General features: G+C 38.9%; 7 protein-coding genes and 2 long non-coding RNA genes across 17 annotated transcripts; 5 read left to right on the top strand and 4 right to left on the bottom strand.

Moving 5' to 3' along the window:
• Nucleotides 1-613: 613 nt before the first annotated feature.
• Sparc (secreted protein, acidic, cysteine-rich) lies at nt 614-6958 on the bottom strand. Its single transcript, XM_070669107.1, has 6 exons — nt 6532-6958; nt 3472-3551; nt 2972-3193; nt 2421-2639; nt 1773-2123; nt 614-1611 (listed from the first exon to the last, which is right to left on the bottom strand). The coding sequence occupies exons 2-6, from the start codon at nt 3541-3543 to the stop codon at nt 1555-1557; spliced, it is 921 nt and encodes a 306-aa protein (XP_070525208.1). The 5' UTR covers nt 3544-3551; nt 6532-6958; the 3' UTR covers nt 614-1554.
• Nucleotides 6959-8617: 1659 nt separating this feature from the next.
• Nucleotides 8618-16102, bottom strand: Rin (ras GTPase-activating protein-binding protein 2). 3 transcript variants are annotated; one of them, XM_070669105.1, is made up of 9 exons: nt 16010-16102; nt 14181-14367; nt 13856-14036; nt 13369-13728; nt 12879-13295; nt 12540-12786; nt 12133-12395; nt 11882-12047; nt 8618-11803 (listed from the first exon to the last, which is right to left on the bottom strand). In XM_070669105.1, the coding sequence occupies exons 2-9, from the start codon at nt 14276-14278 to the stop codon at nt 11658-11660; spliced, it is 1878 nt and encodes a 625-aa protein (XP_070525206.1). In that variant the 5' UTR covers nt 14279-14367; nt 16010-16102; the 3' UTR covers nt 8618-11657. The 3 variants fall into 3 exon arrangements, with proteins under 3 accessions (XP_070525206.1, XP_070525205.1, XP_070525207.1); XM_070669104.1 differs by having other exon boundaries at nt 15741-16073; XM_070669106.1 differs by having other exon boundaries at nt 12591-12786; nt 15741-16071.
• A 438-nt stretch (nt 16103-16540) lies between these two features.
• Nucleotides 16541-20157, top strand: Usp1 (ubiquitin specific protease 1). Of its 2 annotated transcripts, XM_070669101.1 has the most exons (7): nt 16541-17045; nt 17245-17424; nt 17527-17765; nt 17848-18074; nt 18206-18726; nt 18869-19061; nt 19285-20157. In XM_070669101.1, exons 2-7 carry the CDS (start codon nt 17256-17258, stop codon nt 19874-19876), a joined length of 1941 nt encoding a protein of 646 aa, XP_070525202.1. In that variant the 5' UTR covers nt 16541-17045; nt 17245-17255; the 3' UTR covers nt 19877-20157. The 2 variants fall into 2 exon arrangements, with proteins under 2 accessions (XP_070525202.1, XP_070525204.1); XM_070669103.1 differs by having other exon boundaries at nt 16541-17424.
• A 2400-nt stretch (nt 20158-22557) lies between these two features.
• Nucleotides 22558-24235, top strand: LOC139109784 (uncharacterized protein T05G5.1). 2 transcript variants are annotated; one of them, XR_011546893.1, is made up of 3 exons: nt 22558-22728; nt 22793-23241; nt 23306-24235. XR_011546893.1 is itself a non-coding variant. In XM_070669114.1 (2 exons), the coding sequence occupies exons 1-2, from the start codon at nt 22558-22560 to the stop codon at nt 23135-23137; spliced, it is 516 nt and encodes a 171-aa protein (XP_070525215.1). In that variant the 3' UTR covers nt 23138-24235. The 2 variants fall into 2 exon arrangements, 1 of the variants encoding a protein (XP_070525215.1); XM_070669114.1 differs by having other exon boundaries at nt 22793-24235.
• Mrpl11 (mitochondrial ribosomal protein L11) lies at nt 22582-25496 on the bottom strand. Of its 3 annotated transcripts, none has more exons than XM_070669111.1 (4): nt 25222-25496; nt 24613-24802; nt 24242-24511; nt 22582-22716 (listed from the first exon to the last, which is right to left on the bottom strand). In XM_070669111.1, the coding sequence occupies exons 1-3, from the start codon at nt 25354-25356 to the stop codon at nt 24249-24251; spliced, it is 588 nt and encodes a 195-aa protein (XP_070525212.1). In that variant the 5' UTR covers nt 25357-25496; the 3' UTR covers nt 22582-22716; nt 24242-24248. The 3 variants fall into 3 exon arrangements, with proteins under 3 accessions (XP_070525212.1, XP_070525214.1, XP_070525213.1); XM_070669113.1 differs by lacking the exon at nt 22582-22716 and adding an exon at nt 23196-24142; XM_070669112.1 differs by lacking the exon at nt 22582-22716 and having other exon boundaries at nt 24162-24511.
• Nucleotides 25497-25658: 162 nt separating this feature from the next.
• On the top strand, nt 25659-27267 carry LOC139109787 (cyclin-dependent kinases regulatory subunit 1). Its single transcript, XM_070669118.1, has 5 exons — nt 25659-25844; nt 26112-26224; nt 26362-26489; nt 26575-26726; nt 27026-27267. Exons 2-4 carry the CDS (start codon nt 26166-26168, stop codon nt 26673-26675), a joined length of 288 nt encoding a protein of 95 aa, XP_070525219.1. The 5' UTR covers nt 25659-25844; nt 26112-26165; the 3' UTR covers nt 26676-26726; nt 27026-27267.
• An 857-nt stretch (nt 27268-28124) lies between these two features.
• LOC139109781 (outer dynein arm-docking complex subunit 4-like) lies at nt 28125-30665 on the top strand. 3 transcript variants are annotated; one of them, XM_070669110.1, is made up of 3 exons: nt 28125-28265; nt 29775-30066; nt 30525-30665. In XM_070669110.1, the coding sequence occupies exons 1-3, from the start codon at nt 28125-28127 to the stop codon at nt 30590-30592; spliced, it is 501 nt and encodes a 166-aa protein (XP_070525211.1). In that variant the 3' UTR covers nt 30593-30665. The 3 variants fall into 3 exon arrangements, with proteins under 3 accessions (XP_070525211.1, XP_070525209.1, XP_070525210.1); XM_070669108.1 differs by lacking the exon at nt 28125-28265 and adding an exon at nt 28863-29096; XM_070669109.1 differs by lacking the exon at nt 28125-28265 and adding an exon at nt 29295-29459.
• LOC139109788 (uncharacterized) lies at nt 30531-31755 on the bottom strand. The gene is made up of 4 exons (XR_011546894.1): nt 31535-31755; nt 31182-31377; nt 30827-31024; nt 30531-30669 (listed from the first exon to the last, which is right to left on the bottom strand). It is a non-coding gene; the product is annotated as an uncharacterized lncRNA (long non-coding RNA).
• A 6360-nt stretch (nt 31756-38115) lies between these two features.
• On the top strand, nt 38116-39958 carry LOC139109498 (uncharacterized). Its single transcript, XR_011546840.1, has 2 exons — nt 38116-39774; nt 39890-39958. It is a non-coding gene; the product is annotated as an uncharacterized lncRNA (long non-coding RNA).
• The last annotated feature ends 15943 nt before the right edge of the window (nt 39959-55901 follow it).

The following is a 55901-nucleotide window of genomic DNA, read 5'->3' as shown; positions in this document are numbered from 1 at the left end:
CCGGCGAACGTTGCCGTGCGTTGCCAAGCATATGGTCAGCGTCGCACGAAACACGTTGTAATTTAGTTATTGATTTTACTTTCTTTGAATATACCTCCGCGCTTTTTTCTTCCGTGCTTTTTTTTTTTTTTTTTTACGATGTTACGATTTCTTCCACGCCCAATTACAAGCACTCGGAAGGAGTCTGTGAACGTAACACGAGCATCACGACGTTTGATACATGTCACTTGCATTATCAATTATAAACACAGATGCGTATCGAATGGAATTACATAAATTGACCACTTTTCGCGTCAATAGAATCGTGTAACGATTGTGTTATCAATATTAACTGTAGTTCGAACATTTTCACGGCGCAATATGTTTGTGAAACGTTATCGGTAAACAATTAAGATCATCGTGCAGCGGCGTGTATTAATTTAATAGCACTTTTTTTTGCGTATTAAACATATCTTTACGCTTCGGAGACGCTAATGAGTCGCAAATGTAAGGTAACAAACGTCTGTTGTACTGCGTTTAATTTAGACGAACGTGTCCCTGACGACGAAGGAAAAAGAAAGCGACTAACGGAGACACGTTAAAAAAAAAATATAGCTAGAGAAAAAACTTGAGAAACAATATACTTCTCTTTATTGGTGAGAAAAAGGCAGTGATTCCATATAAAAAGAACACATACAGAAAGTCGTGCGCTACGAGACCTCGAAATTATGCTAAAAGAAGCGCGAGCAAATCGGACGTTTTACCTCGAGCCCTTGTAACAACGGCAAAGTTCTTTCTCTCTAAAAAAAAAAAAAAAAAAAAATATTCCCAGTTACGAGAAAACGGTCGGGCAACGAGACGAGCAAACGTGCGACAGAACGGTCAGAAAAACAAGCGAGAGCAAGTAAATATCTATTCGCTACTCAAGCTAGGCGACAAGGCGATTATTTCTAATTTCCATTCAAATGTAATAGAAAGGGTCATTTTTTTTTTTTTTAAGACATCTTCGCAGGGTTCTCCGTCTCTCCCACGAGAATTTTCAGAATCTTCCTTAGCAAAGAATTACGAGTCGCGTTCGGCATGCTTAAATTCAAGTTAATTGCTTCGCGCGATTTACAAGTAGCGAGAGGCGCATCGGCGAGCGCGGGTGTTAGATTACACGGAAATTCGAATTCCCACCCTCTTCTGCGAGACGTGATCGCGGTCTCCCAGGCGGTGATAGGGACGGCGGCGCTTTTATTGTCGGGAATATCGAGTTGGACGGCGAGGCCCGCGTTATCGGCGTCGATGGAGACGGTGCCTCTCGTCCGCGCGGTTATCGACGAGTCGTTACGCACGGAGCCAACGCGTTTGCGCGCGAAGGCGAGAATTTTTCCCGCCATTTTTACCCAGCCGTTCTGCCCTACCCTGCTTCGCACCCCACCTGAGCCCTTCGCGCCTCCACGACCGTTTTCGCGCGCCATTCCCGCTATTATTCCGCTCCGTCCTGTCACCCGTCTCTACGTTCTTCCCCCTCGTCGCCACTCCGCTCGCACCACCGTCTTCCTCCGAGCTGGAACATCCGCTGCGGATCTTCTAATATTGCTCCTGATTCGCCTCCGCCAGCTCGTCGCACTTGTCGTCAATATCGTCCTGAAATAGTCATTAATCGTTATATTATCGTTGCAAATTTATGTAATTATGCAAAGTAAGGTGGATATTCTCGTCGAACGCGATACAGCTTGAATGAATAAAGAAATTTCGACTTCATAAGTTTTATATATAAAGGAAAAGAATATCAGAAAGTGTAATACCTCGTTAAGCTGCAAGCACTTGCCCCACTCAATCAAGGTGATTTTGTGATCGTCGTTAACGTCGCAGGAGTCGAGGAAGGGCGCGATGCAGTGCTCCAGGGCCATCAAGGGCGCTCTTATCGGGAAGAGCTCGTGCCTGGACACTGTCCGGTCGTGTGGGTGACCGTCCAGGTCACACCATTTCCAGATAGCCGCGTTTGCCCAGCGCAAGGTATGATTAGTCTCGGCCTCGCGTTGCATCTTCAAGTAATGCGACGGCAGCTCTTGACGATCCGCCAAATCGCGCATAATGTTGAACAGCCAGTCGCGCATTCGCCTGGGAAAGTCAGCCATGTCTTCCTCCTTGCACATCTGCGTGCATTAAAAATTTCAGTATAGAAAAACATATTTCGCTCGAGAATATTTTTTAATGCTCATATACTCCGTTATAAAAAAAAAGAAAAACTAATCATAGTCGGATGTTACTAAAATAAATACAATTAATGTCGTATTAATTATAAAAATTAAAATAAATACCGCCCAGCGAGCGGAAAAACGTCGCTCGGTTGCAGCTCGTCGCGTGAAATTAATACATGGTTTTATCGAATTTTAAAATAAAGGTTTCCGGTTTTGTTGCGTGAGAAACGTTCCGTGACGAGCGGCACTCACAGGCATCTGTCGGCATTCGCCGTAGTACTCGATGTGGACGTGCTGATAGTCGGGTCCTTTGCACCTGGCGTCCCCGGTGTCGCAGAAACAGCGCGCCTGATAGACCTCGCAATCGCTGCCAAAGGTCTCGTTGTAGTTGGTGCAGACCTTGCGGCGCGGATCGACCTCCTGGTTACAGAGCTCCACGCAAACGCACTCGGCCGTGCCCTCCTCCGTGCTCTGAAATCGAAGAGCTGTCACTTTCTTTTTCATTCCTGTCTATCTTACAACGAGAGAGAGAAAAAAAAACGACCTCCCTACGTCTATTTTCAAAGTACTTTAAGACACGTTTTTCCGACTCTTTTTTACATTAAATTTTTAATACCTTGTCGCGCAATTAAATATTAATGACAAGACACAGAATTCGAGAACGAGTTAACAGCCGTGGAAGTTTATAAATCTCGACATCTTAAAGTATCGTTGATTGTTTTATTCGTAAAAACAACGATGGAGATCAATTTTGATCTCTGATAAGAAAAAAAAAAAAAGAGATCTCTCCTCCAATAGCAAACCTTGCAGACACGACCAGCGCCGCAATGTTTGTCGATACACGCGTCCTGGACCAAACGCTGCTGCTTCGATCCAGCCTCGTTTCTGCCATTTTCAAGAGTGACCTCAGCCTCCTCCGCTGTCGCCGCCTCCTCAGCTATTTCGTCAGCTTCCAGCATGTTCATGATCTCATCTTGCACGGGTGCCTCCGTTGTGGTCGTACGTAGTCGATATTTTCCTCTACGCTGCAAACCGATTAACATGAATTTTAATTAATTGTCCTATCATATCATTTTCCAGAAAAAAAAAATTCTCGTTTTAATTTATAAAATGTTTTAACACAAATATAACTAAATGTGCAAACAAAATATAGAAAAAAAACAGAGATCACAAAATCAAATAAAATTTAAATATTATACTTTAATTTAGAAATCTCTTGCTAGATCGCGACAATTTCGATAAAATGGAAAAAATTATCCAGAACTGATTGACGCGTGTTGTATATATTAAAAAATAACAATACCTTGGCGGACACGTCCACTATCAAAACTGCCAAGAGCAGCGCGACCAGCAGGAGCTGCAGCTTCGCCGACATTGCGATTTCTACGACAAATCGAAGGAATGAGTGCGCGCCATGCCTCTGTCTCAAAGTAATTGATCTAGAATAGTGATCTCAATCTTAACGAAGCTTAATGGCATCTGAAGCAAGTATCGTTATTCCAGACACGTTCCCGTCGCTGGCAATTTACAAATCCCGTAAAATATTATCCATTCATCGTATGATAAACGTTGTGCATCCTTGCAAGTCGCTTCAGAGCCTTGTTAAAATTTCCGACGATCGAATTAGCTATTGCGGCTTACGAGAGAGAACTTAAATTATTTTCGCCTCCCATGTCCGAGATAGAGAGAGAGAGAGAGAGAGAGAGAGAGAGAGAGAGAGCTCAGATTTTTTTCGGAATAAGTCTGAAGTGTTTCAAAATGCGACAAAAGGGTTAATGTTCCCAGAACTAAATCTGTCGCGGGTTCTGAGCGTGTAAATAAATCAGGCTGTATTTCGCGCGCGGAATGTTTTATCGCGTTTCCAGTCAATGGTGGCATGTGAGGCACATATGCGCCGATCAACGCGGGTCAAGTCGAGTCCAGAGATAAATCTCGCGGGATCTTAATAGGAGCGACTACGCGATAACCCAGATACTTGAAAATCAAAGGCACATCCGGACGCGAACCGTGCGACTTCGTCGCAACGATGTCTTTTCTACGCGACGTCTCGTCACTTCTATCGTCTATCGCGCGATGATACAATTCCGCTTCATCGCCGAGCTTAAATAATAACGAAAGACACGTGCATTTAACGTAACATCAACGATCGGTCAACGTCTGCGTCAGCGGTGAAATTTGAACGGAATAAAATTCACGCAAAGCTTGCGCGAAGTGGCGATCAAGTGGTCGCACTTTTGCAAACTTGACGCGAACGATTTTTAGATAGAATATCATTCATAATTACATTAAGTATTAATTATAAAAATGTCGTTGAAGCTATTTAGGACACGCCAATTCGCGGGACAAGATTCAAAGCGTTTCTCGGTCAATCTTATCGGGCGTTCGAGTTTCGAAAAAAGACAATTGTGCAACGTTCCTTTTGACCGCTGTTAATACGTAATCGCGCAATCGAAATGGACGAGTGGGGATTTATAAGTAACAAGCCAACACTTAAATTTTCTTTATATGGAGAACGTGCCGATCGGAATCGTTCCGCGGTCAGCACGCTGTCGAAGCGCGTTCGCAGCGTGTCGCACGGTTCTCCGGAAACGTCGGTTCTCCAACGCGGCCGCGTAGGAATCGCGGCACGTGGCCCCTTTTTTTATATTTTATTTTATCTTCGGCCCCCATCGGCGTAGGCGAAATGTCTCATCAAGTGATATGAGAAACAAAAACGTGAATTAACATTCCGAGAGCATCGCTTCTTCTTTTAATAATTTCCGCACGTGTTATCGGCGAGCAAAAACGCGGGGACTGATAATAAAATTAATATTCACATTTTTACTAATTAAAAAAAAAAAAAAACTAAGTTATCCTTTTAAAATTCGATAATGCAGAATCGTGAACATTTTATTTTATCTTTATCTAATTCATCGCGCCTACACGAGAGAAATAAAACGTCCCATCTTCTATAAAATTGGAAACGTCAGACAAAACGCTTTTTTTTTTTTTTTTTTTTTTTTTTCTATTCATCTCGTGTGCTCTGCTAGGCGCAGAATTAAAAGTTAAACTAGTTTGCCGGCGAAATGCTCGAGCTGAATGCGTTGATTCGATTCATCTCGTTCAATTTGCTCCTCGACAAGCGGAAGTTTATGCGCGACTTGATGTTACTGAGAATAATAAAACGTAAGGAACGCGCATATGTAGCCCCTAATGGAAAATTACTTGTGAATTTCACAAAGTAATCTTGGAGAGACAGAAATTCCGAGAGACAGTAAGAGAATAGATGCTGTACTACGCAGAGACGTCTAATTTTTAAAAAGATTTCAAAGAGAACCGATTTTACCTTAAAATAACTGCGTGAAATAATCTTGCATTTTATTTTTTTTTTTTTTACCTCCGTTATTCGTAAAAGTTATTTATTTTTGCTTTATGAAAAGCAGCGCACGTGGCGTTCCTTAAATTTGACGAGTAAATACTCCAAAATGATACGCGCGCAACGTCTTATCGATCTTTTAGTCTTGAACTCCCGGGATATCGCGCGGCACAAGCATCGCGGTAAGGGAAGAGGTCGAACGAATGGTCTTGCTGGAAATAACATGTACAGAACATCACTTCTATTTTAAGGTACAGATGGAGAACGGTGAACTTCGCATTTTAATTCACGCCACTTGGCATAATTGATTTCTCCCCGTTCATTATTTCGCTCGCGTAATTTTAAACACGGCACAAAATGTTTAATCAATTATCAAAAAGATATAATATTGATCATAATAATAATAATAATGAGCTTTCTTCTTATTTCGCACGGTAATCGCCTAAGTGAACGAAAGGATGTTGATTTCCGTTCCAGAAAAGAGATGATTTCCGTGAACTACATGGAAAGAGATAAGTGTCAGTTGCGAGTACGCCCACTGATATAAAATGCCCACTGTGCAGTTTTCTGCAAGTGACTCACATTGATGCTGCATGTGAGCATTAACACAATTGAAATGCTTTCGTTGGAGTAATTTCGTTTATAAAACATACCATTTCTATCTTAGTCAATATCCTTCTCATATTTCTTTAACATTCAAGCTGTAAGTCACTTGCGTCCACCTTATATCTGACAATAGAAATCGGCGACAAAGCTCGAGAGGCCGAAGCTAATTCTAAATCGTAAAGGGAGCCGAAAGGAGCGCGATAAGAAGTGAGACTCGATAAGATTATCCGCGAAAAGGTTTTCCCTTTTGCGGATGAGAAAAAGATACTTTAGCAAATTTAAATTTTGATCGCGGAACTACCAGCAGTGGTCTATTCTCGTTTCCACGCGTGTCCCACGCTCATTTATATTAAATATAATTAATTTAACTATAGAATGAAATGAAAGACCACAAGACCGTACCTCGCGTTGATTCCCTTTGTAAACTGCTTCTGTCGTTCACTCTCTCTTGGTGACGAAGATCGAAAAGAGAATAGCCCTCCAAAGCAGCCGCTGGACCGGTACTGACTGCGTTCGCGAGGCAAATCGCGGCGCGCCACGCCGAGAAGAACGCCGGAGAGGAAAGATGATGTCATCTCTCGCGTTTTTCTTCCTTCCTACACCCCCGGTCTGATCTTTTCACCGCGTTGCGTACGGCCTCGACGCGTTCTTACGCAATGCAACGCGACCGTCTCGGTGGTTCGGCGAACGTTCCCATTAGTCTCGACGAGTTTCACCATCGGCAACCCTAAAAGAGACGGTCTCGCAATCGAAAATTCGAATTAGACATACTTTAACAACAACAAGGAACGGCATCAGTCGAATGAACAAAATAAACTGTGATTTAAATATATCTGCACCTTAATTCGACCGCAGTTTCAATGCAAAATTTCTTTTCACTCGTAGCATAGCGTAGCGTTACTTTCCGAAGAGTTAGATAATCCGCATGACGGTACTCGTGTCATCTTCATCATATCATTTTATTGTCAACCAATATCGAATGCCGATAAATTTACAGACTGTTCAGCAGTTCTCGGCAAGACCGGTTATAAGAAAAGTGCGTCTCGCGTAGCCGGCCAATAAAATTCGTATCAAACGGGTGAGCGTGCTGCGGATAAATAAAAAGATATTATAATAGGGGTTGGTAGTATAAGATAAGTATATATATATATATATTATACTAAATGCAAAAAGTTACAATACATTTGATGTTCGTTTTTTTTTTTTTTTTTTTTTTTTTTCTCTCTTTTAACATTGTCCTCCCCACCTTCTTTTATCGCAGTAATGTCGTTTTCAATTGGTTGTACACACAAATTGGCCTGGCAGACCGAAATAATAATGTATGCTACAAACATTCGTTAACTCGTCAACCATCGTGGCCCTTTAACAGTAAGTCCCTTCACACCTTCTCTTTCCCTTCGTTCGTTATTACTATCGATAGTCTCTTTAAAAAAAAAAAAAAAAAAAAAAGAAAAGAAAAGAAAAATGAAATACATTCACGCTAAAAATTTGCAGAGCTCTCTTTCAAGGTAAAGCGATGATCTCGCGTAACTGCGCTTTTGAACACGTTGTACTTGAACACACGGATATGCACATGGATTAGGACGTGGTGAAGTCAAACGGCGCGAACGTGAGCGTACGTGTAGAATATTTAATATTAAGTGGCACGCGAAAATCGGAAGTCATAATCTGCAATTTCAAATATTAAACACTTATGTCACTCAGACTTAAAATACTTTTTTTTATCTTTCTCTCTCGCTCGCTCTCTTTCTCTCTCTCTCTCTCTTTACGTTTGCACGATACGCTAACCGACGAAGTATCGGATACATAATCGACCTTAAGTTGGAATAAGAATGACGGAGAACGATCTACCGTTTAATGTACAGAGGACCTAGAATGACAAATTCTCTCTTAGCCATACAAATATCCAGCTTAAATATGCTCTACATATGTATACAAAATTGAAGCTGCTAGCGCCTCAATGTCTCAAAGTCTCTCTAGTGTCACATTTATCTCGCACATACCGTGAAAAGGGAAACACTTGACCATCGCAATGTTAATTTAAATCTCATTTGAACCGGCGAATATATTATTTGATAGACAAAGTGCATCGCTCCCGCAAAAGTTTTGCCTTAACTGAGTACGAGCTGTATCTAATATCACCATACTATATTTAATTCTGTATTTTTTTTCCTTTTTTTTTCTTTTTTTTTTATTCTTTTTTTTTAACACTTTGACCGCTATTACAGTATACGGTGCGCGATATTAATATTTCCTTGGGAATTATGGCACTTGTATATGAACGACTATTTTACTTTATTTGTCATTCGTAACACGACTGAAGCGAGAGGTAAAATTCTTAACTGTATAATGCTGCAATGCCATGGTTTCCAAGAAATTTCGGATAAAATCTCAGTCGAAGTGTTAAACGAGTCCGTAGTGGAGAATGCAATCTCGACGTGTTATTTCGTTTGTGGTTTTTTTTTTTTTTTTTAAGAGAATGTTCATGTAAACGATACAAATGTTTATTAATAATTTCTTAAGAGTACAAAAAAAAAGAGTTCTTAGAAATAATTGTTAATAGTTGAAGTAAATTTAAATTTTCTAAGTTAGAGTAAAATCGGATTGTAGTTGAAACATGACAACGACATGAAAATGACTACAAGGGATCACATCTCGATCTCGTAATCCTCTCTTTTTTTTCCCCCCATAATGATAAAGTTAAGTACCGAAACCCTATGTATATTTTCGATTTAAAATTAACGGTCAAGGGTTCTTTTCTTATTTAACAATGTTAAAGCCAATTACGCGATAATTGCCGACAAAAATTCAGAAATACACTTTTGCGCTTTGCCAAATTAACATATAAAGAAAAAGGACTTGACACAAGTCGAGAGACCTTTGTTACTTCCCACGTAACGATTATTGCAGCAATTTACAATGGAAATACAGATAGTCTAATCGCGAGATGTTGAAGTCCAACGAGAGTGCACGTTGAAATGTTTATCGATTCCATTAGTCCTTTTTCGTTTATTAATTTTTTTTTTTTTTTAAAAAAGCAAATCTCGCAGCCACGCGAAACCTATCTCTAGAATCCGCGTCTGTACCAAAGCGGTCGCGTTATCATTACCGCCATTGTCGGTCATTATCATTGTCATTGTCAGTCATGGATCAGTCATCGTTACGTCATCGCCGTCTCGACTCGTAATTAAATGACATTAATATCGCGTATAATACTATATAACAATTATATTGATCACTAGATTGCATGCTTAAAAAAAATGTAGCGATTAACGAGACGGGATTTGAAGGTTATAACGCGGCCACCGTGTTCCAGACGCGGAGCTTTGCGACAAATTTTCCTTTTCTCTTCAATTACATTTTACCGTGAATGTGATGGAATCGCGCTCGTACGTGATCTATGTTAACAATCTCTACGATGATCTTGAATCTACGATGATCTCGATCACGACGAGCAGTACACACTAGTACAAACTTACTTTTCTTTCTTTCTCTCTCTCTCTCGCACACTCACTCTCTCTTTCTCTCTCTCTCTTTCACAACTTAGTATATCAAGTGCAAATTTTTAATATACTCTTCTGTCTAGAAGACATCAAAGAAACGAGATAAAAAATTTGCTTGACGTTACTTTCTGCAAATGTATCGTACAGATTTCAAACCAATTACTTCGAAAATTCCAATAGTCGCGTAAAGGAATGAAGCTGATAGGCCAGGAGATGCATCACCCGGTTCTCTAATAATCGCAGGACTCCTCTCGCATCATTGCTTGTGAACGTTGTTGCTGACTAGAATTCTCATTTCGCTTTATACTGTAAGCGGTCTGCGGCATGTGAATCTACTGCGTCAAGAAGTATAATAGTAAAATATGTCTAGAGAGAAAATTAATGCGTCATTTCCCAAAAAAAAAAAAAAAAAAAAAAAAAAGATATTGCTCCTGCAATATTTTATAAAGCGCGGAAATATTTTGCGTTCTCGCTACATCACTTTTTCCGCTTTGTGCAGATTGCAGTTCACATTTAACGCTCGGCGTAACGGCAGTTCTGCGATTATCAGAAGACGTTGTTCACTCTTGTGAAAATTCCGCCATACGATCGAATTTAATGGTCGGGCGATGCAATATAAGACCATGCACGTGTGCGATCCTTATTAAACATCACCTAAACAAAAATTAATATGTATGTGAAAGGAAAGGGAGGTAGATGCTAGAATAAAAAAAGATTCTACAAGAGAGGAGAAAATAGGGTAGAAAAATGTTAAGAGAATGTAATTGTTCCTAGAATAAAAAGGATAGGGAAGGAAGGTAAGACCAGGAAGAAGGTAGGCACGAACAAAAAGTCCCGAACTGCAAAACGAGGCCAAGATTTTATGCTTAGTTACGGATAGAGCGAGGAGAAACGGCGAGACCAGTTGCTGCAGTCTAGAAGCATTGTTCCGTTTACGATCAATACCGGTCAATCGATGATCGGCAATATAAATAATAGAGATCGTAGAAAAAAAGAAATTGTCGTCTTTCCTTTTATTTCTTTTTTTTTTTCTTCTTCTTCTTCTTCTTTTGCCGCGTACAACCGGGACACAGTCTTAGGATTTTGTAGTCATTTCGTCGGGAATCATTCCGTGCGATTGTTAGCTACGCCGATTCTTCGCCTGGAGCAACGGGACGTGTAGTCAGCGGCTGATGAGTCGACTCAAAAGCGTACGAGGTTTACGCATATCACAACGACACTCCGTGGTCCTTCTTTTGTTTCGATCTCGTTTGGTCGCCCCTCGCTTGGATACGTGGTGTGTGCGCATTGGAATTCGCTCCGCTGCCTTTTCGTCCTGCGATTTGGCGAGTCGGAGGAAACGCGCGGAGTGACGAATGCTACGCACTACTCTGAAACCGCCTCACAAAGAGTTCCGACACAATTTCCCCGATTTCAGATCACGTCCCGTTGCCTCTTTCCGTTTTGCACTAAAATTTGTCACACTTCGACAACGTTCTTCTGCAAGTTCTTTCTTGAACTTGTCGCACGGCTGCACGTGCGTGTGTTATGTGTCTATTACTGCATTTTTAAATACTTCGCGTCGCAATGTCCTACGGAGTTGCCCGATTGTCTATGTACGAAGGACGAATTCGAACCGATGGTCATCGTTTGTTTGACGGATGACTTTTTAGATATACACACCACTGAGCTCAAAGTCTCGCACGAAAGAAGTAATTCTCGTTCGAGATTTTGATTGGCACGCCATCCATGTTCGAGCTCATATTTCGTACGATATCGTTTTGAGCTACGTCAGCTAATATTAGTTGTTGCTGTTGCTTGATGAACGTTGTTGCAAGCGACGTTTAAGCATGAAATTGGCATCGGTGATGAGGTCGTGCGACATAAGAAATAGTCCTGGATTCCGCTTCTCAAAATGAAGATGGCAGATGCGCAATGGTGACTAATATACAAGGCAAAAGTTCTTTCGTCTATAATGAATAGTCACCGCAGTGATTATTCAATGTAAATAAAAGAACTTTTGCGATTGTTGTAGAGTGGCCGATATTAGCGACGATTTTGATAACCAGGATTATTCGGATTGCCTGGTTGTCGCATACCACCACCCCTCCCACCATCACCACCGCGTGTAAATCCTCCACGACCACCTCGTGCGCCATGTTGTCCACCTCTCATTACGCCACCAGGTCCACCTAATTACATTAATAACAAATTAGTAAATTAATAAAATTAATTTTATTATCAATATCAATAAATCGATAAAAAATTACCTGGTCCGCGCTGTTGTTGCTGCTGCTGTTGTTGGCCACCCATGGAACGCATACCCCCATCACCAGAATTCAATCTGCCACCGCTACCATCTAACATGGGCCTAGGTCTCACCTTCTTTTCCTCCACGTTCAATTTTTGTCCGCTTTCGTCAGGATAATAAATAGGCTAAAGAAACAATGAAAGCAACAAGTTTCATCGTCAATAAACGAGACGATCTATATTTATATGTATGTCTAAGAGATAAACTTACCAATGAGTTTAACACTTTCGTTACAACCTGTTGATCTTCGAACGTGATAAATCCATAATTCGGTACTCGCGCGGTATTGTTTCCGCCTTGTGGACCTTTGCATCTATCGTTCGGTTTACTGTGCACCCGCAATTCAGCGACTCTGCCATAACGTTCGAATACCTGGCGCAAGTCATTTTCAGATGCGTTATGTGGTAAATTGCCCAGGAATAATTGATGAGCATCACTGTATTGTCCCGGTCTTGTGCCACGACGTTCTCCATCTAAAATATATATTATTATATATATTAATGAAATTAAATTGTAGAGTAAAAAAAATTTTTTTTTTATAATTTTAACTCTCTGAGCACACTATCAATTCAAGATTGCTGTAGTGAACAGGAGCCTCAAATTTTATTTTGTTGTACCTTGCCCTCTTTGTCCTAGTCCCATTTGTACTTTAAAATCCCAGTTTTTACCTCTTTGTACTAATCCCCCTCTTGGAACGCGTTGCTGCTGAGGATGTGTTTGCTGTTGTGGAGGTTGATTTCCGCTTACTCGATGCGCCTGTTGTTGAACTGCAGATACGTTATTAGACACAGACATTGACGTCGGGCCGTTATTTGCAGGATGCAATGGCGATCTGTCATCTAAACGTAGATTCGTCATAGGTGGCTAGAAAAAAGTAAATTAATAAAAAGAAAGAAATATATTTCTCTTCTTCATTATTTATTATAAATTAGAATACTATGTAAAATAAAATTTACCGGAGACATGGATAATTTAGGAGCTTGTGGGCTTGTAGCACCAGTAATAGCGCTTGAGAAAGACTTTACGGAGGTAGCATATGTCTTGGGTCCACTGCTGTTAATAGTCGTGCTAGACATCTGATGTTCAGATTCGGTTTCTTGTACGGATGCAGGAAACGTTTCTGTCTCAGGCTGCTCGTTTCTTTCTTCAGCCTGAGCCTGCGGCTCATTCTCGCTCTGCTGTTGCTGCTGCTCACCGTTGCTTAGTTCTCCTTCCTGTACGAATTGCGATTGAGTAGTTGGTTCGGCTATGTATGGATGTTGTTGCGCCGGCGGTGGTGGCGGCGGTTGCTGCTGCTGCTGCTGCTGCGGTGCTTGTTGATTGATAACTTCTTCATGCACCGTTCCATTCAGCACTTGCATTACGGGATGGACCTAACAGAAAAAAAAAAAAACATTTAATTATAAATAAAATTATATTATGATGAAAATAAAATTAGATACTAACATGCTGGGGCGCAGCGTAATATATCGGCTGTTGTTGTTGCAACGGAGGTTGTTGGGTTGCAATAAGAGGAGGTTGAGCTTGCTGTTCAGCAGCTTGAGTAGCAGCCGACAATTGTTGCGTTTGAGTCTGATGCTCATCTTCTTCAGGTTCAGATCGACCGATTTCCTCAACTTCTCTTTCACCACTCTCCCCACTATCCCCACCACTCACGTCAGCTTCATCCTCATCCGGGAATATCAAGTCTTGATAACGGAAGATATCATTGTGCACGTAATAAGTTTTAGGTGCTTGAACGGCCAATACAAAAGTCTGAGTAAATCGACGCATTGGTTGCCCAGCATTAGACAATTCACCGGATACCTGTAATAAAGATAAATACGTAATTATTAATGATAATATAATTATTGAATTTTTCATTAAAGATATAAAAATCAGATTATTTCATAATAAGTTAATAAAGTTTTTTGACCTATCTTACAAAATTTACCTGAACAACTACTCCATTTTCAAGAGTAAGCTGAGAATCGACTTGGCTTATTTTAGCATGACAATCGCGAAAGTTCAGCTGCTGAATTTTTTGGTGTATTTGTTTTTGTCCAATCGCTGGGGTACATTCTCGATTAGAATCCAATCCACCATGCACGAAGGAAGAATGTTGATTGTAGAACCTAGTAGGTAAAAATTAGTAAAAATTATTGAAATCAACATGATTTGATTCCGATTCTCATTTTATACACATGCATGATTTTAGGAGTTTAAAAAAGAACCAAAATACAAATAAATTTAAAAAAATAGCAACTTAAATAACTTGCCTATGGAGATGAGCAGGTGCCTGGTTCAGCAACGTGTAATATTGTCGGACGAACTCGCGACCGACACTTTGTGGAGAAGGAGATGCCTCCATGACCATTTTATTTTGTGACTTGAAGAATATTTTTTCGCTGGAAACAGCAAACTAAATGCTCCAATGTAAAATCTTAAAATTATTAAGGCAGATATCTGGAACAAAAAAAATTCACACATTTGTTTAAAAACGCATATCGTACAAAACACAATGTTCTTATGAAAAATATTCTTAATGGAATACATGCATATCAAAAGAACATATATAAAAAATTCATAAATATTCTTCAATAACGTTATCAATTGCGTGTGTAATTTTGCAACATAAAAATGAATATTAATACAGAAAAAAAAATTCAAATAGTAGATCTTATCGTATTGAAGCATTTTGGCAGACATTTTGTGAATATAATAAACACGTGCACGCGCCGCGCGATATATTTCTACGAATGTTTTTGACGTGCATAAATATCAGAGAAATTATCGATACTTTATAACACAACATTTTTAATCAAATTGCAAATTTTTGATAAATTTATTCCACGTTTCTACTACTGCGCCATGAATTACGTATCTGTGTAAAAATTACAGCGCGTCCTACGCGGAGATAATCTCAGATATACGCGACAGTTTTTCCCTTAAAAGTCCATCGATAGGAAATATGCCCTTTGGGGTCTACAACTACATCATCGTCTGGCACGAGAGAGAGAAAGAGAGAGCCAGAGAGAGAGAGGGGAGGTGAAAGGGGAAAGACGAAAAGAGAAAAAAAAGCGAAAGGGGGCGGGGGAGAGAGATGTGCTAATTCCCAAAATCTTGAGCCCCTGGAATCGCCACGCGGCGCAATAAATAATCGGTGCAACGCGAGCATGTGGCGAGCAACACAAAGGGACAGGCGACGCGCGTACCAACAGCGGAGCGCATGGCAAAATTTTCGCATGCCACCACCGTTCGTCCTCTCGTGTCTCTTGCTCCTCTTTCCCTTCACCCCACCCCCGGGGGCTCTCCTTTGTCTCTCTCTTCCTCCGCGATCCCGAGGCGCGCTGGATTACGGTCGTATCTCGCGAAGCACGTGTTTCCCGGAGCTCGCAAAGCGGAGGATCCATTTTCCCGGGCGCGATCCAGTTTCCCGCGGGTTAGGCCGGGACAAAAAAGAGACGGGGAGAGGATCGGCGAGGCGCGAGGGCGAGCACGCCGACGGGAGTACGGATGCCACAGAAGAGGAAGAAGGAGAGAACGCGCGGGAGAGAAAAAGAGAAAGAGAGAGAGAGAGAGCGCGCGGTCGCGCCCGGTCGCTCGCGCAAGCATGGCGATGTTTCTCGATGCTCCGCACGGGGATACGCCAACGCGAACGAGACGCCGTCGAACGGAGGAAGATCCCGCGGGTGGCGTGGCCGGGGTTCTCGATCCGATCCCCGTGTAAGCCTAGCGTGCTTCTCTGGGGCGCGAGCGGGCGCATCGTTCCGACCACCTCGGGATCGAAAATCCGTCGCAAGAGGCAAAGCGGCAATAGAACGCGGGGGCTGCCTTACCTGATTCAGGTGCTCTCGCGTACGGCACGGGGACGCAGCTCTCGAAAGGGGAGGAAGAGGGAGGGCACTTCGGCACGACCGGCGGCGGCGGCGGCGGCGGCTGCTTATCGCGCGGGAAGTCGACGAGACGTCTCGGATTTTCACGGAGTACTTGACGGTAGAGTCCCGAGCGATCGGACGAACGCCGTGGACACAGAGCCCGCAGTACGTGGTATCCAATTATAAAAACACGTTCGCGTGACTCTCGGTGCGTATCAGCTCGGGCTTACTTGCACTGTCTCTCTGTGTCTGTGTGTATACGTGTGTGTAGCGGATCAGCAGCACTGTGTCAGCAAATGCGCGCAGAGCAGCGCCAGAGGAACTGGCGATGTCGCGGAGGCGTCGCTCGGACACAGACGGGGGGGCGCGTCGGTACCACGAAACCGGAAAAACGCGAGCGCCGACAGCGGAAACGGCCAGCATCGCGGATCGTCGATAGAAACACGCCTTTCTTCACGCGATTATTTCGGCAAAATCAAAGAAGAAGAAAAACAAACGTCCAACAAACTGAAGAAAACTAATTAAACCTTACGTTATACTACTGAAAGACAAACCGTCTAACTTGGCACCGATTGACTCGTCTTCCAGCTCGATTCGCTCATGGCGACCCTGGCGACAGTAGAGCCTCTACTGTAGAGGCTCGTAGCGAAGTTCGTCAGAATTACATCTATGGCGAGAGTCACCTTTCCTCTTCCCACCCTCACCTCCTAAAGTTCTGTCGTCGCCAGCAGTGGTCGGCGACGCCACGAAAGAACAGGACAGACAGTGTATAGGTCTGGCCTGTTCTTCTATCCGACGGCAGCCGAAACGCTGGCTTCACACGGACGAGCCTCTGTATCTGTCGCGTGGAAGCCGCGATTCCGAGTTGGGCTCTCTGCGTCCGAGGCATTAGCAGGCGCTACGGGCACACGCGGACACGGCATTGTGCCTAGGGTGCGTATGTTGCCCGTCTAAAATCTGCGACCACTGGTCGCCAGTCGTCGCGGGATTCTCTTTGCGTTTTGTCGCGTCTTGCGTCGTGTACGGTTGTATAAACGTCGTGAAGCTGTCCCGGAGATTCTTCGCGGTCCAATCAAGTCGGCGAAGAGTTCAAGGGAGATCGCCGACGCGGAAAGAGGACAGACATCTTCTGCGAACATGTAGCTTGCGACGAGGCGCAGGACAGATCGCCGCGGCTCTCTCTTCGGGCAACGAACCGGCTCGGCGCCAGCAAAGTCGCGACAAACTGGCCCGCTTACATTCCATGACTTCCCCACTCGATCACACGTGAGTAAAAGGCACTCTCGGTCTCCAGGCAACGCGACTTACGTTTCGCGCGGCCGACCGTGTCGTCGCGAAACCGACCTGGCGCCGCGGATCCTCGAGGTTTGGACGGGCGAGAGAGCTCGTTGCCCGTGAAACGCCCCGTGTTCCTCGTCCGTCTGCTCGACGGTGCGGCACGTAGGACATGGTAACGTGGTTCTAGGTTAACAGAAGATGACAGTACTAGAGACGGAGGAAGACGCAGATAAACGCTCGGTTCCTCCAAGGAAAAAGTTCTGCCTGTCCCTGTCGGGTCGTGGACGTGCAATCTCCATCGTCGTCCCACAGCCCCCTCCTACATCTACACGAGGGGGCCTTCTGGATAGAACGGATTTTCCATTTAGTATGTATGCTGATCATTTATTTGTAAGGATACCCTGTCATATTGCATTATACAGCTGCTGTAAAGTTTTAACAACATTGATTTTACAATGATTTCGTGTAGGTACAAACAAAATGTTGAATGGCTATCGAAATCAGCTGAGCAACCACCAGGATGGAAATTATGATGTATCTGGTACTAATGGGGAAGGATTAAAGATAGCTACTTTATGCAATCTAGGAAACACCTGCTTCCTCAATAGTGTATTATATACCTTAAGATTTGCGCCTTCCTTTCTGCACAATTTACATCATCTTGCTACTGATTTGTCTAATCTAAATGAGAAGCAACTTCAGGCAAAGGTAAAAATTTGATATTTAGATCAATTTGTTAAGAATTTTATATAGTATATTTTAATTTTAAATTGTCAATATCTTTTTATAGGCCAAATCTTCGTCATTAGGTAGAACTGGGGTATCGTTAACGTCAAGCAGTAGTCGTAGCTGGAGTAGTAAAGATTTGACATTAGCTGGGTCAACAACAGAGGCTAGTAAGCCACGTATTCAAATAGCTACTGAAAAGTTACATGAGCTCTTTATGGCATTGCGAGCATCAGAAGTGAAAGAAAACAGTGAACCTTACCAACCTGATGCTTTTTTACAAGCTCTTAGGTATATATATATATATATATATATATATATATATATATATATATATATATATATATACATATCTTTATTGAAATGTAAAAGTAGTTTTTATACATATTATTTTTATTCTGAATTTGTTATATTAATTATAGAGAAGTAAATCCGATATTTGAAGGAAATCAGCAACAGGACGCGCATGAGCTTCTGGTCTGCTTGCTAGACAACATTAGAGAAACTTTTCAATTGCTTGTTAGACACAGAGAAAGTCAATTCGGTCAAAGTAATGGCGGTTTTTCCGAATTTGCCACTAACCATTCTACTACGCAAACACAGTCGGAGAGCAGTGGTTCTGGAAAAAGGAACAATCATAAGTCCAGCAAAAAAAATAAGAAAAATACAGGCAGAGGGAGTTCAGCCTCTCTTGCACAGCCAAATACAAATGGCACCGTAGGATCTGCAAGATTGTATGAGAACGGTCATGCAGAGTTTGCTGAGAGTAATGGCGAGATAGGGATGCGTAAACCAGAGAGCAAAAAGTGTTTTATTTCTGAGGATTTCGAGGGTGTCAGCCTATTGCGCACAACGTGTCTTGAATGCGAACACGTAACAGAACGGAAGGAGACATTTTGCGATATATGTGTACCTATTGACATTGATCGTTCGAATGAGAAAGGTATACATTTAATTGTTTTTGCGAGATGAAATAGGGTTATCATATTTTTTATTGGTCATACATTTTTTAAAATATGTATAAAATTAATAAGTTAAGTGCTTTAGTTTATTTCGATTCATAGTAATATGGCTTTTCATTACAGATGATGATGGTGAATTAGTAGATAGCAGTGAGGTATACAAACGCGCTGTAGTAACTAGTGAACTGCTTTGGGGTAGGGATAAATACTGGTGTGCACGGTGCCTACGGTATAATGAGGCTCGCAGAGCCGTATGTTTTCCCTCATTACCTAGACTCCTTATCTTGCAGTTGAAAAGATTTTCTACTGCCGCTGGGTAAGTTTCGTGCAATTTTTCAGTATGATTAAAAATAAAAGAAATTATATTATTGATATATTAGTAAATTTTTTTAAATTTATAATACATTTATAAAAAATAAGATATAATTGTATTATAGTTTCAATATTTTACCAGTTTATTAATTCTTTTAAGGGTTTAAGCATTTAATTGATTTATCAATTACAATATTACAATTATGTAAGTAAATTTATGTTTTTAGTTCGATGGAAAAAATCAATAATCATATGCCAACACCGCTTACTTTGCAATGCTTTTGCGAGGAATGCAGTAACGACGAGACCCACGGAACGGCAGCTGGTGGTAGTACCGAGGCGCGACATGTGTACAAATTATATTCGGTCATAATGCACCAAGGTGCTACGATGACCGCCGGGCATTACGTCGCTTACACACGTTTACCCGATGAACCTGCGTATGCGGAGTATTCCCAATGCGATCGCGACAATAAGCGGCAGAATTCGAGTCAGGCGAGCACTGTGAGCACAAGTTCGTCGTCGTCGTCTTCCTCCTCTTCCTCTGACAAAACATCGAGTATACTCTACATCAGGAGCAAGCTTTTCAGGAGTAAGCCCAGCGCGAGCGAGAATAAGGAACAAGTGGTGAATAGGGTTGGTTGTCGTAGCATGGACTGTTGCGGTATCTGGCGAAATAAGCAGGGCGTCACTTGGCTAGAATGCGATGACGAAGCAGTACATGTGATCCCGCTACGGGAACTCGAAGACAAATTGGCGCCCAACGCGCGGAACTCCGCCACCCCCTATCTCTTATTCTATGTAAGATCAACGACGTAAGTTGTTTCTCGTTTTATCGCGTCAGAGGTTTAATATCAAAATGTCTCTTTTTGGAATCCCAAGCGAGGCAACAGCGAGCACACATGACAAAAAACGGGCCTTTTCCCACGTTACCCTCTTCCTTTTTCTCTCTTTCTCTTCCTCTATATTTCCCAACAATCGTGCTGTGATGTATCGCACATTCCAGATCACCCGAGTTCTTCTACCTGTATACGTATCGTATCGGCTTTAGAGACGCGAGCGTGTATTATTTTCGTAGAAAATAAAGTGTCTACCGCAAATCATGTTGAGGACGGATGGACGGACAAGAAAGATATGTTGAATTTTATTTAAAGTAATAAAAATTAATTAGTTATCTTCTGAATATATTAACAAATGAGATAATTACTGTAATTATGATAAAAGTATGTCTTTCAATGCTCGTTTATATGATTAATACTTTCAAACGGAATATTATTTTTCCCAGACGTATTCATCTTGCCCGTTTATCTCTCTCTCTCTCTCTCTCTCTCTGTATTAGATTCTCAGCGTTCTCGCAGTTGTACGTACGTCGAGTTTGTTTCTGTACATGTAACGAAATGTCGTTAAGCTCGATGTAACGATAGCGAGCATCGTGATTCCGCGCGTAGACGTTTAGCCTTAGTTAGGTCGTGGAACATTTTACTATTAAGTTATCTGTAAAATAATAAAAAAAAAAAATTATGTATTCTTGACACAGGTCTTATCAGCAACGTGTGCTTTGCGTCTTATCGCGAGATGGAGGCACCTGACCCGATCCCCAGGAAGTCTTCGTGACTTTATAGTATACTGATGGACGTCATTGGCGACGTAGCTTGAATATTTTAGAACGTCGCTTATTTACAAGAGTCCGTCATGCCCCGCAAGCTTTTAATATTAATCGATCACACGTTAGGAAAGCGGTACAATTCGATGTCTAGCTATCAGCTATTAAAATAAGGGAAGCTCGCTTAGCATTTAATCTATTTTAAATTGTCATAGTTTGCGATAAAAGAGGCGATCGATGTCGGGGAAACTTTTCGCCACCGTGAAGAGACTTCTTGGAGAGGGTCTCAAGCCTGGGACAGATCCGACGCAGCTCTGCTCCTGCCGAATATGCGCATACGACCGCTCGGAATGTTGCGTGTATACATGTTGAAATATTTGTATAGCGTCAGTTCAATCATACGTGGCTACATCCATATATCGATCATTTTCATAGGAGGTCAGTAGTAGAGCGGCGTTCCACCTGTCAGTCTGATACATAGTAGTTTCCACTACTTCGAAACGTGATACATTCAGTACTTCGTATCTCGTAGGTGGAACACGTTCTTAGACGGTTATGTTCTCGTTGACACTCTTCGTATAAAGGAAAAAGGTAAGTGGATGAAATAATTAAATCTCAAGCGGTGGTTAAGCGTTGAAGATATTTAATTAGCAAAGTGTATAATGAATGAGAAGCTAATCTACGATTGGAATTGCTAATCCAGCGTTACCAATTAATTTGCAATTCATTGTACGTTATAGGCAATTTTTTTTCTCGATAAATTTTTCCTTTCCTCGTTTTTGCTTGAATGTTACTTGAATTGAAATTATGTTCATAATTTATTTCTATTTTTTTTTCTTTTTGTATTTCATATTTTTATTAATATTATTTAATACATTTTACTACAGAGAGTTTTATGTAGCATTGTTATAACTTAACACTATGATACTTCACGTCCCAAACATTTAGAAAATTTTTATTTAGAATTTCTTAACAAATTTTCTTTTTTTATATGCATTTTCTGATTCCACGACGCATTCTTCCGTAATTAATAAACACTGGATTCGTTATTATTCTGGTAAGTAAAATAAAATCGAAGGGAATAACTTGCATATTAATGTAATACTTATATCACTTCCTTTTACAATCGAAAGTCATTTAAATTCTGCAAGCGGCGTTTCCTGCCACAAAAGTAGCAAAGACACCGAATACGATGTCAATCATTTTTTTTTTTTTTCCTCAGTTCAGCTATTTTTCTCTCGACGTTAACACTATTGAACGATAAGAACTTTAATCAAGATTTCAAATTTTTTTCACGCCGCGCGTCGCATATTATTCGTTCTCGCGTAATCCGTCTCGCTGAAATCGATATCTTGATAGCCGCGCGGGCAAACTGTGCACACCGTGGATGCATATTTTGGTCGTTGACAAAAATGCGGCATCACGAAGCATCGTCGAGTCTTCGAGGAATCATTATCGTGAACGAATTGACCCAAATACGTTCCGGAATATCAACGTCCACGCCGCGCGGCGCGTTTGAAGCGCGCAGCGATGTTCGCAGTAGGTCACTTATCACCGCGTGTAATCACCTCCGAGCAACGCAATGCACGTTGTCTCGTGTACGGTATACTTATGCAATACTAAGGTGAACGATAGGGGAAAAAGAAATACCGCACGCGTTATTTAACTGTAAAATCGATGCCGTGTTTTGCGGAAGAATCATCGGATTAACGAGTCAAATATAAGGATCGAAAGCACGTTTTTCTCTTTATTTTATTTTTTTTTTTTTCCTTTATTTAAAATATTTAAGTCTTTGTCTATATTCTTAACGGTATCTCTCGATTAAGAATCGCTCTACGAGCTGTTTCTCACATTTGTTTTCGTTGCAGGGATAATTTAAATTGAATTAATTATCATAATGAAGCATCAACAAGTAACCGTAGACATGACGAACATGATATTCACCGCTTGCTCCTATCTGGCACTCGCTGGAGCGGTCTGGATATTTTTGCGGCTCCTCCAGGCCTGCTTCTGGCTGCCGAAGCATTTGAAAAGGCAGAACGACGTTCAAAATATGCTGCAAGAAAAGGTTTGATAAGTCTTTTTATCTAGACTGTTAATTATCAATAAATTACACACGTGTGATTCTTTAGGTGGACAGTTATGAGAAATATGTGCTAGAGTGCGAGGAGAAAGAAAAGGCAGAGATGCTGGATGAGATCGACGACGAGAAGAAGAGCCTTGAGATGTCGGTGAAATGGAAGGAGCGAAGGGAGTGCCTCGACATGCTCAAGCGGGAGCTGGAAAGAGTTCGCGAGGGTAAAGACATGTCCGATTGGGACGCCTTGCTGGACGAAGAGCTGAAAAAGCACGAGCTGGAGGCCAAGCTCCTGGAAGAAGAAGAGGACTCCAACAACGACACCGATAGAGAGAAATGTGACAGCGAGAAGGAGATAGAGAAAAGTGAAATAAATGCCGAGCCGAAGAAGAAGAAGTAACGACTGCCTGTGCCTCGTAAAGTGCCTTATCGAGACTTTGCGATAAATGTTTCTTGTAAAAAAAAAAAATTAATAATACCGTGACAGTTGCATCACAATCAAAGGTAAGTATGAAACGGTGGGTTTTAAACGCGCGCATACGTATGCAAAGTGTTGCTTAAATTGCAGAAATTACGAATATTACGTATATAATGTAAATTACGATTAAGAGAAATAGTAACTGGCAGTATTCAACGAATTACTCGACAATGGAAGTGGAGTTTAGACGTACAAATCGCGGAATTTCTTTCACCATTATCGCTATTATTGCGATCGATATGTAGAACGAATCACTAACATCTACCTCGACGGACTCGTGAGTGCTTTTAATACATATCACGTTATCGATATCTTATGAGAAGTTTTTAATAGATTTAGAGGACACGTTTTTGCAATTACTAGAAAATAATTCCTCATACGAGGACAATATGACAGTATATGATAATTTATTTATGATATGCAATTTGTTGACTGTGTGTGTTCATATAGTATATATAACGTATGTTGTATAGTATATATACATATTATATATAAAACGTAACACGCAACACACATACACGCAACAATCTCAATTGTAGAATCAATAAAATGATAGGTAATTCGGATAAAAACTAGAATTTTTGTTTTAACATAATTAAATTTTTATAAGAGCTGATTTGTCACAATCAATTTGCAACAATTTTATTTTCCGCATTTGAATATAGACATTATATTTTTAAATGTGATATAAACGTTACAAAAAAAAAGAAAGATAAAAAAGGATTTAAAAAATAAGATATGGATATGTCTGCAAATTAAATTTATAAAAAGCGCGCGTGTTGGAAGATCAAACTCTTTCGTTGAGATCAACTCGACTTGTTGCTCAAACGGTATCGAACGGTATTGTGGACAGGTATTGATTATTCTATTCGAAACATCACGTAGACATGAAATGTCTATCGATAGCCTCGTATCATTAAATGCCTACTTTTGTAAAATAAATATATTTTTGTTAGTACTTTGCTATATACTGCTCTTTATTTATGTACAATAATTACAATAGAGACAAAAATTTAGATAGCTTACCTGTAAATTAATTTGTTCTAAGCATTTTGCTTTCTTTAGCTAATCGAAGTTCTTCACGAAATTCTGCAAGTGTGACTTCTCTATCTTTCAGAAACTGTTCATATTCTATTGGATCTATCTCACGTACAATTTCTATGCCACATGCGCGAGCCATGCCGGCTATCATTTGACACATTTGTTGTAACGTCAACAACGCATTGGATGGATCTTCTATCTTGATTTGAGCAATTTCATATAAATGTTTTAACGTTATTTTACCAGCAATTTCACCTGCAAAAAAAAAATCATTGTTTACAATGAAATATATATCCTGCAGACGAAAGTCTAAGAAAATTTATCTGATTAAAAAAAAGAAAAATTTTTATATGTACCCTTTTTAATTCTTGCTTTTTGTATTCCAGCCGCTTGTTTTAAATAGTATGATGTTGGTGGTTTATGGATCACTAGGTTGTATGTTCTATCTGAATTTACTTTTATACGGCATGGTAAAGGAATACCTTCCTTAATGTTAGCTGTCCTTTTATTAAAATCCTTGCAGAAGTTCTCAATGTTGATATTTCTCTACAAGAAAAATTACTCTAGTTAAATGTTGGAGAGCCAAAGGCAAAATGTAAGCTCAATACCATAAATGAAAAGAAGATTAAAATAGAATCTGCTGAATCAGCCAAGTAAAAAAATCAGAATGTGATTTTTAATATCCATTTAAATTGATATTTAAAGAAACATATAGCAATATTTAAAAAATAATATATAGCTGCATTGCGAATTAACAGTGCTAAAATTTAATTAATATTCAGCAGCATTACAAAATACCTGCTGCTTTTTATAAACATTAAAATGCAGATAAATATCACTTGTGACGTCACTTGGTCTTTGTTATTTAATAAATATTAAAGAACGATGAAGAGTTGTTACAAGTGAACATTTTCCAAGTTTTTATGTGAATGTAAAGCAAGTAATATATTGGTGGCGATCTTAACCTGTCCGAGTTGGGATCCAAGTGGCGGTGCCGACGATGCCATTCCCGCAGGAATATCTACGTGTAATTTCGACGAGTGATCGATCTTTTCGAGCAGTTTTTTGCCCATTTTCATTTTTCCTACTACTTTCGACATCCCGACAACTTGCGATTGTACGAACTACAAAATCGTGCTTTCAGAGATCCATAGAAATTTTATCTAACCTAATCTAACCGGGAAAATAAACATGAATAATATGACGAATAAAATGGAGGACCATTGCTGTACTTTATTCATTTGTTGCGTGCGTTTCAAGCACAAAGTAAAAGAAAAGAGACTCAACCGAATGGCGCTTGAGTCAAAAAAGTGACTTACGAAAATGGCACCATCTATATTCTATTCAACGGGTTCCCTCCATACTTGGTGCCATTTTCGTAAGTCACTTTTTGTTTATGGAGTCGAGTCTTCTTTCCTTTACTCCATGTTTAAACCGTTCTTCTCTTTATGCGGATCTCGTTTTACAGTTTCCGAGTGTTAAATAATTAAAGTTTTCTATTTTTCTTTTGAACGGATTCTAATTAAAACTGCCAAAAGTTCCATCAGCACTATCAGCAGTCAAAAGTCCAGACTTATATAGTCATAACGTAAGTTATGTTTGTGAATATAAAATTTTGAAATTGATTAGCATCGAGCAACATGAAAGTTGTTTAATGAACGTAAAATAAGTTTAAATTGAATCTGGTTATTATTTGTAAAATTGCAATACTTTTGACTTTTCTAGAGATTAGAAAAAAATTGATTAACTGCGCTCGAGCTAAAGTGTAATATTTTCTATCGAGAATGTGATTTATTTGATCATTTTCAGTTTTTACAATTTTTTAAGGTCCAGATTTATAATTTTGTTTTTTTAGATTGTTAAACTTTGTCTTGTTTCATTAACTGCATTTACTTTATCGTCAAATAAAATGCCAGTAGAACAAGTTCAGTATTCCGAAAAGTACAATGATGATAAATATGAATATCGGTAAGTATTGGCTGTTAATGTGTTATCTCCTCTGCATATTAATATACACATTAATATAACATTGATTTTGTTAACTACAATGTAAACTAGCTATAAAATTAAGCTATAATAGTTAATTATAATTAATTTGCCTATAGACATGTGATACTGCCAATTGACTTAGCTAAACATGTTCCAAAGACTCATCTTATGACAGAAACTGAATGGAGAAATTTGGGAGTTCAACAGAGTCCTGGATGGGTTCATTATATGATGCATGGCCCAGGTATATCTTGATATATAAAATTATTAAGAAATATTTATATGTGAATCATGAATAGCATTGATTATATATAAATAATTTTTTTTAGAGCCACATATCTTATTATTTCGCAGAATGAGACCTGAAGTTGCAGCAGCACCTAAGTGTCCTTCTCTTTTACAGAGAGAACAACCTATTTATTCCATTTGAATTTAGTGTAATAATTGAGCATGAGATTATATAAATACATATATATAAGATGTAAGTTTATATCAGATTATATTTTACTACATTTTTAAGTGTTTATTAACAAAAGGAATTATTGTTACAATATAACAAAGTAAGATATGTTTTATTATTCTTATTTGGTACTTAAAATATTTTAATTTTGGAAGAACTTTAGTACACAAGAAAAATAGTTAATTAAAAATAAAAAAAAGTTTAAGGAGAAGAAAGTTTAATTATACATATATAAATTAGTTTTGTTTCTAAAAGTTTAATAATATAGATGTGGAAATCTTGACAATTAAATTTTAATCTATACTTTTTTTGCTCCCTAGGTCTATTGTTTATATTGTATATCCATGTGGCACGCAACGAATAATTACAAGTTTAGCTAAAGTTTTTGTACGTAGATAAATACATTGGAATATTTTTTCTAACGAAAATTGTATCACGCATTTTTCCAATTATAATATTGGTCGATACATATTTCTGTAACATACAGTATATTAAATTTTAAAATGTTATAAAATAACATTTATCTGGTTATCTTAATATATATTATCTTTATCAATTTTAAGTAATACGTAAGTTTTCATAATTTAATTTTATAAAAATTATAAAAAGAAACTATGTTACGATTATTTTTATTCGTAATTTCGTGTTTTTAAATCTAATCGTTTTACATATGATTACAGCGTCAAAAGAAAGAATAAAAAAAAGTAAAAAGAATTCCAGGTGTATAATTGTTCAAAGCTTGAAGAACTGTTTTCTCAGTGGAAAGGTAATACAAAGAATCGGTCAATATGCAGATCGCGTGCGTTTCGCTAAATGACACAAATAATCGGGCAAGGACGATAGCGATGAATTGATAGGAAGCATTCACGAAAGCATGCGAGCCATTTAATGGCTTTTCCGTTAGCAATCAGAGATGCAACGTGCGGTGGTAGGTTGGTAAAGAATAAGAATTGTCGTTATTCTCCTATCTTATTATCCCTTTCTCTAACTTCCTTATCGATTATTTCTTAATATTGTGAGTAGGGAGACAGTACAAAAAGTATGAAAAAGTTTTCGTTGTATAAGTTATGAATTTAAGACGCCAGGCAGCTACCCGAATGGAACAATAGCCGTTATACATTTTGTCGTAGTCTGGTGGCTCATTGACATCTATGTTGGGATCTCAGTCTTAAATTTAATTAGAAAATAACAAATGGAATATTAATAATCAAACCGAATTTTTTTTTGTAATTCTCACTTATGTATAAGTGATATTACAGTAAGTATATTTATTGCTTATTGTGTTTTTCGTTAAAATGTAAATTAAAATAGAAAGCAATCTATTTTTTCGCGAAAAACAACATTTTTTATTCTAATTTTTCAATTAGTTAATTTTCTATATTCTAATATTAAAATATATTTTTTAGGTATCGAGATAATATGGTACATCAGTCGAAAGGACAATCAATAGTACGAGCAAGACGGGATTCTATTCTTGTGCGAAACGCGCTTTTAGTAAATGAAGCAACTGTTCATGTGAAAAATGGAAGTTATCACAAAGCCTTATTTCTGTACAATCAAGTAAGTTTCAATTTTATTGTTAAAAAGTTAATTATACACAACAAGCTTATTATTAAAATGCATTATTATGTCATATAAAAATTGATAAATTTGTCTGACAAATAAAAGAGCAGCAGTTGTATGTAAGAAATTCAAATCTTTATAATGAAATGTATAGATATATTTGTGAAAACTTTATTAAACAAATGAAAGCACTGATAAAAGATACATTAGCTTTAAAAAAGGAAATCGTGTGATTTATTGTCAAGATGAATTAATGAGGTATGCTGTTAAATTCTGACAATTTTATCTCGAAACTGTTCTTATTCCTTTGATGGGAAAGTTGATATTTACTGTATTTGTCTTATGCCGGCGTTGTTACTCGTTTCTAAGGAAACGAGCCACCTTTTGAGGTGTCGACAACCACACGTATCTTGGCACCTAGGCAAAGATCACCTGCTCGCGATTCCTACGTGAGAAATTTTGTGATCTTTGTAGTTACGTGCAGAGTACTTATGTATGAAGGAAGAAACGAGAATATTTTGTAAAGCTGAGACCTATATATTTTACTTGCTGTAATATAATATTATAACATAATTCGATAAAAATATTGTTAAAATGAACGAGACTCTGAAGTTGAGCGACGAACCACAAATTGCCGCCGAGGACGCAAATTCTGCGAACAACGATGCGGTCGAGCATCACGTTATGGACATCTTGAATCCTAGCTTGCATCACCATGATTTAATACAGAGCTATGTGCATGTGGACGTCGGCTCTGATTCAAAGCAGGATCCCGAGAAATTTGAAGAGCCGAGCAAAGAAGGGCACTCCGATAACTATTCAAGAATAGTAAGTAATAGCAATGCTCGTTACCCTCGGGACAAAGAGAAAAAGAGTGGCGATAAGAAGGGAAAGAGCAAATCCGACGCCGCTATTGAGTCGGAGATGAAAATACAGAAATCGAGGAAAAAATGACGCCAGCGTGATAGCGACGCTCGTCGACAGGAAGAGGTGTACACCGACAAAGATCGGGCCGCTGCCGTGAACATGGGTACCACGGATATAAAACAGTCTCTAAAAATGAAACAGCGTCAGGATCGCAGCAAGAGTCTGCAGATTCCTGAAGAAACCGAGCCTGGAACACTGTTGACGCTTGGGCTACGCGAGATGCGCTTTGGCGACGTTAATGTCGCTATCAATTGCATCAATAAGGTTCCTACTCGTTTGGCTCGTTAATTCTTTCCAGGCAAATCGATAGAAGTAATTTGTGTTTTCCGTGCTTGGCCGTGCTTGCGAGCCTGACTAAATGTGATTTAATGAGCAAATCACTAAATTATACAACTCGATAAATATTTTGTCAGACTGTATGAAAGATTTAATGGACATAATAATTGCAGAGATTGTTATTATTAACTTTGAAAAAAAAAATGTTTTTTTTTATTATTACTATTTTTATTCGAATAATTTTATCAAAGTTTTAATTGTTATTACTACAGATATATTAACATGAAACAATTTTTGTTACAGGCACTGGAGCTAAATCCGAATGATAAAAACGCCTTGATAGCACGAAGCAAATGTCATCTTTTACTGGGTGATCCGCAAAAGGCCTTAGACGACGCTGAAGCAGCATTGCAATTAAATCCTAAAGATTCTAGCAAGTCTAAAGCAGTATACTGCAAAGCAGAGGCACTTTATCATCTTGGAGACTTTGAAATGAGTTTGGTGTATTATTATCGTGGAATGAGAATTCGTCCAGAATTCGACGAGTTTCGCCTCGGTGTGCAGAAAGCAAAAGATGCGATAGAAAATATATTACGTAAGAATTAATAATACAATAATTTGTAACAGTTTGTAATGTAGAAATTAGTGCTTTTGAACGCAGTCTCGGTAGTCTTTAATTATCTTAATCATATATGGCAATGTAATTTAACATACCTATGCGTGTATATAGAAAGAAATGTGCGCGCGCGTAATAAAGCGTATTTTACAATAGTTATCGACTCTGGTCTTTCGTAATGTATTTGTTGAAATTATTAGCTCAAAAAATAGATCTTCGAGCAATCATATGTAAAATTTAATCAAGTCTTAAATTTCGATATTAGAAAGCAAAAAAATCATGTACATTTTTTTTTTTTTTTTACATGTTCTTTTTATTAATGTTAATAATTAAGATAAAATTATAAATTTAATTTTTTTTAAATACTAAGTTATTTTGACGAAATAATATTTATTTCGTATCAGATAATTGTATAAATAATCATTAATTTATTGCAGATAAAGAGGTGATACTTAGAGACGTGGACTTACCGACCGTGATTATAATATTTTCGTTACCAAAGTAAATGCAGATGTCGCATTGAAACGTGAACAGACAAACCGTCCGGCCACAATTTTACGCAGCACTCAAATCACCAGACAACTAAAATATAAATTTATTTACAGTTTGAAAAAATATTAAATTGTAATTAAAACACTCTACTACACTTAACAAAACCAAATCTAAATCAGAAATTTAACTTGAAAGCCTGAAAATAATTTAATTAACAATATTTCCATTTTTAACCTCAAACACATACCTGTCACTTTTTAAAAGTCTTATAAAAAATAGTTCCCGTTGATGTAGAGCCTTGTAACTCTTTGGACAGCAAGAATAATGTTCAAATTTGATGGAAAATCAAACGGGACAATCGAGGATGCACCAGAACACTTTTTAAAAAATCCTGAAGAACAGCAATATATTCTGTGGCCCTCCAAGCGTTGCAATCACAAGATATCTGAAATATAAAATTATTTACAGTTAAGAGAATAAATTAATTGTAAATAAAACACTCTAATACACTTAAATAAACCGAATTATAGTCTAAAATTTAACTTAAAAGCATGAAAAAAATTTAATTAAATGTAACTTTACTATTAACCTATAACACATACCTGTCACTTTTAAAACACTTATAAAAAATAGTTTCCGTCGATGTATAGCCTTGGAACTTTTTGGGCAGCAAGAGAGAGGTTTAAATTTGATAAAAAATCCAACGGGGCACTCGAGGAATACGCAGAACTATTTTCACAAGCTGTAGAAGAGCAGTGAAACATCTGTGACCCTCGCAAAACACCACTCACCAAGAATCTGGAATATAAAATTTTTCACAGTTAAGAGAATAATTTAATTGTATTTAAAACATTCTAGTACACTTAAATAAACCGAATTTATGTCAGAAATTTAACTAAGAAGCTCCAAAAAAATTTATTTATGAATACCTCAACTCTTAACCTAAAACACATACCTGTCACTTTTAAAACACTTATAAAAAATAGTTCCCGTCCATGTAGAGCCTTGGAATTTTTTGGGCAGCAAAAGAAAGGTTCAAATTTGATAAAAAATCCAACGGGGCACTCGAGGAGAACGCAGAACTATTTTCACAAGCTGTAGAAGTGCAGTGAAACTTTTGTGACCCTCGCAGAACACCAATCACCAAAAAACTGAAATATAAAATTATTTACAGTTAAGAGAATAATTTAATTCCATTTAAAACATTCTAGTACACTTATATAAACCGAATTTATGTCAGAAATTTAACTAAGAAGCTCCAAAAAAATTTATTTATGAATACCTCAATTTTTAACCTAAAACACATACCTGTCACTTTTAAAACACTTATAAAAAATAGTTCCCGTCCATGTAGAGCCTTGGAACTTTTTGGGCAGCAACAGGAAGGTTCAAATTTGATAAAAAATCCAACGGGGCACTCGAGGAAAACGCAGAACTATTTTCACAAGTTGTAGAAGTGCAGTGAAACTTTTGTGACCCTCGCAGAACACCACTCACCTAGAATTTGGAATATAAAATTTTTCACAGTTAAGAGAATAATTTAATTGTATTTAAAACATTCTACTACACTTAAATAAACCAAATTTAGGTCAGAAATTTAACTAAGAAACTCCAAAAAAATTTATTTAAAGATATCTCAACTTTTAACATAAAACACATACCTGTCACTTTTAAAACACTTATAAAAAATAGTTCCCGTCCATGTAGAGCCTTGGAATTTTTGGGCAGCAAAGAGAGGTTCAAATTTGATAAAAAATCCATCGGGGCACTAGAGGAATACGCAGATCTATTTTCACAAGCTGTAGAAGTTCAGTGAAACATCTGTGACCCTCGCAGAACACCACTCACCAAGAATCTGGAATATAAAATTTTTCACAGTTAAGAGAATAATTTAATTCCATTTAAAACATTCTAGTACACTTAAATAAACCGAATTTATGTCAGAAATTTAACTAAGAAGCTCCAAAAAAATTTATTTATGAATACCTCAACTCTTAACCTAAAACACATACCTGTCACTTTTAAAACACTTATAAAAAATAGTTCCCGTCCATGTAGAGCCTTGGAATTTTTTGGGCAGCAAAAGAGAGGTTCAAATTTGATAAAAAATCCATCGGGGCACTCGAGGAGAACGCAGAACTATTTTCACAAGCTGTAGAAGTGCAGTGAAACTTTTGTGACCCTCGCAGAACACCAATCACCAAAAAACTGAAATATAAAATTATTTACAGTTAAGAGAATAATTTAATTCCATTTAAAACATTCTAGTACACTTAAATAAACCGAATTTATGTCAGAAATTTAACTAAGAAGCTCCAAAAAAATTTATTTATGAATACCTCAACTCTTAACCTAAAACACATACCTGTCACTTTTAAAACACTTATAAAAAATAGTTCCCGTCCATGTAGAGCCTTGGAACTTTTTGGGCAGCAACAGGAAGGTTCAAATTTGATAAAAAATCCAACGGGGCACTCGAGGAGAACGCAGAACTATTTTCACAAGCTGTAGAAGTGCAGTGAAACTTTTGTGACCCTCGCAGAACACCAATCACCAAAAAACTGAAATATAAAATTATTTACAGTTAAGAGAATAACTTAATTCCATTTAAAACATTCTACTACACTTAAATAAACCAAATTTAGGTCAGAAATTTAACTAAGAAACTCCAAAAAAATTTATTTAAAGATATCTCAACTTTTAACATAAAACACATACCTGTCACTTTTAAAACACTTATAAAAAATAGTTCCCGTCCATGTAGAGCCTTGGAATTTTTGGGCAGCAAAGAGAGGTTCAAATTTGATAAAAAATCCATCGGGGCACTAGAGGAATACGCAGATCTATTTTCACAAGCTGTAGAAGTTCAGTGAAACATCTGTGACCCTCGCAGAACACCACTCACCAAGAATCTGGAATATAAAATTTTTCACAGTTAAGAGAATAATTTAATTCCATTTAAAACATTCTAGTACACTTAAATAAACCGAATTTATGTCAGAAATTTAACTAAGAAGCTCCAAAAAAATTTATTTATGAATACTTCAATTTTTAACCTAAAACACATACCTGTCACTTTTAAAACACTTATAAAAAATAGTTCCCGTCCATGTAGAGCCTTGGAATTTTTGGGCAGCAAAGAGAGGTTCAAATTTGATAAAAAATCCATCGGGGCACTAGAGGAATACGCAGAACTATTTTCACAAGCTGTAGAAGTGCAGTGAAACATCTGTGACCCTCGCAGAACACCACTCACCAAGAATCTGGAATATAAAATTTTTCACAGTTAAGAGAATAATTTAATTGTATTTAAAACATTCTAGTACACTTAAATAAACCGAATTTATGTCAGAAATTTAACTAAGAAGCTCCAAAAAAATTTATTTATGAATACCTCAATTTTTAACCTAAAACACATACCTGTCACTTTTAAAACACTTATAAAAAATAGTTCCCGTCCATGTAGAGCCTTGGAACTTTTTGGGCAGCAACAGGAAGGTTCAAATTTGATAAAAAATCCAACGGGGCACTCGAGGAGAACGCAGAACTATTTTCACAAGCTGTAGAAGTGCAGTGAAACTTTTGTGACCCTCGCAGAACACCAATCACCAAAAAACTGAAATATAAAATTATTTACAGTTAAGAGAATAATTTAATTCCATTTAAAACATTCTACTACACTTAAATAAACCAAATTTAGGTCAGAAATTTAACTAAGAAACTCCAAAAAAATTTATTTAAAGATATCTCAACTTTTAACATAAAACACATACCTGTCACTTTTAAAACACTTATAAAAAATAGTTCCCGTCCATGTAGAGCCTTGGAATTTTTGGGCAGCAAAGAGAGGTTCAAATTTGATAAAAATCCATCGGGGCACTAGAGGAATACGCAGATCTATTTTCACAAGCTGTAGAAGTTCAGTGAAACATCTGTGACCCTCGCAGAACACCACTCACCAAGAATCTGGAATATAAAATTTTTCACAGTTAAGAGAATAATTTAATTGTATTTAAAACATTCTAGTACACTTAAATAAACCGAATTTATGTCAGAAATTTAACTAAGAAGCTCCAAAAAAATTTATTTATGAATACTTCAATTTTTAACCTAAAACACATACCTGTCACTTTTAAAACACTTATAAAAAATAGTTCCCGTCCATGTAGAGCCTTGGAATTTTTTGGGCAGCAAAAGAGAGGTTCAAATTTAATGAAAAATCCAACCGGGCACTCGAAAAAAACGCAAAACTATTTTCACAACTTGTTCAAATGCAGTGAAACTTTTGTGACCCTCGCAGAACACCAATCACCAAAAATCTGAAATAAAAAATTATTTACAGTTAACAGAATAATTCAATTGTATTTAGAACACTCTACTACACTTAAATAAACCGAATTTTAGTCTGAACTTTAACTTAGAAGCCTGAACTCACTCTGCAAAGTGTTAGTGCTATCTGGAGTACTACGTAAGTCGAGGATTTTTCTCTTGCACCAGGAATGGTCAGAGGGACTTCTGCGACTTCCCCGGGTCTCCGGACGGTTTCTTTGGTTAGTTTCCGTCGCGAACCTTTCGTCCCCAAAGCGCCAAACCTGTAAATAAAGCAAAAGTATTTTTAAATTAAAACTAAAAATCTCATAAGTGACACATTGAAATTAAAGTTATATTTTGACTATTTTCTCACTTTTTAATTAATTGAGACTCTCGAGCAATCTAAAATCGGTCCCTCACGATAGAAGATGGTACTCTAATTAAATTCTAACGCATGACATACCTGAATTCACTCTGCAAAGTGTTAGTGCTATCTGGAGTACTGGGTAAGTCGAGGAATTTTCTCTTGCACCAGGAATGGTCAGAGAGACTTCTGCGGCTTCCCCGGGTCTCCGGACGGTTTCCTTGGTTAGTTTCCGTCGCGAACCTTTCGTCCCCAAAGCGCCAAACCTGTAAATAAAGCAGAAGTATTTTTAAATTAAAACTAAAAATCTCATAAGTGACACTTTGAGGTTAAAGTTATATTTTGACAATTTTCTCACTTTTTAATTAATTGAGGCTCTCGAGCAATCTAAAATCGGTCCCTCACGATAGAGGAGGGTACTCTAATTAAATTCTAACGCATGACATACCTGAATTCACTCTGCAAAGTGTTAGTGCTATCTGGAGTACTGGGTAAGTCGAAGATTTTTCTCTTGCACCAGGAATGGTCAGAGAGACTTCTGCGGCTTTCCCGGGTCTTCGGACGGTTTTCTTGGTTAGTTTCCGTCGCGAACCTTTCGTCCCCAAAGCGCCAAACCTGTAAATAAAGCAGAAGTATTTTTTAATTAAAACTAAAAATCTCATAAGTGACACTTTGAGGTTAAAGTTATATTTTGCCAATTTTCTCACTTTTTAATTAACTGAGGCTTTCGGGCAATCTAAAATCGGTCCCTCACGATAGAGGAGGGTACTCTAATTAAATTCTAACGCATGACATACCTGAATTCACTCTGCAAAGTGTTAGTGCTATCTGGTGTACTGGGTAAGTCGAGGATTTTTCTCTTGCACCAGGAATGGTCAGAGAGACTTCTGCGGCTTCCCCGGGTCTCCGGACGGTTTCTTTGGTTAGCTGCCGTCACGTACCTTTTGCCTATAAAGTTTAAAGCCTGAAAAACAAATAGAAATATTTGTTTTTCAGGCTTTTAATTTTAATCAATAACACATACCTGTCACTTTTAGAACTTTTATAAAAATTAGTTCCCGTTGATGCACAGTCTTGGCACTTTGTGGGAATTAAAAAGACTGTTTAAATTAGTTAAAAAATCCAACCGGACACTCAAGGAAACAGTTGATCTCCCACAAACGAATAAAATAAGCATAAAATATTTCGCGTAAAATATTCACCAATAGGAACACAGCATTAGTACTGACATTCATGAAACGACTCGATTAATAAAATATTGTAAAAATAATTAATAAATAGCATTAATTGTTGTAAACTAACTTGCAAAATACGATTTAGTATAAAAATTTATAAATAACGCCAAAAACACGTGCAAAATGTCACTTGATTATTTTCAACCAATAGGAACACAGCATTAGTACTGACATTCATGAAACGACTCGATTAATAAAATATTGTAAAAATAATTAATAAATAGCATTAATTGTTGTAAACTAACTTGCAAAATACGATTTAGTATAAAAATTTATAAATTACGCCAAAAACACGTGCAAAATGTCACTTGATTATTTTCAACCAATAGGAACACAGCATTAGTACTGACATTCATGAAACGACTCGATTAATAAAATATTGTAAAAATAATTAATAAATAGCATTAATTGTTGTAAACTAACTTGCAAAATACGATTTAGTATAAAAATTTATAAATTACGCCAAAAACACGTGCAAAATGTCACTCAATAAATTTCAACCAATAGGAACACAGCATTAGTACTGACATTCATGAAACGACATAGGGAAAAAATGGTAGGTGTTGGGGGAAGTTTCCGCGGTCATTCTACCGACGACTTTTGACCGAGCAACAAGGTGACGTATACCTTGCTTGAAGTGACAGTTAGATTTTTGTGTCGGGATCCAAGGTTAATAGAAAGTGTCGTGGACTATCCTGCGAGTGTCTACCGCGGTAGGAATGTTTTATATCGCGGCCTGTTTTATACCGATGCTTTGTGCAGAAATCTAAAATTTAACGAAAAAGTGGTCGCGCGTTTTGAATAACGGTAGAGATAAAAGCGGGATAGTGAATACCCCCGGTGGGGGTAACACAAGGGGTAAAGAATATCCTGCGCGATAGTAGGGAAAGCATTGAAGGTGTTGGGGGAAGTTTTCGCGGTCATTCTACCAACGACTTTTGACCGCGCAACAAGGTGACGTGGACCTCGCTTGAAGTGACAGTTAGATTCTTGTGTCGGGATTCAAGGTTAATAGGAAGTGTCGTGGACTATCCCGCGAGTGTCTACCGCGATAGGAATATTTTATATCGCGGCGCGTTTTATACCGGTGCTTCGTGCAAGTTTTGTGTCGTTTGTTACACCGACCGAAGTATTAAAGTGACAGTTAGACCGCGCTTACGTCTCAGGGTCGTGTTTAAAGATTTAACGGAAGTGTCGTGAATATCCCGCGAGTGATCTAGTGCGCGGAGAACGTTATTTTATCATAAAACAAGAATGCTTTTTCGTAATCGGAATATTGTTTCGCGCTTTCGGGATATAATAATTCGCGTTTCAATTTATTTTTTAATTAATCGTCGTACAGCCAGAGTACGCGTTATCTCTTGCGGAGTGTCGATTTTCTGTCTGGTAAGACGTGCTAATAGTACAGTGACCGGTAATGATGACTTGACTCATTGTGGCAAGGCGGCTAACGCGCGTGAGCTAGTGGAGTGCGTTAGGCCTTACCGCGGATCGTGCGTGAACCTTGGAGTACCGAGAGAAGCGAGAGAACGAGGGTTGGAGGAAGGCATCTTTATGTTCTGTTCTGTTCGCGACCGTAGAGAGAACGCATGAGTGATCGCTAAGAAATCATTATAGGCGCCTCTAATGATTTCTTAGCGATCACTCGTGCGTTCTCTCTCACATGTACGGTCGCGAACAGAACAGAGCATGAAGATGCCTTCCTCCAACTTTTCCCTCGTTTTCTCGTTTCTTTCGGTACTTCAGGACTCACGTACGCGATCCGCGGTAAGGCCTGACGCACTCCACCCTAGCTTACGCGCGTTAGTCGCCGTTGCCGCATTGAGTCATGCTATTATTGCCGGTCACTACTATTACATGCAATTCGGGAAACGGCATTTTTTGCTTGAGAGATTCGCGTTACGCCGGATTGTGCGATGCGTATTTTAGTAGTTTTAAATTTTTATTTAAACAATTTTTTCTTGTTTTATAATAATTTAAGCTATGAGTCATAGTGTAATAAAGTGCGCGATGAATATGAGTCATAGTGTTATGAAGTGCGCGGTGAATATGAGTCATAGTGTAATAAAGTGCGCGGTGAATATTATGTGAGTGAGTGTGAGTGTACAGTGTCGCGTTTTCGTATATAATACGGGGTACCGTGTTTAAGTTATTATAAAACAAGGTCGCTTTTTTCGTGATCGGAATATTGTTTCGCGCTTTCGGGTTATAGTAATTCGCGTTTTCAATTTATTTTTTAATTGATCGTCGTACAGCCCGGAGTATTCGTCGGTCCCTCGCGGAGTGTCGTTTTCTGTTTCGTTAGCCGTGACTGATAGTGCGTGCGCTACTGCACGCAATTCGGGAAATTGGCATCTGCTGCTTGAGAGATTCGCGTTACGCCGGATTGTGCGATGCGTATTTTAGTAGTTTTAAATTCCTATTCGAACAATTTTTCCTTGTTTTATAATAATTTAAACTAGGTATGAGTGATAGTGTAATAAAGTGCGCGGTGAATATGAGTCATAGTGTTATGAAGTGCGCGGTGAATATTATGTGAGTGAGTGTAAATGTGAGTGTACAGTGTCGCGTTTTCGTTTATAATACGGGGTGCCGTGTTTAAGTTATTACAAAACAAGGTCGCTTTTCTCGTAATCGGAATATTGTTTCGCGCTTTCGGCATATAGTAATTCGCGTTTTTAATTTATTTTTTAATGGATCGTCGTACAGCCCGGAGTATTCGTCGGTCCCTCGCGGAGTGTCGTTTTCTGTTTCGTTAGACGTGACTGATAGTGCGTGCGCTACTGCACGCAATTCGGGAAATTGGCATCTGCTGCTTGAGAGATTCGCGTTACGCCGGATTGTGCGACGCGTATTTTAGTAGTTTTAAAGTCCTATTCGAACAATTTTTCCTTGTTTTGTAATAATTTAAACTAGGTATGAGTGATAGTGTAATAAAGTGCGCGATGAATATGAGTCATAGTGTTATGAAGTGCGCGGTGAATATGAGTCATAGTGTAATAAAGTGCGCGGTGAATATTATGTGAGTGAGTGAGTGTGAATGTACAGTGTCGCGTTTTCGTTTATAATACGGGGTGCCGTGTTTTAATAATAATTTAAACTATGAGTGATAATGTAAACTAACGAGTGATAATTTAAATTATGAGTGATAGCGTTAGTGGTTAATGACAGTATTTCGCGAGAGTTTCCAGTGCGCGAAAAGATGACTCGACGACGACGACGACCTCCCATCTGAGAGGAGGAGCAGGCCCGGGGGGCATCCTGCTACGGCGGAGCAACTTTTAGGTAAGCATTAATTTTTTAAATAAAATCTTTATTAAAAGAAAACCTTTATATTTTTATATTAATCTTATTGACTAACTGGCATGTCTACATAATTCTTTTCCTTTTTATGTTACAGTCACCGGCACAACTCACCAACTCCGCCGAAATTTATGCAGATTGGCAAGTCGCATGCTTTTTTTTACAATTTCTATATTTAATAAATTAAATACCTTTAATTAAAATACAGGCGCGCCTGTATACATATATTACATGTATTTTTTGTACTAATATTATATTGCTTTGAAATAAAAGATGTGTAGAATGCATCAAAAATTTTTAACCACACCGGTTGTACTCACAGAAAATATTAAAAGTATATACAACCGACAGTCCGCAGTCTGTTAAAGTGGGACGGAAAATTTTTGATGCATTGTACATTAAAAATTTACAATACATTATACCTTGAAAATGTCGGACTATACACAATTCGGTGACTCGAATTACGTACTACTTAAAATTATTTAAAACTCCGCGATGTTACCGAGAAGCAGATCTGCGAAATCTGCAGGCGACGCCACGAAAAAAGACTACTGGGTAAATCGAGGATTTTTCTCTTGCACCAAGAATGGTCAGAGAGACTTCTGCGGCTTCCCCGGGTCTCCGGACGGTTTCCTTGGTTAGTTTCCGTCGCGAACCTTTCGTCCCCAAAGCGCCAAACCTGTAAATAAAGCAGAAGTATTTTTAAATTAAAACTAAAAATCTCATAAGTGACACTTTGAGTTAAAGTTATATTTTGACTATTTTCTCACTTTTTAATTAACTGAGGTTCTCGGGCAATCTAAAATCGGTCCCTCACGATAGAGGAGGGTACTCTAATTAAATTCTAACGCATGACATACCTGAATTCACTCTGCAAAGTATTAGTGCTATCTGGAGTATTGGGTAAGTCGAGGAATTTTCTCTTGCACCAGGAATGGTCAGAGAGACTTCTGCGGCTTCCCCGGGTCTCCGGACGGTTTCCTTGGTTAGTTTCCGTCGCGAACCTTTCGTCCCCAAAGCGCCAAACCTGTAAATAAAGCAGAAGTAATTTTAAATTAAAACTAAAAATCTCATAAGTGACACATTGAGGTTAAAGTTATATTTTGACTATTTTCTCACTTTTTAATTAACTGAGGCTCTCGAGCAATCTAAAATCGGTCCCTCACGATAGAGGAGGGTATTCCAATTAAATTCTAACGCATGACATACCTGAATTCACTCTGCAAAGTGTTAGTGCTATCTGGAGTACTGGGTAAGTCGAGGATTTTTCTTTTGCACCAAGAATGGTCAGAGAGACTTCTGCGGCTTCCCCGGGTCTCCGGACGGTTTCCTTGGTTAGTTTCCGTCGCGAACCTTTCGTCCCCAAAGCGCCAAACCTGTAAATAAAGCAGAAGTATTTTTAAATTAAAACTAAAAATCTCATAAGTGACACATTGAGGTTAAAGTTATATTTTGACTATTTTCTCACTTTTTAATTAACTGAGGCTCTCGAGCAATCTAAAATCGGTCCCTCACGATAGAGGAGGGTATTCTAATTAAATTCTAACGCATGACATACCTGAATTCACTCTGCAAAGTGTTAGTGCTATCTGGAGTACTGGGTAAGTCGAGGATTTTCTCTTGCACCAGGAATGGTCAGAGAGACTTCTGCGGCTTCCCTAGTCTCCGGACGGTTTCCTTGGTTAGTTTCCGTCGCGAACCTTTCGTCCCCAAAGCGCCAAACCTGTAAATAAAGCAGAAGTATTTTTAAATTAAAACTAAAAATCTCATAAGTGACACTTTGAGGTTAAAGTTATATTTTGACAATTTTCTCACTTTTTAATTAACTGAGGCTCTCGAGCAATCTAAAATCGGTCCCTCACGATAGAGGAGAGTACTCTAATTAAATTCTAACGCATGACATACCTGAATTCACTCTGCAAAGTGTTAGTGCTATCTGGAGTACTGGGTAAGTCGAGGATTTTTCTCTTGCACCAGGAATGGTCAGAGAAACTTCTGCGGCTTCCCCTAGTCTCCGGACGGTTTCTTTGGTTAATTTCCGTCGCGAACATTTCGTCCCCAAAGCGCCAAACCTGTAAATAAAGCAGAAGTATTTTTAAATTAAAACTAAATATCTCATAAGTGACACATTGAGGTTAAAGTTATATTTTGACTATTTTCTCACTTTTTAATTAATTGAGGCTTTCGGGCAATGTAAAATCGGTCCCTCACGATAGAGGAGGGTACTCTAATTAAATTTTAACGCATGACATACCTGAATTCACTCTGCAAAGTGTTAGTGCTATCTGGAGTACTGGGTAAGTCGAGGATTTTCTCTTGCACCAGGAATGGTCAGAGAACTTCTGCGGCTTCCCGGGTCTCCGGACGGTTTCCTTGGTTAGTTTTCGTCGCCAACCTTTCGTCCCCAAAGGGCCAAACCTGTAAATAAAGCAGAAGTATTTTTAAATTAAAACTAAAAATCTCATAAGTGACACATTGAGGTTAAAGTTATATTTTGACTATTTTCTCACTTTTTAATTAATTGAGGCTTTCGAGCAATCTAAAATCGGTCCCTCACGATAGAGGAGGGTACTCTAATAAAATTCTAACGCATGACATACCTGAATTTACTCTGCAAAGTGTTAGTGTTATCTGGAGTACTGGGTAAGTCGAGGATTTTCTTTGCACCAGGAATGGTCAGAGAGACTTCTGCGGCTTCCCGGGTCTCCGGACGGTTTCCTTGATTAGTTTCCGTCGCGAACCTTTCGTCCCCAAAGCGCCAAACCTGTAAATAAAGCAGAAGTATTTTTAAATTAAAACTAAAAATCTCATAAGTGACACATTGAGGTTAAAGTTATATTTTGACTATTTTCTCACTTTTTAATTAACTGAGGCTCTCGAGCAATCTAAAATCGGTCCCTCACGATAGAGGAGGGTATTCCAATTAAATTCTAACGCATGACATACCTGAATTCACTCTGCAAAGTGTTAGTGCTATCTGGAGTACTGGGTAAGTCGAGGATTTTTCTCTTGCACCAGGAATGGTCAGAGAGACTTCTGCGGCTTCCCCTAGTCTCCGGACGGTTTCTTTGGTTAATTTCCGTCGCGAACCTTTCGTCCCCAAAGCGCCAAACCTGTAAATAAAGCAGAAGTATTTTTAAATTAAAACTAAAAATCTCATAAGTGACACTTTGAGGTTAAAGTTATATTTTGACAATTTTCTCACTTTTTAATTAACTGAGGCTCTCGAGCAATCTAAAATCGGTCCCTCACGATAGAGGAGGGTACTCTAATTAAATTCTAACGCATGACATACCTGAATTCACTCTGCAAAGTGTTAGTGCTATCTGGAGTACTGGGTAAGTCGAGGATTTTTCTCTTGCACCAGGAATGGTCAGAGAGACTTCTGCGGCTTCCCCTAGTCTCCGGACGGTTTCTTTGGTTAATTTCCGTCGCGAACCTTTCGTCCCCAAAGCGCCAAACCTGTAAATAAAGCAGAAGTATTTTTAAATTAAAACTAAATATCTCATAAGTGACACATTGAGGTTAAAGTTATATTTTGACTATTTTCTCACTTTTCAATTAATTGAGGCTCTCGAGCAATCTAAAATCGGTCCCTCACGATAGAGGAGGGTACTCTAATTAAATTTTAACGCATGACATACCTGAATTCACTCTGCAAAGTGTTAGTGCTATCTGGAGTACTGGGTAAGTCGAGGATTTTCTCTTGCACCAGGAATGGTCAGAGAACTTCTGCGGCTTCCCGGGTCTCCGGACGGTTTCCTTGGTTAGTTTTCGTCGCGAACCTTTCGTCCCCAAAGCGCCAAACCTGTAAATAAAGCAGAAGTATTTTTAAATTAAAACTAAAAATCTCATAAGTGACACTTTGAGGTTAAAGTTATATTTTGACAATTTTCTCACTTTTTAATTAACTGAGGCTCTCGAGCAATCTAAAATCGGTCCCTCACGATAGAGGAGGGTACTCTAATTAAATTCTAACGCATGACATACCTGAATTCACTCTGCAAAGTGTTAGTGCTATCTGGAGTACTGGGTAAGTCGAGGAATTTTCTCTTGCACCAGGAATGGTCAAAGGGACTTCTGCGGCTTTCCCGGGTCTCCGGATGGTCTCGTTGGTTAGCTGCCGTCACGTACCTTTTGCCTATAAAGTTTAAAGCCTAAAAAACAAATAGAAATATTTGTTTTTCAGGCTTCAATCTTTAATTTATATCACATACCTGTCACTATTAAAACTTTTATAAAAATTAATTCTCGTTAATGCACAGTCTTGGCACATTGTGGGAACCAAAAAGAAGGTTCAAATTTGTTAGAAAATTTAACGGCACACTCGAAAAAGCAGTAGATCTTCTACAAACGAATAAAATAAGCATAAAATATTTCGCGAAAAGTATTCACCAATGGAAACACAGCATTAATAAAAAAACTTAAATAATAATATAATGTAAAAATATTTATTAAATTGCATTAAACTATTGTAATTTAACGTGCAAAATTAAATTATGAATTAAAACAATTAAATAACGCAAAAATCAAACTTTAAATGTCAATCGATTAATTTCAACCAATAGGAACACAGCATTAATACTGACATTCATGAATCGATTCAAACAATAAATTATTGTAAAATTACTTAATAAATATCATTAAATTGTTGTAAATGAACGTGCAAAATACGATTCAGTTTAGAAACTTATAAATAACGCAAAATAGAAGTGTAAAATGTCATTCGATTAATTTGAACCAATAGGAACACAGTATTAGTACTGACATTTATGAAACGACTCGATTAATAAAATAATGTAAAAATAATTAATAAATAGCATTAAATTGTTGTAAACTAACTAGCAAAATACGATTTAGTATAAAAACTTATAAATAACGCCAAAAACACGTTCAAAATGTCACTCGATTATTTTCAACCAATAGGAACACAGCATTAGTACTGACATTCATGAAACGATTTGATTAATAAAATATTGTAAAAATAATTAATAAATAGCATTAAATTGTTGTAAATTGACGTGCAAAATATAATTTAGTACAAAAATTTATAAATAACGCCAAAAACACGTGCAAAATGTCACTCGATTATTTTCAACCAATAGGAACACAGCATTAGTACTGACATTCATGAAACGATTCGATTAATAAAATATTGTAAAAATAATTAATAAATAGCATTAAATTGTTGTAAACTAACTTGCAAAATACGATTTAGTATAAAAACTTATAAATAACGCCAAAAACACGTGCAAAATGTCACTCGATTATTTTCAACCAATAGGAACACAGTATTAGTACTGACATTCATGAAACGACTCGATTAATAAAATATTGTAAAAATAATTAATAAATAGCATTAAATTGTTGTAAACTAACTTGCAAAATACGATTTAGTATAAAAACTTATAAATAACGCCAAAAACAAATGCAAAATGTCACACGATTATTTTCAACCAATAGGAACACAGCATTAGTACTGACATTCATGAAACGACTTGATTAATAAAATATTGTAAATATACTTAATAAATAGCATTAAATTGTTGTAAATTGACGTGCAAAATATAATTTAGTACAAAAATTTATAAATAACGCAAAAAAAGTGTAAAATGTCATTCGATTAATTTGAACCAATAGGAACACAGGATTAGTACTGACATTCATGAAACGATTCGATTAATAAAATATTGTAAATATACTTAATAAATAGCATTAAATTGTTGTAAATTGACGTGCAAAATAGTTTAGCTCTTCTGAGTCGCGAGATATTTCATCTTCCAAAAATCGTTAATATCTGTCCCGGGTCTGATCTAAAGCTCGTTTTGCTTGAAAGCCCTTCAAAACGAGCTTCGATCAGACCCCTACGACGCCTGTGGACCGAGATATTAACGATCAAAGTTTTTCGGAAAATGTGAAATATCTCGCGAACCAGAAGGGCTAGGCTATTGCGCTTTTTTTGTTCGACGCGGGCTTTCAAGCCCTTCAAAACGAGCTTTCGATCAGAACCCTACGACGCCTGTGGACCGAGATATTAACGATCAAAGTTTTTCGGAAAATGTGAAATATCTCGCGAACCAGAAAGGCTAAACTATTTTTTTTGTTCGACGCGGGCTTTCAAGCCCTTCAAAACGAGCTTTCGATCAGACCCCTACGACGCCTGTGGACCGAGATATTAACGATCAAAGTTCAACGGAAAATGTGAAATATCTCGCGAACCAAAAGAGCTAGGCTATTGCGCTTTTTTGTTCAACGCGGGCTTTCAAGCCCTTCAAAACGAGCTTTCGATCAGACCCCTACGACGCCTGTGACCGAGATATTAACGATCAAAGTTTTTCGGAAAATGTGAAATATCTCGCGAACCAGAAGAGCTAGGCTATTGCGCTTTTTTTGTTCGACGCGGGCTTTCAAGCCCTTCAAAACGAGCTTTCGATCAGACCCCTACGACGCCTGTGGACCGAGATATTAACGATCAAAGTTTTTCGGAAAATGTGAAATATCTCGCGAACCAGAAGGGCTAGGCTATTGCGCTTTTTTTGTTCGACGCGGGCTTTCAAGCCCTTCAAAACGAGCATTCGATCAGACCCCTACGACGCCTGTGGACCGAGATATTAACGATCAAAGTTTTTCGGAAAATGTGAAATATCTCGCGAACCAGAAAGGCTAGGCTATTGCGCTTTTTTGTTCGACGCGGGCTTTCAAGCCCTTCAAAACGAGCTTTCGATCAGACCCCTACGACGCCTGTGGACCGAGATATTAACGATCAAAGTTTTTCGGAAAATGTGAAATATCTCGCGAACCAGAAGAGCTAGGCTATTGCGCTTTTTTTGTTCGACGCGGGCTTTCAAGCCCTTCAAAACGAGCTTTCGATCAGACCCCTACGACGCCTGTGGACCGAGATATTAACGATCAAAGTTTTTCGGAAAATGTGAAATATCTCGCGAACCAGAAGAGCTAGGCTATTGCGCTCTTTTTTGTTCGACGCGGGCTTTCAAGCCCTTCAAAACGAGCTTTCGATCAGACCCCTACGACGCCTGTGGACCGAGATATTAACGATCAAAGTGTTTCGGAAAATGTGAAATATCTCGCGAACCAGAAGAGCTAGGCTATTGCGTTTTTTTTGTTCGACGCGGGCTTTCAAGCCCTTCAAAACGAGCTTTCGATCAGACTCCTACGGCGCCTGTGGACCGAGATATTAACGATCAAATTTTTTCGGAAAATGTGAAATATCTCGCGAACCAGAAGGGCTAGGCTATTGCGCTTTTTTTGTTTGACGCGGGCTTTCAAGCCCTTCAAAACGAGCTTTCGATCAGACCCCTACGACGCCTGTGGACCGAGATATTAAAGATCAAAGTTTTTCGGAAAATGTGAAATATCTCGCGAACCAAAGGGCTAGGCTATTGCGCTTTTTTGTTCGACGCGGGCTTTCAAGCCCTTCAAAACGAGCTTTCGATCAGACCCCTACGACGCCTGTGGACCGAGATATTAACGATCAAAGTTTTTCGGAAAATGTGAAATATCTCGCGAACCAGAAGAGCTAGGCTATTGCGCTCTTTTTTGTTCGACGCGGGCTTTCAAGCCCTTCAAAACGAGCTTTCGATCAGACCCCTACGACGCCTGTGGACCGAGATATTAACGATCAAAGTTTTTCGGAAAATGTGAAATATCTCGCGAACCAGAAGGGCTAGGCTATTGCGCTTTTTTTGTTCGACGCGGGCTTTCAAGCCCTTCAAAACGAGCTTTCGATCAGACCCCTACGACGCCTGTGGACCGAGATATTAACGATCAAAGTTTTTCGGAAAATGTGAAATATCTCGCGAACCAGAAGGGCTAGGCTATTGCGCTTTTTTTTGTTTGACGCGGGCTTTCAAGCCCTTCAAAACGAGCTTTCGATCAGAACCCTACGACGCCTGTGGACCGAGATATTAACGATCAAAGTTTTTCGGAAAATGTGAAATATCTCGCGAACCAGAAGAGCTAGGCTATTGCGCTTTTTTTGTTCGACGCGGGCTTTCAAGGCCTTCAAAACGAGCTTTCGATCAGACCCCTACGACGCCTGTGGACCGAGATATTAACGATCAAAGTTTTTCGGAAAATGTGAAATATCTCGCGAACCAGAAGGGCTAGGCTATTGCGCTTTTTTTTTGTTCAACGCGGGCTTTCAAGCCCTTCAAAACGAGCATTCGATCAGACCCCTACGACGCCTGTGGACCGAGAAATTAACGATCAAAGTTTTTCGAAAAATGTGAAATATCTCGCGAACCAGAAAGGCTAGGCTATTGCGCTTTTTTTTGTTCGACGCGGGCTTTCAAGCCCTTCAAAACGAGCTTTCGATCAGACCTCTACGACGCCTGTGGACCGAGATATTAACGATCAAAGTTTTTCGGAAAATGTGAAATATCTCGCGAACCAGAAGAGCTAGGCTATTGCGCTTTTTTTTGTTCGACGCGGGCTTGCAAGCCCTTCAAAACGAGCTTTCGATCAGACCCCTACGACGCCTGTGGACCGAGATATTAACGATCAAAGTTTTTCGTAAAATGTGAAATATCTCGCGAACCAGAAGGGCTAGGCTATTGCGCTTTTTTTGTTCGACGCGGGCTTTCAAGCCCTTCAAAACGAGCTTTCGATCAGAACCCTACGACGCCTGTGGACCGAGATATTAACGATCAAAGTTTTTCGGAAAATGTGAAATATCTCGCGAACCAGAAAAGCTAGGCTATTGCGCTTTTTTGTTCGACGCGGGCTTTCAAGCCCTTCAAAACGAGCTTTCGATCAGACCCCTACGACGCCTGTGGACCGAGATATTAACGATCAAAGTTTTTCGGAAAATGTGAAATATCTCGCGAACCAGAAGAGCTAGGCTATTGCGCTCTTTTTTGTTCGACGCGGGCTTTCAAGCCCTTCAAAACGAGCTTTCGATCAGACCCCTACGACGCCTGTGGACTGAGATATTAACGATCAAAGTTTTTCGGAAAATGTGAAATATCTCGCGAACCAGAAGGGCTAGGCTATTGCGCTTTTTTTTGTTCGACGCGGGCTTTCAAGCCCTTCAAAACGAGCTTTCGATCAGACTCCTACGGCGCCTGTGGACCGAGATATTAACGATCAAATTTTTTCGGAAAATGTGAAATATCTCGCGAACCAGAAGGGCTAGGCTATTGCGCTTTTTTTGTTTGACGCGGGCTTTCAAGCCCTTCAAAACGAGCTTTCGATCAGACCCCTACGACGCCTGTGGACCGAGATATTAACGATCAAAGTTTTTCGGAAAATGTGAAATATCTCGCGAACCAGAAGGGCTAGGCTATTGCGCTTTTTTTTGTTCGACGCGGGCTTGCAAGCCCTTCAAAACGAGCTTTCGATCAGATTCCTACGACGCCTGTGGACCGAGATATTAACGATCAAATTTTTTCGGAAAATGTGAAATATCTCGCGAACCAAAAGGGCTAGGCTATTGCGCTTTTTTTTGTTCGACGCGGGCTTGCAAGCCCTTCAAAACGAGCTTTCGATCAGACCCCTACGACGCCTGTGGACCGAGATATTAACGATCAAAGTTTTTCGGAAAATGTAAAATATCTCGCGAACCAGAAGGGCTAGGCTATTGCGCTTTTTTTTGTTCGACGCGGGCTTGCAAGCCCTTCAAAACGAGCTTTCGATCAGACCCCTACGACGCCTGTGGACCGAGATATTAACGATCAAAATTTTTCGGAAAATGTGAAATATCTCGCGAACCAGAAGGCTAGGCTATTGCGCTTTTTTTTTCGACGCGGGCTTTCAAGCCCTTCAAAACGAGCTTTCGATCAGACCCCTACGACGCCTGTGGACCAAGATATTAACGATCAAAGTTTTTCGGAAAATGTCAAATATCTCGCGAACCAGAAGGGCTAGGCTATTGCGCTTCTTTTTGTTCGACGCGGGCTTTCAAGCCCTTCAAAACGAGCTTTCGATCAGACCCCTACGACGCCTGTGGACCGAGATATTACCGATCAAAGTTTTTCGGAAAATGTGAAATATCTCGCGATCCAGAAGGGCTAGGCTATTGCGCTTTTTTTTGTTCGACGCGGGTTTTTAAGCCCTTCAAAACGAGCTTTCGATCAGACCCCTACGACGCCTGTGGACCGAGATATTAACAATCAAAATTTTTCGAAAAATGTGAAATATCTCGCGATTCAGAAGGGCTAGGCTATTGCGCTTTTTTTTGTTCGACGCGGGCTTGCAAGCCCTTCAAAACGAGCTTTCGATCAGACCCCTACGACGTTTGTGGACCGAGATATTAACGATCAAAATTTTTCGGAAAATGTGAAATATCTCGCGATCCAGAAGGGCTAGGCTATTGCGCTTTTTTTTGTTCGACGCGGGCTTGCAAGCCCTTCAAAACGAGCTTTCGATCAGACCCCTACGACGCCTGTGGACCAAGATATTAACGATCAAAGTTTTTCGGAAAATGTAAAATATCTCGCGAACCAGAAGGGCTAGGCTATTGCGCTTTTTTGTTCGACGCGGGCTTTCAAGCCCTTCAAAACGAGCTTTCGATCAGACCCCTACGACGCCTGTGGACCGAGATATTACCGATCAAAGTTTTTCGGAAAATGTGAAATATCTCGCGATCCAGAAGGGCTAGGCTATTGCGCTTTTTTTTGTTCGACGCGGGTTTTTAAGCCCTTCAAAACGAGCTTTCGATCAGACCCCTACGACGCCTGTGGACCGAGATATTAACAATCAAAATTTTTCGAAAAATGTGAAATATCTCGCGATTCAGAAGGGCTAGGCTATTGCGCTTTTTTTTGTTCGACGCGGGCTTGCAAGCCCTTCAAAACGAGCTTTCGATCAGACCCCTACGACGTTTGTGGACCGAGATATTAACGATCAAAATTTTTCGGAAAATGTGAAATATCTCGCGATCCAGAAGGGCTAGGCTATTGCGCTTTTTTGTTCGACGCGGGCTTTCAAGCCCTTCAAAACGAGCTTTCGATCAGACTTCTACGACGTTTGTGGACCGAGATATTAACGATCAAAGTTTTTCGGAAAATGTAAAATATCTCGCGAACCAGAAGAGCTAGGCTATTGCGCTTTTTTTTGTTCGACGCGGGCTTGCAAGCCCTTCAAAACGAGTTTTCGATCAGACTTCTACGACGCTTGTGGACCGAGATATTAACGATCAAAGTTTTTCGGAAAATGTGAAATATCTCGCGAAGCAGAAGAGCTAGGCTATTGCGCTTTTTTTTGTTCGACGCGGGCTTGCAAGCCCTTCAAAACGAGCTTTCGATCAGACCTCTACGACGCCTGTGGACCGAGATATTAACGATCAAAGTTTTTTGGAAAATGTGAAATATCTCGCGAACCAGAAGGGCTAGGCTATTGCGCTTTTTTTTGTCCGACGCGGGCTTGCAAGCCCTTCAAAACGAGCTTTTGATCAGATCCCTACGACGTTTGTGGACCGAGATATTAACGATATAAGTTTTTCGGAAAAAACGAAAAAAAATTTTTTTTAAATCTGATCACGTGACGTCGTGCGGTGACGTCAACAGATGCCCACGTGACCATTTTCGGCGTCCTATTCCCTTCAGGGGCGGAGATATTGACGAAAAATGAAAAAAAAATTTTTGAAAATCTAATCACGTGACGTCGTGCGGTGACGTCAGCAGATGCCCACGTGACCATTTTCAGCGCCCTACTTCCTCCAGGGGCGGAGATATTGTCGAAAAACGAAAAAAAAATTTTTGAAAATCTGACCACGTGACGTCGTGCGGTGACGTCAGCAGATGCCCACGTGACCATTTTCGGCGTTTTATTTTCTCCAAAGGCGGAGATATTGACGAAAAACGAAAAAAAAATTTTTGAAAATCTGACCACGTGACGTCGTGCGGTGACGTCAGCAGATGCCCACGTGACCATTTTCGGCGTCCTACCCCCTCCAGGGGCGGAGATATTGACGAAAAACGAAAAAAAAATTTTTGAAAATCTGACCACGTGACGTCGTGCGGTGACGTCAGCAGATGCCCACGTGACCATTTTCAGCGCCCTACCCCCTCCAGGGGCGGAGATATTGTCGAAAAACGAAAAAAAAATTTTTGAAAATCTGACCACGTGACGTCGTGCGGTGACGTCAGCAGATGCCCACGTGACCATTTTCGGCGTTTTATTTCCTCCAGGGGCGGAGATATTGACGAAAAACTAAAGAAAAATTTTTGAAAATCTGACCACGTGACGTCGTGCGGTGACGTCAGCAGATGCCCACGTGACCATTTTCGGCGTCCTACCTCCAGGGGCGGAGATATTGACGAAAAACGAAAAAATTTTTGAAAATCTGACCACGTGACGTCGTGCGGTGACGTCAGCAGATGCCCACGTGACCATTTTCAGCGCCCTACCCCCTCCAGGGGCGGAGATATTGTCAAAAAACGAAAAAAAAATTTTTGAAAATCTGACCACGTGACGTCGTGCGGTGACGTCAGCAGATGCCCACGTGACCATTTTCGGCGTCCTACCCCCTCCAGGGGCAAAGATATTGACGAAAAACGAAAAAAAAATTTTTGAAAATCTTACCACGTGACGTCGTGCGGTGACGTCAGCAAATGCCCACGTGACTATTTTAAGCGCCCAACCCCCTCCAGGGGCGGAGATATTGACGAAAAACGAAAAAAAAATTTTTGAAAATCTGACCACGTGACGTCGTGCGGTGACGTCAGCAGATGCCCACGTGACCATTTTCAGCGCCCTACCTTTTCCAAAAGCGGAGATATTGACGAAAAACGAAAAAAAATTTTTGTTTTGTAAAATAAAAAATTTAAAAATCTGTTTTACCGACCAATCATAAATTAAGAAATTTGTTTTTTCGACCGATATTAAGTCGATAAAACAAAAATCTGCAAATCCGACAGTCGGTAAAAAATTTTTGCGCCGGCCTTTGGCCGGCGACAAAAACAAAAATTTTTGAGCTTTTGGCGCGAAAAATTTTGGTCCGCCAAAAAAAAAAAATTTTTTTTAAATCTGTTTTACCGATTGATTTTAAATTAAAAAATTTGTTTTACCGACCGAAAATATGTTGGTAAAACAAATTTTTCAAATTTATATCGGTCGGTAAAACAGATTTAAAAAAAATTTTTTTTTTGGCGGACCAAAATTTTTAGCGCCAAAAGGCTAAAATTTCCGTTTTGCCGCCGGCCGAAGGCCGGCGCGAAATTACCGACTGTCGGTAATGAGATTTCTGTTTTTCCGACATAGTATCGGTCGGAAAAACAGATTTTTCAAATTTATATCGGTCGGTAAAACAGATTTAAAAGAAAAAAAAATTTTTTTTCGGCGGACGAAAATTTTTGCGCCAAAATGCTAAAAATTTTCGTTTTTGTCGCCGTCTAACGGCCTGCGCGAAAATTTTTTACCGACTGTCGGTAATGCAGATTTTAGTTTTTCCGACATAGTATCGGTCGGTAAAACAGATTTTTCAAATTTATATCGATCGGTAAACAGATTTAAAAAAAAAAATTTTTTTTTTTCCCGACCAAAATTTTTAGCCCCAAAAGGCTAAAAATTTCCGTTTTTGTCGCCGTCTAACGGCCTGCGCGAAAATTTTTTTCCGACTGTCGGTAATGCAGATTTTTGTTTTTTCGACATAGTATCGGTCGGTAAAATAGATTTTTCAAATTTATATCGGTCGGTAAAACAGATTTAAAAAAAAAAAATTTTTTTTTTTTCCCGGACCAAAATTTTTAGCCCCAAAAGGCTAAAAATTTCCGTTTTTGTCGCCGGCCAACGGCCTGCGCGAAAATTTTTTACCGACTGTCGGTAATGCAGATTTTTGTTTTTCCGACATAGTATCGGTCGGTAAAATAGATTTTTCAAATTTATATCGGTCGGTAAAACAGATTTAAAAAAAAAATTTTTTTCCCGGACCAAAATTTTTAGCCCCAAAAGGCTAAAAATTTCCGTTTTTGTCGCCGGCCGACGGCCTGCGCGAAAATTTTTTACCGACTGTCGGTAATGCAGATTTTTGTTTTTCCGACATAGTATCAATCGGTAAAACAGATTTTTCAAATTTATATCGGTCGGTAAAACAGATTTAAAAAAAAAAAAAATTTTTTTTTTTTTCCCGGACCAAAATTTTTAGCCTTAAAAGGCTAAAAATTTCCGTTTTTGTCGCCGGCCAACGGCCTGCGCGAAAATTTTTTACCGACTGTCGGTAATGCAGATTTTTGTTTTTCCGACATAGTATCGGTCGGTAAAATAGATTTTTCAAATTTATATCGGTCGGTAGAACAGATTTAAAAAAAAAAAATTTTTTTTTTTTTTTTCCTGGATCAAAATTTTTAGCCCCAAAAAACTAAAAATTTCCGATTTTGTCGCCGGCCGAAGGCCTGCGCGAAAATTTTTTACCGACTGTCGGTAATGCAGATTTTTGTTTTTCCGACATAGTATCGGTCGGTAAAACAGATTTTTCAAATTTATATCGGTCGGTAAACAGATTTAAAAAAAAAAAATTTTTTTTTTTCCCGGACAAAATTTTTAGCCCAAAAGGCTAAAATTTCCGTTTTTGTCGCCGTCTAACGGCCTGCGCGAAAATTTTTTACCGACTGTCGGTAATGCAGATTTTTGTTTTTTCGACATAGTATCGGTCGGTAAAATAGATTTTTCAAATTTATATCGGTCGGTAAAACAGATTTAAAAAAAAAAATTATTTTTTTCCGGACCAAAATTTTTAGCCCAAAAGGCTAAAATTTGTCGCCGGCCAACGGCCTGCGCGAAAATTTTTTACCGACTGTCGGTAATGCAGATTTTTGTTTTTCCGACATAGTATCGGTCGGTAAAATAAATTTTCAAATTTATATCGGTCGGTAAAACAGATTTAAAAAATTTTTTTTCCCGGACCAAAATTTTAGCCCCAAAAAACTAAAAATTTCCGTTTTTGTCGCCGGCCGAAGGCCTGCGCGAAAATTTTTTACCGACTGTCGGTAATGCAGATTTTTGTTTTTCCGACATAGTATCGGTCGGTAAAACAGATTTTTCAAATTTATATCGGTCGGTAAAATAGATTTAAAAAAAAATTTTTTTTTTTCCCGGACCAAAATTTTTAGCCCCAAAAGGCTAAAAATTTCCGTTTTTGTCGCCGTCTAACGGCCTGCGCGAAAATTTTTTTCCGACTGTCGGTAATGCAGATTTTTGTTTTTTCGACATAGTATCGGTCGGTAAAATAGATTTTTCAAATTTATATCGGTCGGTAAAACAGATTTAAAAAAAAAAAAATTATTTTTTTTTTTCCCGGACCAAAATTTTTAGCCCCAAAAGGCTAAAAATTTCCGTTTTTGTCGCCGGCCAACGGCCTGCGCGAAAATTTTTTACCGACTGTCGGTAATGCAGATTTTTGTTTTTCCGACATAGTATCGGTCGGTAAAATAGATTTTTCAAATTTATATCGGTCGGTAAAACAGATTTAAAAAAAAAAAATTATTTTTTTTTCCCGGACCAAAATTTTTAGCCCCAAAGGCTAAAATTTCCGTTTTTGTCGCCGTCTAACGGCCTGCGCGAAAATTTTTACCGACTGTCGGTAATGCAGATTTTTGTTTTTCGACATAGTATCGGTCGGTAAAATAGATTTTCAAATTTATATCGGTCGGTAAACAGATTTAAAAAAAAAAAAATTTTTTTTTCCCGACCAAAATTTTTAGCCCCAAAAGGCTAAAAATTTCCGTTTTTGTCGCCGGCCGACGGCCTGCGCGAAAATTTTTTACCGACTGTCGGTAATGCAGATTTTTGTTTTTCCAACATAGTATCGGTCGGTAAAACAGATTTTTTAAATTTATATCGGTCGGTAGAACAGATTTAAAATTTCCGACCAAAATTTTTAGCCCCAAAGGCTAAAATTTCCGTTTTTGTCGCCGGCCGACGGCCTGCGCGAAAATTTTTTACCGACTGTCAATAATGCAGATTTTTGTTTTTCCGACATAGTATCAATCGGTAAAACAAATTTTTCAAATTTATATTGGTCGGTAAAACAGATTTAAAAAAAAAATTTTTTTGACAAAATTTTTAGCCCCAAAGGCTAAATTTCCGTTTTTGTCGCCGGCCAACGGCCTGCGCGAAAATTTTACCGACTGTCGGTATGCAGATTTTTGTTT

This window comes from Cardiocondyla obscurior, linkage group LG18 (genome assembly GCF_019399895.1).
Source record: "Cardiocondyla obscurior isolate alpha-2009 linkage group LG18, Cobs3.1, whole genome shotgun sequence".
Lineage (NCBI taxonomy): Eukaryota > Metazoa > Arthropoda > Insecta > Hymenoptera > Formicidae > Cardiocondyla > Cardiocondyla obscurior.
Note: the sequence above shows the minus strand (reverse complement) of the source record. Positions and strands in the feature narration are given on the sequence as shown.

Excerpts from the sequence above, each read along its gene's own strand:
- Usp1 (XM_070669101.1), top strand. The coding sequence starts at position 17,256 with ATGACAGTACTAGAGACGGAGGAAGACGCAGATAAACGCTCGGTTCCT. Across the intron at positions 17,425-17,526 it reads TAGAACGGATTTTCCATTTA|GTACAAACAAAATGTTGAAT; the intron begins GTATGTATGCTG and ends GATTTCGTGTAG. Across the intron at positions 18,075-18,205 it reads GCTTTTTTACAAGCTCTTAG|AGAAGTAAATCCGATATTTG; the intron begins GTATATATATAT and ends TATTAATTATAG.
- Mrpl11 (XM_070669111.1), bottom strand. The coding sequence starts at position 25,356 with ATGTCGAAAGTAGTAGGAAAAATGAAAATGGGCAAAAAACTGCTCGAA. Across the intron at positions 24,803-25,221 it reads TTGGATCCCAACTCGGACAG|AGAAATATCAACATTGAGAA; the intron begins GTTAAGATCGCC and ends TTTTTCTTGTAG. Across the intron at positions 24,512-24,612 it reads AAAAGCAAGAATTAAAAAGG|GTGAAATTGCTGGTAAAATA; the intron begins GTACATATAAAA and ends TTTTTTTTGCAG.
- LOC139109787 (XM_070669118.1), top strand. The coding sequence starts at position 26,166 with ATGCCAGTAGAACAAGTTCAGTATTCCGAAAAGTACAATGATGATAAA. Across the intron at positions 26,225-26,361 it reads GATGATAAATATGAATATCG|ACATGTGATACTGCCAATTG; the intron begins GTAAGTATTGGC and ends ATTTGCCTATAG. Across the intron at positions 26,490-26,574 it reads TTATATGATGCATGGCCCAG|AGCCACATATCTTATTATTT; the intron begins GTATATCTTGAT and ends AATTTTTTTTAG.
- LOC139109784 (XM_070669114.1), top strand. The coding sequence starts at position 22,558 with ATGAAGCATCAACAAGTAACCGTAGACATGACGAACATGATATTCACC. Across the intron at positions 22,729-22,792 it reads AAAATATGCTGCAAGAAAAG|GTGGACAGTTATGAGAAATA; the intron begins GTTTGATAAGTC and ends GTGATTCTTTAG.
- LOC139109781 (XM_070669108.1), top strand. The coding sequence starts at position 28,863 with ATGAACGAGACTCTGAAGTTGAGCGACGAACCACAAATTGCCGCCGAG. Across the intron at positions 29,097-29,774 it reads CCGATAACTATTCAAGAATA|GCACTGGAGCTAAATCCGAA; the intron begins GTAAGTAATAGC and ends TTTTTGTTACAG. Across the intron at positions 30,067-30,524 it reads TGCGATAGAAAATATATTAC|ATAAAGAGGTGATACTTAGA; the intron begins GTAAGAATTAAT and ends AATTTATTGCAG.
- Rin (XM_070669105.1), bottom strand. The coding sequence starts at position 14,278 with ATGGTCATGGAGGCATCTCCTTCTCCACAAAGTGTCGGTCGCGAGTTC. Across the intron at positions 13,729-13,855 it reads AAAATGGAGTAGTTGTTCAG|GTATCCGGTGAATTGTCTAA; the intron begins GTAAATTTTGTA and ends TCTTTATTACAG. Across the intron at positions 12,787-12,878 it reads CTAAATTATCCATGTCTCCG|CCACCTATGACGAATCTACG; the intron begins GTAAATTTTATT and ends ACTTTTTTCTAG.
- Sparc (XM_070669107.1), bottom strand. The coding sequence starts at position 3,543 with ATGTCGGCGAAGCTGCAGCTCCTGCTGGTCGCGCTGCTCTTGGCAGTT. Across the intron at positions 3,194-3,471 it reads TAGTGGACGTGTCCGCCAAG|CGTAGAGGAAAATATCGACT; the intron begins GTATTGTTATTT and ends ATCGGTTTGCAG. Across the intron at positions 1,612-1,772 it reads AGTGCTTGCAGCTTAACGAG|GACGATATTGACGACAAGTG; the intron begins GTATTACACTTT and ends TGACTATTTCAG.